General features: G+C 41.3%; 6 protein-coding genes and 1 non-coding gene across 16 annotated transcripts; 4 read left to right on the forward strand and 3 right to left on the reverse strand.

Moving 5' to 3' along the window:
* Positions 1-204: 204 nt before the first annotated feature.
* On the reverse strand, positions 205-4,979 carry LOC103432664 (serine/arginine-rich-splicing factor SR34). Of its 9 annotated transcripts, none has more exons than XR_011578915.1 (16): positions 4,755-4,896; positions 4,367-4,460; positions 3,949-4,014; positions 3,794-3,868; positions 3,608-3,716; positions 3,476-3,522; positions 3,325-3,382; positions 2,817-2,866; positions 2,600-2,656; positions 2,383-2,504; positions 2,196-2,297; positions 1,627-1,711; positions 1,391-1,536; positions 1,047-1,080; positions 603-709; positions 205-441 (listed from the first exon to the last, which is right to left on the reverse strand). XR_011578915.1 is itself a non-coding variant. In XM_070818524.1 (14 exons), the coding sequence occupies exons 2-14, from the start codon at positions 4,454-4,456 to the stop codon at positions 438-440; spliced, it is 921 nt and encodes a 306-aa protein (XP_070674625.1). In that variant the 5' UTR covers positions 4,457-4,460; positions 4,755-4,979; the 3' UTR covers positions 205-437. The 9 variants fall into 9 exon arrangements, 3 of the variants coding, with proteins under 3 accessions (XP_070674625.1, XP_070674627.1, XP_070674626.1); XR_011578918.1 differs by adding an exon at positions 1,868-1,973 and having other exon boundaries at positions 1,047-1,536; positions 1,657-1,711; XR_011578917.1 differs by adding an exon at positions 1,868-1,973 and having other exon boundaries at positions 1,047-1,536.
* Positions 4,980-6,119: 1,140 nt separating this feature from the next.
* On the reverse strand, positions 6,120-8,777 carry LOC139194146 (NADH dehydrogenase [ubiquinone] iron-sulfur protein 5-B-like). The gene is made up of 2 exons (XM_070818528.1): positions 8,486-8,777; positions 6,120-6,465 (listed from the first exon to the last, which is right to left on the reverse strand). The coding sequence occupies exons 1-2, from the start codon at positions 8,633-8,635 to the stop codon at positions 6,364-6,366; spliced, it is 252 nt and encodes an 83-aa protein (XP_070674629.1). The 5' UTR covers positions 8,636-8,777; the 3' UTR covers positions 6,120-6,363.
* Positions 8,778-12,944: 4,167 nt separating this feature from the next.
* Positions 12,945-19,473, forward strand: LOC103432591 (DExH-box ATP-dependent RNA helicase DExH8). The gene is made up of 14 exons (XM_008370790.4): positions 12,945-13,266; positions 13,555-13,732; positions 13,837-14,010; positions 14,206-14,353; positions 14,910-15,224; positions 15,470-15,616; positions 15,694-15,874; positions 16,304-16,584; positions 16,662-16,784; positions 16,887-17,028; positions 17,178-17,449; positions 17,520-17,690; positions 18,346-18,870; positions 19,032-19,473. Exons 1-14 carry the CDS (start codon positions 13,104-13,106, stop codon positions 19,254-19,256), a joined length of 3,045 nt encoding a protein of 1,014 aa, XP_008369012.3. The 5' UTR covers positions 12,945-13,103; the 3' UTR covers positions 19,257-19,473.
* Positions 19,474-28,575: 9,102 nt separating this feature from the next.
* LOC103419006 (uncharacterized) lies at positions 28,576-30,668 on the forward strand. 2 transcript variants are annotated; one of them, XM_029100411.2, is made up of 2 exons: positions 28,576-29,454; positions 30,297-30,668. In XM_029100411.2, exons 1-2 carry the CDS (start codon positions 28,731-28,733, stop codon positions 30,407-30,409), a joined length of 837 nt encoding a protein of 278 aa, XP_028956244.2. In that variant the 5' UTR covers positions 28,576-28,730; the 3' UTR covers positions 30,410-30,668. The 2 variants fall into 2 exon arrangements, with proteins under 2 accessions (XP_028956244.2, XP_070674628.1); XM_070818527.1 differs by lacking the exon at positions 30,297-30,668 and adding an exon at positions 30,096-30,126 and having other exon boundaries at positions 28,584-29,454.
* Positions 30,669-31,088: 420 nt separating this feature from the next.
* Positions 31,089-35,072, forward strand: LOC103419140 (mitochondrial zinc maintenance protein 1, mitochondrial-like). Its single transcript, XM_008357264.3, has 2 exons — positions 31,089-33,973; positions 34,726-35,072. Exons 1-2 carry the CDS (start codon positions 33,733-33,735, stop codon positions 34,800-34,802), a joined length of 318 nt encoding a protein of 105 aa, XP_008355486.3. The 5' UTR covers positions 31,089-33,732; the 3' UTR covers positions 34,803-35,072.
* Positions 35,073-35,236: 164 nt separating this feature from the next.
* LOC103419139 (peter Pan-like protein) lies at positions 35,237-37,394 on the reverse strand. The gene is made up of 8 exons (XM_008357263.4): positions 37,276-37,394; positions 37,081-37,160; positions 36,776-36,955; positions 36,407-36,637; positions 36,205-36,297; positions 35,929-36,116; positions 35,614-35,807; positions 35,237-35,499 (listed from the first exon to the last, which is right to left on the reverse strand). The coding sequence occupies exons 2-8, from the start codon at positions 37,096-37,098 to the stop codon at positions 35,372-35,374; spliced, it is 1,032 nt and encodes a 343-aa protein (XP_008355485.3). The 5' UTR covers positions 37,099-37,160; positions 37,276-37,394; the 3' UTR covers positions 35,237-35,371.
* Positions 37,395-38,584: 1,190 nt separating this feature from the next.
* LOC103419138 (uncharacterized) lies at positions 38,585-39,755 on the forward strand. The gene is made up of 2 exons (XR_011578919.1): positions 38,585-39,000; positions 39,235-39,755. It is a non-coding gene; the product is annotated as an uncharacterized protein (transcript).
* Positions 39,756-52,473: the final 12,718 nt, after the last annotated feature.

Raw genomic sequence — 52,473 nt, forward strand, 5'->3', positions numbered from 1 at the left:
TCTCCGCCAACACTTTCTTAATCACTTGACGCAACATAATGCATCTTAAAATAGATAACAATCAGGCAGACGTGAGCCAGACCAGTTGAACAACGCATTTTGTCATCCCCATTGCACCTAATTTTAGCACGCATCCCCTAGACTGCATTACTACGGGGAAAGATAAACGACGCAGAAGGGAGATAATGAAACTTCAAGCAAAAATGTAGCAGCAAAAAGTCTCAAATGCATTACAAAGTGCAAAGATGGTAAAACGCCAGTTTCGGTTAAACAACAGTTCTCCGCAATAAACAATGTAACAGACGCAACGATTTTAAAAACGAATCCATCCATAAACTTAAAAGTCCGCTAAATAAAAGTCGACAGAGTTCCAGTCCTTTAACAAAGATTGTAAAACTTGCCCCAAGTGATAAATTCAGGTCCGGGATAGCATCACATCACCTGTCGAAAACAATTGCAATCACAACCTAGAATGAATCGTTGCATATAACTTCAACGATCACAAAGCAAGAGCAATTCGTGGAAAACGTGTTGAGAGGAGAAAAAGATGGTGCGACAATGATGACACTAACAAACGAAAATATAATGATCGAGAATGATACCGTGACAAACTCTTGCTCCTGCTCCTGCTCCGGATTGGACTCCTGCTGGTACTACGCTTCTTTGGACTTTTACTAATGTGCTTCTTCGGGCTTTTACTTATGCGTTTCTGATTATGCCAAACAAACAAAATTATAAAGGGCCAAAGAGCCGTAATCCAATTGCAGTTTACGAAATCCAGAGAGGCCATCATTAGTAAAGGAGAAATCAAATCAACTGACAGACAAACTGTATAAACATTAGGCTTCATCACTATCAACAACAACAACAAAGCCTTTTCCCACTAAGTGGGGTCGGCTATCATGGTACAAAAATGTCAAACAAGCCTTGATAATATCTTAGTTTAACGCCAGAATACAAAAACCTATTGAAAATGGGGCAACTAACAAAATATTGATTCTTTTTCTTTTTTTTGAATGAAACAATATTACAAAAATAACACTTACCGAAGGCACTGGAGATCTGCTTCTTGATCGTGATCTGCAAAAGTTCCAGAAACAACCGAATTTAATAACCATGTTCCTTTTACCAATTTGATCCAAGGTCTTTTTGATGCCTCTTCCGTGTGAAGTTACCATATACAATAAGGATAGAAGAAAAAGATTTAAACATTTAGCACACCAATAAGGAAAAAATGGATGAAACAATTGATTATATCACCGCCAAAACAGATCAGAAAATCAGAGGGAAAAAAATAGGGATATAGTTATTTTTTAAGACACCAGTGGAAACAAGAGGAGCATTCTTCCCTACTGTAACACAAGAATCCAGGATATCCAGATAGTGCGACCTATTAGCTTGGCAAAATGTTGGAGCAGGAAAAGAAAATCAAATTGTCTCTACTGCTCATTGACGATGACTTCCAAATCCCAATGGCACTTAGTTCACAGATATCCAGCTTTACTAGTGCAATCCAAGACCTCCATTGTTCCCAATCTAGCACCCATGGACATTTAAATGCCAAAAGCATTAGAACAGAGGCACCGTGAAGGTTTTGCAAAGCTGCCTATCTAAATAACAGCATACCTCCATATAAAAGAGTTGTAAGCAATTGACCTTATCCAATCAAGATCCTAATATCCAATCCCCAGTTCGCCGCATATATCCATATCTAAAAGAAAAACAGAGGTAATTTTCATGCGAGCAAAAAGGGAAAGAAAATAAAAACTAGGTGGATGTCTCTTTCTTGGCAACCCCAACTGCTGAGCAAGAAATAATGGAATGCAGCAACAGGAAAATATTGCAGCCCAAAGAACATAATTCATACTTTACAACTGCAAGACGACATTCGATTCTATGCAAAATGGAGCACGCCTAATCTTTAGAAATACTCCACATTCAATGACCCACTTGATCTGAGTCAGTAGTTACAACTGTTGACACAGTGATTGGTTAAATTTCAATAACGTAGAGTCACAAATTTGATAGCACAACTACAAAATGTTAGTATGCAGAAGTATCAAATAGACTGGAAAGGTAAATTATTGCACTAATAATCTCCATCATTGTTCACCTAACGAACCCATGAAAACCCAGATGAAATGAACATCAACAAACCATAGGTAGATGACTAATTGAAAAAAAAAAACACATACCCTGATGGAGAGCGAGACCTTGATCGCGAACGCGGGAGAGAAGCAGATCTTGATCGAGATCTAGCGGGTGAGAGGCGTGAAGATTTGGTTTTTGGAGACTTGCTGTAATCAGATGTAAAAGTAAGAACATAAAATAGAAATGTTAGTCCCCACATCTACAGAATCGTGTAATTGAGAATGGTCAAACCTCCTGCTTCTGCCCCGGCCATAACTTGGACTACGACTGCGACTGTAGCTCCTGCCTCTTGAATGAGATCGACCACGACTAGGGCTCCTAGACGAGTCCCTCTTCGCATCATATTCCCTCACCTGTGTAATAAAATGAGACAATAAATAAATTTAACAAAAGATAAACAAAAATACAGGAGGAAAGAAAATAAATTTCCAACTTGTAAGATTCATACGCGAACAGATTGGCGGTCAAAAGCATTTCGGAACTCAGAGCCATCAAGCTTTTTGATCTGCAGGAAATTATGTATGAAGTTTGAGATTCTTATAGACACTTCAGACACATCGACATATTGAAAAAGCAAAATTCAACAACCTAGTACCCAAGCTCCATAGAAGGTTACAGAAAATATGAATGTCTGGACTCTGGAGTGAGAAAGTAAAAGGACTTACCGCATACTTCATATCTTCTAAGTTTGTGTAGTCTACAATCCCTGTTGTACCTACAAAAAAGGCATAGGACAAAAGCTAAATCAATCGAAATTCTGATGTCTCATGAGCTAGGTCTTAGGATTACACTTTTGAATTAACACTATATGAAATAGTAGTGTTCATCCCAAAAACATTCTGAAATCTGGTTGAGAAGCACTATGAACCACCGAACAACTTTTATTCATACCATGTATCATGAATTCTTTTAAGTCACCAACAAGACAAAATCAGCCAGATCACCAAAATTTAGCAGGAGACAGTACGAGAAAAACTGGAAATTCTATAAAGCTGTGTAGGAACTTGAAAATGCTCATTCTAAGTTTCTAACATATTATTTCTTGCAAGAGCAACCACCTTACGACAGTGGCAAAAAAAAAAATATCCACACAATTGTTTCTGATACTAACTTTGCCACAATATTACGTACATGATAGCAAAGGAATACCCTTGAATATGAAAAGCAACTTACCACTACCATCACGAAAAACTTGGGAGAAACAGACATCTCCTGCCCGTCGCATATGATCCTGAATAAATGCATCGCATGTGTCAGATATGCAGTGACAGTTGACACACCAAGGAACAATAAATAATGAAAAAACATTAATACAATAGCACACCTTAAGATCTTGCCATGAAGCGGAAGGGGGAAGTTCACTGACTAACACTGTGGACAGAGCAGGTTTAGAAATATATCAGGTGCATCCTACCACATATAAAACAGCACAAAATATATCAAATGAAATACACACCACGATAATCTGAGCGCCTGGACATCCCACGTCCACCTCGACCACCACTATAATTACTATGACGATCTGAAGAAGATGAATGCCCACGCCCTCCATGTGCAAGTTCAACCTACAGAGTTACACATCAGAATACAATGTTTAGGCAAAGTACAACAGGTACAGTGGAATGTAAAAATAATAACCTACTCTTAAACGATGCCCATCAAAATCATAGCCATCACGACCACGGAGTGCATCTTCAGCATCACGAGCATCTTCAAACTGTACCAAATAACTTGTTCAAACACAGAATAAATAAAACATAAATAAACAAATTAAAGAAAGTGGTTAAGGACTCTCACCTCAACAAATGCATAACCAGGAGGCCTTGGGGGGACCTTCAGGTCAATATGGGCTATGCGTCCATACTGCGGAAAAGATTAGAACTTCAGTCAGTCAACTGATGACTAATATTGTATATCTTATTGTTTAGAATCTTTAGAAGACGTTATAACCATCAGTAACACCAGCCCTACAATACCATTGTTCACACCAGAAAAATATAATACGAATATTAAACAGGTTTCGCGAAAAGTAAAAAAGCTCGATTCCTAATTTTAAATTTTTGTTTGTTTTAAACAACTTAACCAAACGGATCAATCCATAGTTCTACTTCTAACGAACAATTACAGTCAAGCATTCCAAATAATAATTTCATCCAAAAACCGCATAAATATTACGCATCGGCACATCAAATTAAGCTGCAACAGATCGAATTACCTTGAAAAACAAATCTTCCACCTCTCTCTCGCGTATATCACCGGGCAGATTCCCAACATAGAGAGTTCTGCTCATACTCCGACTGCTCATTGTCCTGATAAAGAAACAAACAAACACATTGGAAATTCGGATATATAAAATTATAAAATTTCATCCACTGTGAGCAAATCGAAATCTTCAAGGATCCTATTTGCTTAGATAAAAGCCATTCAATCGAAAAAAAAAAAAAAACAAATCACAGCGTTCTTAATAATAAAAATTTGACATCAGTCAACGAGAATCTGGAAAATATAATTAAAACAAAATATCGATTTCGATTTCTATTGTACTTCGATCCTTGTGAAGCGAAATCAAAAACGAAAAGGATTAGGGTTTTAATTTATATTACCTCCGATGAAAATTGGGGATCGCAGCGAAGCAGAAAGGGCTGGAGCTCGAGGATTAGGGTTTTGAAATTGGAGAGATCGTTTGTTGAGCTACCAAATAAAATTATGGTTCAGATATCCTGTTGCGTTGAGTACGGCAAATATATACGACTCTGTTTTTAATTATTAATTTAAACCGCCTGATCGCTATCGGGTTGCTCCTTTTTGTATCTGGACCGTTGAAACACACGTGAGACCAAATAGTGTACACCGAACGTGCGGATGTGGTTTAAGCAATCTCAAATACCAACAAGAACTTGTCGTTGTCCGTTGTAGTATGTACTTCAAAAGTTTTATGGTCCTATATTCCGGTGAATATACCGCTTAGATTTTTATTTTTTAAATTTTAACCAAAAATATCTATCGATTAAAAATCTCAAAGCATCATACTCTGAAGCACTATAAAAAATTTCTAGTTTATTTGGTTAAAAATTCTTCAAAACGAACGATGATGCTGCAGGTTTGTGCTTATGACAAGTTTGGGATTGTTGTAGTTTAAAAAAAAAATTCTTTTGTTGTGATTTAACAATAATCAGTTGTGAAATAAAACAGCTGAGTATTTGATAAATTGTATATTAAAAAGTTTGTGAGTATAAAAAGTAATGTAAAAATATTTGGTAACTTTAATATAAAAGTGATATAATTGAATAAATTACTTAGGAGCTGTGCTTAGAACTATGAGAGTTTGCTACAAAATTGGACATGGTAGTAAAGGTGGGGGCGATGGCGGCGGTTACGAGTGTGGCAGTGGTGATGGTGGCAGCAGCAAATGTGGGGTGTGGTGGTTGGGGGCGTATAGGTAATGGTGGTAGGAGCGGTGGCAGAAGGATAGTAGAGGTTGTGGTTATGGTGGGCATTGGTGGCGGTGGCAGCAACAATGGCAACAGTTGTGATGGCAACAATGGTAGTAATAATGACAGTGGTTGTGTAAGGTTAGTGTTTGTAGGGGTAGATGGGATGATCAATAGAAGCAAAAAGTTAATCAATGTCAATTTTGATAACTAAAGAGAGTATTACAAGAATTTGAAATATTTATTAAAGACTCAAATCCGCTTTTTTATTAAAGCAACTTTTAAAAACATAGCTGAAAGCGTTTTTAGAGAAAAATGTTTTTGGATTCCAAAAACACTTTTAAGTGCTTTCTGCAAGAAGCACCGGTTATGTGATTCTTCCAGAAAGCACTTTCAATGCTTTTCCAAGATTTACTTGCAGTTTTACTAAGGATTGGTTCTAAAAACATTTTCACTAAAAGCGCTTTCAATTATTTTAAAAGCACATCCAAACGAGCCCTAAAGAATTGAAGTGTAGCTAACAAAGCACCAGAGAACTCAAACGAAATCAAATCCATTTCAGCCCGTAAGAACAATTTCCCGGAATATATAGAAGAAAAAAACGAAGAGTTTAAAAAGGAATCGGGTTTATATTCCACATACTGCAAGCAAAACCTTATTTGCATAAACCAATGAGGCACACATTCAGAATCAAGTAACGGGACAAGTTTGGACAAAATTACGACCTCCGTTCTCCACCTATTTATTACTTCTTCAGTTTGAAGGATAAGATCGATTTCTGCTACGAATGGTGATGCTTATCAACCTCCCCACCCTCCTTGGCCCGTGCAGCAGCCCTGATTTTACGCTGCTCCTCCTTGTAAATACGATTCCTTCGTTGAAACTGCAGTAATAGACATGCAGAGAAACCATGACATGAATCGGTATTAACAATTGAAACCGAGACAAAAAGAATCTGTATTCATGTAGATACGAATCAAGTTATATTATTTGATTACATAAAACATCTGGGGAATTTGACCAAAACCTCCTCTCTATAAAGACCATGTGTGATATCGTGTTATGTCTTTCTAAGCTGAACTACATTCCTAAATTGCAAACTCGCATACTTGTTCAGCACCATCGACGAATGACACATGGATGCAATAAAACAAAACCATTGAATACGACTGTTACCTTGACTGGGGGAGCTAATCGTGTCAGAGATGATAATGCAAACTTGAATTAAAAGCTAAAAATGTCACTGAAATCAGGGAATACACAATGTAGCTTCTCGTCTCGCTATGCAACATACCCAGGTATAATGTTCTCCTCACCCTACCCATTAATTACCACGTATTGAAAAAAAAAGGAAGCTAAGATGATAATATGAATACACTCAGTTATTTTTTTGACATTTTCCCTTCTCCGATGAACCTCTGGTGATAGAGCATAACTTTGTACAAGATACTTTTGTTCGAATTATACTCTTTATGCTTACTGTGTTGTCATTTTGCTATTACGTTTAACCTCCTATTCTTAGGATGCAACTGAAAGGTGTAGAGAGTCATTGAACCCAACATATGACATAAAATTGAATTATTGTAGAGGCAGAAATCTAAAATATAATGTGATTTACAGTAACAAAAAAAAGCACGGCAGACTTGTCACTTGGAGTCAGCCATACACAACATAAAAAGTAAACACAAGCAACTCCTAGGTTTCTATCACCCAAAGAGTTGATACATGGACCTTTATCTTCTTACTTTTGCTCAACTTTGATAGGAGATACATAGCACTTTATCGTGCACTTAGACTCAATACTATCCCCAACCGATTCTACAGTTTAAATGCTTACTAAAAGTTGAAGAATATAAAAACAGAAAAAGAAGCTGAAAACACATGTAAGTTCCCATCCAAATAATTGGAAAATTAGACAAGAAAAGAGGACTGACTAGTGACCATTGCAATGTAAGACCACTGCTACTTGATTCATCCTCAAGTTAATTCATGGCTTACGACACGCCTCAACGCTGATTTCAATGTTGTGAGGCTCATATTTCCTTGATAACCCTTACTGATATAAGGTTTGATAACCATTTAGTTTTTTGTTTTTAGTTCTAAGTTTTACATTCCCTCCACCTTTCTTCGTTCATCCTCTCTCCCACATACTTTGCCTCTATCTATACCACAAAAAATGAAAAATAAAAAACTAAAAACGAAATGGTTATCAAACGGTAAGTTGTTTCTCTAGTCAATACAAAAGGATCCAAATGAAGATGAGCCATTCATTCTAGTAAATAAAACACCCATGAAAATAACTAGTCAACCTCCTAAATAAACGAAAAACTCATTGAACTTTTGCAATTAACTCCTTAAAGTTAAATGCCTAACGAAAACAATGTCGTATGAAATGTTTTCAAAAGCTATTACGCACAATGCATAAGCAACGCCGTTCTTCTGCATAGTTACTTCTCGTTTTCCAGGAACAATTCTACTTGTCTCCCTTCCCTTCGAACCAGAAAAGATATAGTTTCCCACTTTTCTTTAATCTTCACAACCGCAATCCCCCTCAGGACATTAACACTTAAATCCGCAAATGCAACTTGGAAAATGGATGAGATGTAATAAGCGAAACCCTAATCATAAAAATCAATTTTTCCAAAAACCCTAAATTAGCTTATCCAATGAAGACTTGGAATTCAGCTGGCAATTGATTCCTATGGTTTAAGCACCACATTATCTACAGCAAGCTCGAAACACGCACAGGATGAACAGTAAATCAATTGGGGAAAACCAGAGCTCAAATTAAACACACCTGAGCTAGATTAACATATAATTAATCAACAATAATACAAACGATCTGAGTGATACTAGAAATGAGATTAACAAAAGTTAATTAAATGGAAGAGAAATTGACCGACCTCTTTGGAGTGGTGGAGGCACTCGAGGTAGTCTTCGCGGAGGAGGACGCAGTCCTTGGGCTCACGGCAGCGAGACATGCACTCGCTGAAGTCGACCCAGAAATCGTAGCACCGCCCTTTGTTGCCGGTGATTCCCCACCCCGATGCCATTTCTTCTCTCGCGCGGCGGCGGATAGAAAATCGGAAATCGAAAATCGGTTGTATCGACGGTTGATGGAGGTCAAGAGGGATCAGCGATTGTGGAGGTTGGTTCGCTTTTCGCCTGTAAAAAATAGTACTTCAAAAATAAAGAAAAAAATTAGTTACTCGGTTGATCACGTCCGTCGATCTCGTATTGTTTGTGTAAATGGGCGGTCGAAAATGAATAAATTTTTTTATATTTTTGCTACTGAAATTGAATTGTTTTGTAATTTTTTTAGTAATTTGATTAATTTGTTTTACAATATGATAATAGCATGGAACTCGTGAATTAGCATATAATCAAGGGAACTTTAACGAAAAGCTCTCGGTACTGTTCACTTTAACGAAAAACCATATTTTTACACTAAAAAGTCAATCATGATACTATTCACTTTACCCTTTCTTTTGTCCTTATCATTAAAACTCAAAGTTTTCAAGCCCTTTTCATTAGTTTTCCTTATAATCAACTGATATATCCATATCTACTTAAACTATTTTAATTTATGCGTAAACATGCAATAAAATGTCGAACTTAGCGATGTGAAATTTATATAAATTTTTGTGCATTTATTTATTTATTTATGATTTATGAAAATTATCTCGACATTTATTTATTATTTTGTCTCATTTCATTACCAAATCAATGTGTCTTCCTCTTCGTATTTTAGATCTCGTCAAATCTCATTATATTACGAAATGAGTTAGCAATAATAAGTATTGAGCTCATGATTAATATTTTTTTTAAACAAAAAATATTATCTACATTATGGGGGAGCGGATATATTAAGTCTCATAATGAGTTAGTAATATTGTGGTTTAAATTTGCATTTGGCGATAATCAAACCTAAGACCTCTCACTTACAAGTGAATAAATACTACTAGACCGTTATACTAAGTGGCTCTTGATTAATCTGATTACAATGCTCAAATAGAGCATGTAATAGAAAATTTAGAGATTCGTTGAATCAATGTGTCTTCGTGTTAAGAGACATGCCTAACTAGGTCAATGGGGTAAAAAATTTATTAGCAAAGAAACAAGAATGAAAATGGTAACAAATTAATTGAATAAATTAAATCTGTAGGAGAATGAAAGTGGTATCTTTTATTTTAGGTAATGAATAAGAATGAAAATGGTAACAAGTTAATTGGAGAAATTAAATTGGTAAAAGAATGAAAATGGTATTATTATTTTAGTTGAGGAATAAGAATGAAAATGGTAACAAATTAACAGGAGAAATTATATAACTTTTATAAGTAATTACTCATAATATACGTGGGCAAATCCGAATCCTACAAAGTTAACAAACACATTAATGTCGAATTATTTGATAAAGCAATTAGATAGGTATAAGTTATAAAACACAATTAATTGAGACAACATGAAATACCGTCACGATAAACATAACTTATCACGTTAGGTACCATATAGCATCAACATTAACTCGAGAAGATAGAAAAAAGAAAATGGCATCAATGATTTTTTGTTAAAATTAACGATACTTGTAAAAGTGAAGTTCACAAAATTTACAAAATGAGTCAGCAATAATTAAATATCGAATTCATCATTAATAGAGAGTTACGGTCCTGAAAAATAATATTTAAGATCAAATTTAGATTTTTCTTGAAACAAAACCTCCTCGTGTTAAGAGACATAAGAAATATTTTACTATGTCGAAAAAACAACTTGGTCTACGGAATGTCATCATTCAATATATTATACTTAGTGAAATGAGTAGTTCCGTATACTGAAAAATCTCTCTTAATACTTAATAGAGTAAATTACATAGAAACCCCTCAAGTTTGAGGTCTATTACAACCTCATACAACATCTTTAAAACATTTCACTTTCATATCTCACGTACTATTTAAATAACACATCCATTAGATTTTTCATCCAATGGTCTGTTAAATGTTGACGTGGCCGCCACATTTGTACTGATGTGGCTGCCACGTGGTAACAAAATAATTTTTTATACATTAATAATATTATAATATTAACCCTATTATTAAAAACAAAAAACAAAAAAAACCACAAAAACCCGAACCTAGATCCCCTTCCCCTTCCCCACATCCCACCCCCTCATCTCTCTGCAACTCAACTCACATTTACAAAATCCCTTCCCCCCCCCCCCCACCCCTAAACACGACCTACTACCTTCCCTCCCCCCCCCACCTGCCTTTCCCTCCTCCCCGGCGCGCGACGACCCACCTGCCTTCTTCACCCAGGAGCACGATGGTGCAAGGCGATTGGGTCAGTTTCATCATGGGAGCCCTCCTCCCTCTCTCTCTCTCTCTCTCTCTCTCTCTCTCTCTCTCTTCCTCTCTATACTTTATCTCTCTCTATCAAATGTGCATCTGTTTGAATTGGGTTTATGAATTGTATGTGAAATTGATCGAATTTATGGTTTTTTTGGTAAATTAGGGGTTTGAAAATTGTCTCTGTAGGTGGTAAAAGTGCAATACTGACAGCTCTATGTGTAGGTGAGGAGGAGAAAGGGTTTGGGGAAGGTGAGGTAGGGTGGGGGGCTTGCGAGGGAGGTGGGGGTGGGGTGGGATGAGGGGTGTAGAGGGGATGGATGAAGGGGTGGAGGGGACAGATAGACGGGAAGGAAGAGATGGGTGAGAGGGTGGGGGTGGGATGTAGGGTTGCGGGGAAGGGGATATGGGTTCGATTTTTTATGGGGTTTTGTTTTGTTTTGTTTTTTTTTTAATAATAAGGTTAATATTATAATATTGTTAATGTATAAAAAATTATGTTTTTTCCATGTGGCAGCCATATCAACATAAATGTGGCATCCACGTCAGCATTTAATAGACCATTGGATGGAAAATCTAACGGATGTGTTATTTTGAAATAAAATAGTACATGAGGTATGAAAGTGAAATGTTTTAAAGATGTTATATGAGGTTGTAATAGACCTCAAACTTGAGGGGTTTCTATGTAATTTACCCTAGAAAACCCTACTTAATAGCATGACGAGCGCTACAGATTCCGCAAACGCAATGCCGGGACCCATACTCCTCGATGGATTTGTCAAGCAAGTATTCCAGCATTTTTCACCTACCTCACTCACAGCGTAAACACCCCAAACGCAGCAACCTTATTGGTCCAAAGTTGGAAAGAAGTCAATGCTAAATAGGAAATACATTGACTCGTTTGTCTTTATCAAGACCTCAGTAGTCAAGAGTCTCGAGCTCACGTAAAGCTTATCGCCCCCGATCCTCTCTCCGGAAAAGGACCAAAGGTCGCGCTGGAGACTTAATCGCCTGCTCGTTGACTCATTTGCTCAGTACCGAGTTAATTGGAGAAATTAAATTGGTAAAAGAATGAAAAGGGTATATTATTTTAGTTAAGAAATAAGAATTAAAATGGCAACAAATTTACCACAAAAAATTAAATTCATAAAAAGTAATTACTCATAATATATGTAGGCAAATCCAGATCCTACAGAGTGAACAAACGAATTAATGTCGAAGGATTTCACAAAGCAATTAGATAAGTATAGTTATAAAGCACAATTAATCAAGACAACATGAAATGCCGTCATAATTAACATAATTTATCACTACGTAACATCAACATTAACTCAAGAAATTACAAAAAAATGGTATCAACGATTTGTTTTTTTGTTGTTAAATTCAACGATATTTATAAAAGTGAAGTTTGCGCTAACTTTCAAATTGAGTCAGCAATAATTAAGTATCAAGTCTACCATTAATAAAGGGCTACGGTCATAAAAAATAACATTTAAGAGAAAATCTAGATTTTTCCCGAAACAAAACCTTCTTGTGTTAAAAGAAACCCCTAACTGAACTAAAATGATATACTATAAACTGGACCAAAATGATAAACTATGTTAGCTTGACTTCGAATATAGTGAAACTTTGTAAATAACGTGAATTGAGAAAACCATAATGTAGTATGAGAAGGATATTTAGTACGTCGCAAATACGTATCGATCTGCTAAGTGTTTTCAGTTAATTATATTATTACAATTGGACTGTTTTTCAACACGCAGAAAAAAATTATCTCCCGAGGCCTTCTCCCAATAGTATGACGATAGGGGTCCCTTCCAGGTGCGGCAACCCAATACCCGGTCCCACACTCCTCAATGGACTTGTCAAGCAAGTATTCCAGCATTTTCCACCTACATCACTCACAGCGTAAACACCCCAAACGCAGCAACCCTATTGGTCCAAAGTTGGAAAGAAGTCAATGCTAAATTGGAAACACATTGACTCGTTTGTCTTTATAAAGACCTCAGTCGTCAGGAGTCCCGAGCTCACGTAAAGCTAACCGCCTCCGATCCTCTCTCCGGAAAAAGGACCAAAGGTCGCGCGGGAGACTTAATCGCCTGCTCGTCGACTCATTTGCTCAGTCCTTTCCCTTTCTTTTCGCCAACCAGAGAGAAAACGACAGCGTTCTGAACTTCGTACAATGGCGTCACCTCCGTCCCCGACGTCGTCGGTCGGCAGCTCCTCGTCGTCGTCGTTTTCCAACTCCAAATTCTCGTCTCTTCCCGTAATGGCGCTCCGGGAGAAGATCGTCGAGAAAATCCTTGATAATCGCGTCACTCTCATCGTCGGCGAGACCGGTTGCGGTACGTACATTCTCTACTTGCTCTCTTTACTCTACGGCTCTACGCTTTTGGTGTTATCGCTAAACTGTTTGTATATCGTCGGGTAATTTTCTGTTTGGTCCCCGAGAAAACTGAGACAAGAAAAAAAATTAGTGAAAATGTTCGGAAATCGCATCATTTCTTTAATTTTTTGTTTTCTAGTATTATTATTGTTTATTTTTTGCACGCTATCACTGCCACATTTTGGTAATTTTGTTGTTAATTTGTGTTGTTTTGCTGCTGGTTTGGTTTGGTTTGGTTTAATCAAAGGGAAAAGCTCGCAAGTTCCTCAGTTTCTTCTGGAAGCGAATTTGAAGCCAATTATATGCACACAGCCGAGGAGATTTGCAGTTGTTGCTGTTGCGAAAATGGTTGCGAAAGCTCGGAATTGCGAGCTTGGTGGAGAGGTTGGATATCACATTGGCCATTCAAAGCACTTATCGCCAAGGTACCGTGTGATATGGTTATTGTTCTAATTTTCCTTTCAGAGTTTGCGTTGCAGCAGCATAACGTTTGGGCTCATGTATTTGTTTGGCTCGAATGTTTTTGCAGGTCTTCGATTGTTTTTAAAACTGCTGGAGTTTTATTGGATGAAATGCGAGATAAGGGGATGCATGCACTTGATTACAAGGTCATTGTTCTTGATGAAGTGCATGAAAGATCTGTTGAATCCGATCTTGTTCTTGTTTGTGTTAAGCAGTTTCTGATGAGGAACAACAACTTGAGGTTGACATCTACCTGCCCTTTTATTTTTGTCTTAATTTTTCGATATATGGATGTTTGGACTGTTCCTACTTATAGGCTATTATGCTTGGCTGTTTCTGACATTATCTATGAACTGCACAACTGCATATTGCACATATAAGCAGATTTTCTCGGGATTCTGTTACACGGGGATCTAATAGATTGATGAATTTTCAGGGTTGTGTTGATGTCTGCAACTGCTGATATTGCGAGATACAGGGATTACTTTAAGGATCTTGGCAGGGGTGAGCGAGTGGAAGTGCTTGCAATCCCTTCCACCGGCCAAAATACCATTTTTCAGAAAAGGGTTTCTTATCTTGAAGAGGCATGTACTTGTATCTTTATTGGAAATTTATTATGTTCAATTGAAGGCACCTTAGTTAATTGATGTGTGTGTTTGCTTGCCTTGATCATCTGAGGTAACTAACGGAGGTGCGTTTCAAGAAAATAACAAATGTGAATAGCCTTTATATAGTACATTGTTGTCTGCCAACTAATAAATGATGGTGTTGGTATATAAAAGTTCCTAGAAAAGATTCCGTATAATTTTTCATTTTTCTGAAGAGATTTAGTAGGTAAGTACATAAGATAAGAGTTTTGAATAGATTTAATAGGTAAGTATATTAGGGTTAATAAAACAGAGATATCAAAGATGGAAGCTAAAACTTTTCGGTGCCACCATCCTATCGATCTATTGCACTTTGGAATATACGGTAATTTTTATATCTAATTTATGTCAACTTCCAAAAATATCAAGTTTAACCCATGAAAATGTGGCCCTGGACCAATTGAAAGTCAGAGAGCCAGTTAGCGCATGACTTCAGATATGCAATCCCATTTCTTTTATATATGTGATGGATCTGTGATTCTTTCCTGAACAGGTCACCGATCTTCTCAACATCGACTCAGAGTTGATTCCTTCAAAATATTGTCCAGGTGCAAGTCCTTCAATGGCTCAAGCCGATATTAAGCCTGAAGTGCACCAACTTATCCATCGTTTGGTGTTGCATATTCACGACCACGAGCCAGACATTGAGAAGAGCATTTTGATTTTTCTTCCTACATACTATGCACTGGTGCAGCAATGGTTCCTTCTGAAGCCATTTAGTTCATCTTTTAAAGTTCATATTTTACATAGCAGCATTGACACTGAACAAGCTCTCATGAGTATGAAGATATGGAAATCCCATCGTAAAGTATGTTTGATATCATAACTGCGCCATTATATTTTGTTTATGTGGTTGTTTGTTCTATACTTCTGCTGTTGATTGTAATGATATATAAGGGTAGTTTAATCCGAATACTTTCCTTTGTGAGACACGATTGTACCTGTAGCTGCAACCCCCAACCGCGTAAAGATTTTCGGGATTTGATTTTTCCTCTGTTATGCTTTGGTTTTCATCACTCTTGTTGCTGTTTCTGAAAAGAATAATTTGTACAGGTGATACTGGCTACCAATATTGCAGAATCATCAGTAACAATACCCAAGGTGGCCTATGTTATTGATTCATGCCGATCTTTACAAGTCTTCTGGAACAGTTTTCAGAAGAAGGAAGCTGCGAAGCTTGTTTGGGTTTCTCATTCTCAGGTATTGAAGGAAACTAACTGGATGATATTCTTTCTGGTCTCTTGATTGTTGATTCCTTACTTTGATTTATGCTGCAGGCTGAGCAGCGTAGAGGAAGAACTGGTCGAACTTGTGATGGCCAGATTTATAGGTTGGTTACTAGACCATTTTTCAACCTGATTGACAAATACGAGGGTCCGTCTATACTGAGGTTATCATTGAGGCTGCAAGTGCTTCAGATATGCTGTGCTGAATCTAAAGCCATTAATGATCCCAAAGGTATACATTCTTACTTCTTTGTCAGTTTACTCATCCTTTCTTTTAGGTTTTTATAATTTGCTTTACAGTCATTGGATTGGTCTTTAACTGAGGTTGTGATACTTTTCTCTTGATGGTAATTGTGTTTAGCAAGTCACAATTTTGTTTTTGTTTTTATTTAAAAGAAACGATACAATCTGGTTCAGTATCAATCCAGGTCTAATTTTGTGATGCTTTTGTCTCTTGATGGTAATTGTGTTTGGCAAGTCACAATTTTGTTTTTGTTTTCATTTAAAAGAAACGATACAATCTGGTTCAGTATCACGCTAGGTCTGATTTAAACTTGAAATCGCGATTTAAGGTGATATTCTGCATGTAGTGCTACATTGAGTATTTTCTTTTATCATGAATATGTGGTGTGTTTCTAACGTGTGGGAGCTTTGGTGCCAGGCTTATTGCAGAAGGCTCTAGATCCACCATATCCTGAAGTTATTGAAGAGGCATTGGATTTGCTTGTTCAAATGAAAGCATTGGAGAAAACATTTCAAAGGGGCCGGTATGAGCCTACATTTTATGGGCGCTTGCTTGCCAGTTTCTCCTTGTCTTTTGATGCTTCTCTGCTTGTACTCAAGTTTGGAGATATTGGAATGCTGCGCGAAGGAATTCTTCTGGGAATATTAATGGATACGCAGCCTTTACCTATTGTTCGTCCTTTTGGAGATGAAATTTTGGTATGAAATCTGTAGTTTGTGGATGTGCTTGATTGCTTGAGAAGTGACCATTGATTTAGTTTATTCTACAATTTTAGTGTTCAGAATATGCTGACAGCTACTTTTGTGGAGCTGAGAACAATACTGCCCTAAAGGGTAGGAAGGAGACTATATTCATGGCAAATTTGTGTGCATTTCAATTTTGGCAACGTGTTTTCAAGGTAATGATGTGCATGCACTTTTGCAATGCCTGTTGATATACACACATTCAGCCCACTGCCAGTAGGTTTTTAGTATATGATTTAACCATTTTTTCCCTAAAGGATAAGCAACGTGTGGAGCGATTGAAGCAACTTATGTTTGATGAGACAACAGCAACTACGGTACTGCTTCCAAAGGTTGAAGAAGATTGGTGCTCTTTGCATAATCTTGTGCAGTCGTCACTAAAACATGTATCTGAAATATGTATGTTGTACATTGCTATCATGATTCCTATCAACATTCTTTAGTCTTAACGATAATCTTCTGCAGACAATACTCATTACTCCATCATTCTGGAATCTTTGTGGTATTAGTAATGTGGCATTAATTATTTCAAGTTTCCTTCTTTGCAGATGAAGATATACTAGATTCAGTGCACCGGTTTCGGCCCAAATTTTTGTCTACATCTAATGGACTTCCATCCTACTATGACCCTTATGAATTTGAGCATACATGCCTCCTTGCATATCAAGAACCAAAAGAAGCTACAGATGCCCTTTCTTCAGCTGATCAGCACCTTGAGCCATCTGGTGAAACAAAGAAATGTATTTCTGTACCTTTTGTTGCTCCAGATACCTTCCAAAATAATGACGTGGCTGAAAAGTTGGCAACAATAATCAAACAGGTACTTTCATCTGCATACCTTGTGCGCATTTTCCTTCACATGAACATTCCCTTACTTACCTGTTTTACAGATACGAGTTCAGTATACAGAAGATGTATCTGCTAATCAGGTTTTGGATGCTGATGAGCCTCCTATTTGTATATATTTTATCAATGGGGGCTGCAGAAATGGCAGTCAATGCCAGTTTTCTCATTCACTTGGAGCAAGGAGACCCCCATGCAAATTTTTCTCTTCGCCACAGGTATCGCGCTTGCACATTTTTTTCGTGAACTCTGCATGGCCTTTTAAGGTTTTGTGTAGCCCTGGCACTTTTATGGTACGGTGATGTAGTTTTGACATAAAAGTCTTGGTATGAATTTTCTACGCACTCTCTGTTCCAAGATAATGCATAAAAAACTAAAAGGGTCATATGGAAAAAATTTCAGAAAACAGAAGTTCCTGGAAGTCAAGTGCTGCTTCGATGCACTATACCTCATGGTTTGCACACAATCTTATAATTTTAATGGAATAAGTAATATCTTCCGTTTTATGACACTGGGAGTTTCTGTAGAAGTAAAAAAACTCATTAAACCGCATGAGTTTCTGTAGACAACAACTTTAAACCGCATGATGTTTGCTTTCTCGTATCAGTTTCTCACGGAACTTTTCTGTTAGAAACTTAGAATTTGAAAGAATAAAGTAGGCCATGTTCTCAGGCAGTGGACTTTTTATTTGATTGAATGTATTCTGTATCTATTTTATATTGAATGGATTTATTGATATTCTCGCTGTGATTTATATTAGCTTTTCTGGAAAGTATAGTATGCTAAACTGTACCAAATGGTTTTAGTTGAAGCCTATCTTTCTTCACGTGTTACTTTGCTTGTTGCATTATATCTACTTTCATATAATTACAGGGTTGTCGATATGGTGACAAATGCTTATTTTCTCATGATGAGGGTCCACCAATTCCATCACCTAGCTCAACTTTATGCATACCAGAAGGTGGTGAAGCCGAAGCTACATCACTTCTACAGTTGTTTCCGACTTCAGATGGATGCATTCTCGTATTGGATGACACCAATCTAGAATTTTCCTCAAATTTAGCTAAATTTTGTGATCCATCGACAGTAGTATCCACCACCAGTTTGTCGGACACAACCATATTTGACCCGTCACTGACCGGTGTCAAAATTTTGTGGGGGCTGCAGCACCCATATGAGACAATTGTGTCCAAAGAAGGAGAGAACCAGATTCCATGGAACGAAGTTAAGTGCGTGCTATGGTTTCCTGATTTTGATAGCTACAGTGAGAATCTGGACAGACAGAAGATTCTCTTGCGGAATTTCTTCGAGTATCTTGCCATCCGAATGTTAACTGATGCCTTGTACAAAGTTCGAGTTGTACTCACTATGAACAACATCAGGTTTTCTCAGCTACAGGTAACGATTATACTGCAAACTTTTCACATCCTGCACCTTTCTCTTCCCTCTAAATTTCGTAGAATTCAGAAGTTAAAGAGATAAACATGTTAATAAAGCGACCGTGGTTGTGACAATGAGATGATAGGTTGAAACATTTGGTTATGATCGTTTCGTTTCAGGTTGAAAAGTTCGGCAGGGAAAGCTTCTTCTTCCTGTCAGAGTCGTTTCCATTCGATCACCACAGCTTCGGGGAGTTGCCAGACAAAATCACGACAAAGAAGCCGATGGTGGTTTCGAGGCCAATTTCATATGTTTTCGATTTTCACAAGCCTTCGAACTTTCAGTTTGACAACAATGCAACCGGAGTTAGCGGTTATGCTCAATACATCCAGGAAGATTACTGAAAGTAGTTCACTAGCTGCTAAGGTTTTGAAATCGGACTGTGAATTTTACCCTTTCTAAACTCATCGAATGTTGTGTCTTTTTCTTCCTGTCAGAGTCGTTTCCATTGAAATATTGGCTGAAGTGAATTTGTTGTTTTTGTAGTATATACTGGTTTGAATCAATTTTTCATAGTTTTGATAAGATAAAGGAGATTATCATCCTTTTAGAGAACAAAAAGCTCTTTTTTTTTTCAATTTGACAAATTCCTAATCCAAACTAGAAAATGAGATTAAAGTTCACAAATGTAAGCTTTCATGTTTGGAGTGAGCAGCGACTCTTCGGCATGGCGTCTGATTAGGGCAGTTCTCATAAGTTGTGATGGTTTTGGACATGTACAATAGGTGCTCTTGTTCAGGGCCATCAATCCTAAAGGGCTCCTAAAAGATCGTATGTACAATCCTAAAGGGCTCCTAAAAGATCATATCTTCTACATATGTGCTAACTTGATTAGGGAATTTTTTTTAGGTTGTGCATGTGAATAAGAGAAATATGGCCTTCATATGCGTTAGAGAAATCGCTTTTATGTTTTTAGTTTTGTTCTGTCGGGTTTGCTCTAAATTATTTTTTTTTATTTTCATAATTTTGTTGATTTGCATATAAATTAGCTTTGTAGCATGAGTTTTTATACAATGATCCATAACTATTTTATCTCAGAATCGGTCCTGCTCATAAGTAAAAACAAATGAGGTTATAATAAAGGGAGTATTTTGTGTGGAGTGACATACAAATGACATGGTTGAACACCTGTGGGCGTCTTCGAATGAATTTTAATTTGAAACAAGAACAAGGAATTTGCAACCAAAAATATATCTCTCCAATGAAGAAAAAAAAAAAGAAAAAAAAAGAAAAAAGAAGAAAATACACAATAATATAACAAGGCTGGGCACGCGACACGTGACACGTGTCAACTTCATACATTCCCGCGCGTGGGAACTGCATCCTTCACAACAACAACAACAACAACAACAACAACAACAACAAAGCCTTTTCCCACTAAGTGGGGTCGGCTATATGAATCCTAGAACGCCATTGCGCTCGGTTTTGTGTCATGCCCTCCGTTAGATCCAAGTACTCTAAGTCTTTTCTTAGAGTCTCTTCCAAAGTTTTCCTAGGTCTTCCTCTACCCCTTCGGCCCTGAACCTCTGTCCCGTAGTCACATCTTCGAACCAGAGCGTCAGTCGGCCTTCTTTGCACATGTCCAAATCACCAGAGCCGATTTTCTCTCATCTTTCCTACAATTTCGGCTACTCCTACTTTACCTCGGATATCCTCATTCCCAATCTTATCCTTTCTCGTGTGCCCACACATCCCACGAAGCATCCTCATCTCCGCTACACCCATTTTGTGTACGTGTTGATGCTTCACCACCCAACATTCTCTGCCATACAACATCGCTGGCCTTATTGCCGTCCTATAAAATTTTCCCTTGAGCTTCAGTGGCCTACGACGGTCACACAACACGCCGGATGCACTCTTTCCATCCAGCTCGTATTCTATGGTTGAGATCTCCATCTAATTCTCCGTTCTCTTGCAAGATAGATCCTAGGTAACGAAAACGGTCGCTTTTTGTGATCTTCGCTAGATTGCTCCGGTCATTAGTGTGGATAAGTATATAAATGGATAGAGATAGGAAAGCAAACACAAGATGTACGTGGTTCACCCAGATTGGCTACGTCCACGGAATAGAAGAGTTCTCATTAATTGTGAAGGGTTTACACAAGTACATAGGTTCAAGCTCTCCTTTAGTGAGTACGAGTGAATGATTTAGTACAAATGACATTAGGAAATATTGTGGGAGAATGATCTCGTAATCACGAAACTTCTAAGTATCGGAGTGTGGTGTCGTCTTGACTTGCATTATCTGTCTCATAGGTAGATGTGGCATCTTCTCTGGAAGTACTCTTCCTCCATCCAGGGGTGGTATCTTTAACTGGTGGAGATGCACAAGGTAATGTATCAATTTCACTTGAAGCTTACTTGTAGTTTCAGGCTTGGTCAAGCGCGATACAAACCATGTAGTAGGAGTCCCCCAAGTCGCCGAGCTAGGGGGTCTGCTGAAAGAGGTGACAGACAAGGTAAGCAATCAGAGCTCCGACTGATTGTTCACCTTCTCCCCATCTTGCAGCAGCATGAAGGATAAAGAGAAGAAAAATGAGAAGAGATGATATGAGATACTTTTGCTTTTGAAGAAGTAACTTTCCACAGGCTTATTCTTGAACTGAGTTGGAGGGTTTTCTGGTTTCCTCCAGAGTATAAGGCCGACTGAAGAATTTGAGGGTCAAAACAAGTCCATCAAATCTAGAGTACGTTCCACCCTGCTGATATGGGATACTTTTGCTTTTGACAGAGTAATGGATGTATCGGCACGTGTGCTGTTACGCTTGTCTCCACATGCTTCCTTGTATCCTTTGCACTTGCCCTATCTGTTCCTCAAGCAGATGCGGAATCTTCCCTGGAAACATAAGATGATGAAGATGAGTACTCGAGAGCAATGCCAGGTAAGTAATCAGGTAAGGGGTTCCAGGCAGTCAGTTCCTGGCTGGAAGCTTGATTCCAAGTGCTGACTGATTGCTCTCTTTCTCCTTGTCTTGCAGGTAAAAACAAGGCCAAAAGAAAAAACAGGGAAAAAGCATGATATGGGATACTCTTGCTTTTAACCCTGATGATATGAGATATTCTTGCTCTAGTATAGCTTGTTTGCAGAGGTATTATCGGGGGGAAAGAAAGCTGAATATTTCGAAAGGCTTTGTTGGGAGTGCCCTCTCAGATATGATGAAGGGTTGAGCATTTTTGCAGGTCTGCCTGTCCGTTGGGGATGGAGGTCGACATATATAGGAGTCTCCCTAACAACAAGTAGTAATGCTATTCCTTTACCCTGCTTGGTCATAGCACGGTAGTGGGAGCTGCCAGTTTCACATGTTTTAACTCTGTCAGAGCACTTTGAAAAAGTGGTCTGTGGTATCTGGCTCTCGAGATTCGGAGAACGATGCCTCTTCGATTTTTGAGAAAGCAATCATGCTGGGGGTCTGACTCTTGAGATTCGGAGAGCAGTGTCTCTTCGATTTTTGAGGAAGTAATCATGTTGGGAGTCTGGCTCTCGAGATTCGGAAGGCGGTGCCTCTTCGATTTTGGAGCAAGCAATCTTGTTGGGAGTGTTGTCTCGAATGTGAGTAAAGGTTGGACATGTTTGCTAGTCTACCTTGCCACGAAGCACAAAGGTTGACACACAGGGACTTTCCAATTATCCAGCAATGGTACTGTTCCTTTACCTTCTCTTCGATTTTGAGAAAGTAGTCATGTTGGGAGTCTGGCTCTCGAGATTCGGAGGAAGGTGCCTCTTCGATTTTGGAGCAAGCAATCTTGTTGGGACTGTTTTCTCGAATGTGAGTAAAGGTTGGGCATGTTTGCTAGTCTACCTTGCCACGAAGCACAGAGGTTGACACACAGGGACTTTCCAATTATCCAGCAGTGGTACTGTTCCTTTACCCTTGTGGGTAATAATATGGTAGCTAGACCTTCAAAATTTATGTGTCTAAACTTTGTTAGTGCTGTTTCTTTGCTATTCTTTTACCTTTCTTGGTCAGAGCGATGTAGTGGGAGCTGCAAGCTTCACGTGCTCAACTTTGGCAGAGAACTTTGGCAAAGTGATCTGTGGTACCCATGAGTTATTGTTGCGTGTGGGAAGTGGGTGATTGAATAGTAAGATTCATGTGCTTTCTACTTCACCAGAAGTCTTCGACAGAATGCCCATAATTTCTGCAAAGCTGAGTGTGCGTGTGACAGGTGCTGACAAGGCTAGAAAAGTAGGTGCCTCTTCGATTTCTGAGATCGGCCCTCGTGGTCTCTGAGCAGCCCAACTTTTGAGAAAGCGAGCGCCTCTTCGATTGATTCGGAGAACGGTGCCTCACCGATTTTTGAGAAAGCAATCATGCTGGGGGTCTGGCTCTCGAGATTCGGGGAGCAGTGTCTCTTCGATTTTTGAGAAAGTAATCATGTTGGGAGAGTGGCTCTCGAGATTCGGAGGGCGGTGCCTCTTCGATTTTGGAGCAAGCAATCTTGTTGGGAGTGTTTTCTCGAATGTGAGTAAAGGTTGGGCATGTTTGCTAGTCTACCTTGCCACGAAGCACAGAGGTTGACACACAGGGACTTTCCAATTATCCAGCAATGGTACTGTTCCTTTACCCTCTCTTCGATTTTTAAGAAAGTAGTCATGTTGGGAGTCTGGCTCTTTAGATTCGGAGGACGGTGCCTCTTCGATTTTGGTGCAAGCAATCTTATTGGGAGTGTTTTCTCGAATGTGAGTAAAGGTTGGGCATGTTTGCTAGTCTACCTTGCCACGAAGCACAGAGGTTGACATACATGGACTTTCCAATTATCCAGCAGTGGTACTGTTCCTTTACCCTTGTGGGTAATAATATGGTAGTTAGACCTTCAAAATTTATGGGTCTAAACTTTGTTAGTGCTGTTTCTTTGCTATTCTTTTACCCTTCTTGGTCAGAGCGATGTAGTGGGAGCTGCAAGCTTCACGTGCTCAACTTTGGCAGAGAACTTTGGCAAAGTTATCTGTGGTACCCATGAGCTATTGTTGCGTGTGGGAAGTGGGTGATTGAACAGTAAGATTCATGTGTTTTCTACTTCCCCAGAAGTCTTTGACAGAATGCCCATAATTTCCGCAAAGCTGAGTGTGCGTGTGACAGGTGCTGACAAGGCTGGAAAAGTAGGTGCCTCTTCGATTTCTGAGATCGGCCCTCGTGGTCTCTAGGGAGCCCAGCTTTTGAGAAAGCGAGCGCCTCTTCGATTTCTGAGATCGGCCTTCGTGGTCTTTGAGCAGCCCAACTTTTGAGAAAGCAAACGGCTCTTCGATTTCTGAGATCAACCCTCGTGATCTCTAAGCAGCCCAACTTTTGAGAAAGCAAACGCCTCTTCGATTTCTGAGCAGGCGCCTCTTTGATTTCTGAAGCTCCGTCGAGTGCAGATTTTTATAGAGGCTGGCATTAAGTTCCAAAGAACACTTGAATCTCCACCAGTAGAAGCTTCATTCTTGCACTTCTAAGATCTTGATTTGTCCGACCTCTTCTCTCTTCAACACCTTTGAAAATGTCTGGCCCCTCCGACCGTCGTTTTGACTTGAACCTTGTTGAAGAGGCAGCCCCGCCTTCTCCAGACAACATATGGCGCCCATCCTTCGTCTCCCCAACTGGTCCTCTTACCGTTGGGGATTCCGTGATGAAGAATGATATGACCGCTGCGGTGGTGGCCAGGAACCTTCTCACTCCCAAAGATAACAGACTACTTTCCAAACGGTCTGATGAGTTAGCTGTTAAGGATTCGCTGGCTCTCAGTGTTCAGTGTGCAGGTTCTGTGTCTAATATGGCCCAACGCCTATTTGCTCGAACCCGCCAAGTTGAATCATTGGCGGCTGAAGTGATGAGTCTCAAACAGGAGATTAGAGGGCTCAAGCATGAGAATAAACAGTTGCACCGGCTCGCACATGACTATGCTACAAACATGAAGAGGAAGCTTGACCAGATGAAGGAAACTGATGGTCAGGTTTTACTTGATCATCAGAGATTTGTGGGTTTGTTCCAAAGGCATTTATTGCCTTCGTCTTCTGGGGCTGTACCGCGTAATGAAGCTCCAAATGATCAACCTCTGATGCCTCCTCCTTCTAGGGTTCTGTCCAGTACTGAGGCTCCAAATGATCCCCCTCCGGTGCCTTCTCTTTCTGGGGCTCTACCGACTGCTGAGACTTCTCCTAAGCAACCTTTGTGAAGGCTCCCTCTTGTGTGTTTATTTTGACTCATGTATATGTACATATTTGTAGCTTATCGGGGATATCAATAAATAAGCTTTCCTTCATTTCAACGTATTGTGTTAAATACACCAAAGCCTTCTTCGCTAAGTTCTTTGAATTTTCTTTTGTTGAAGCTTGTATGTTGAAGCTTTCTGAGTGGAGCATGTAGGTTGGGGTAGTGTTCCCTTAATTTCCCGAGTGAGGAAAACTTCTTGGTTGGAGACTTGGAAAATCCAAGTCACTGAGTGGGATCGGCTATATGAATCTTAGAACGCCATTGTGCTCGATCCTGTGTCATGTCCTTCGTTAGATCCAAGTACTCTAAGTCTTTTCTTAGAGTCTCTTCCAAAGTTTTCCTAGGTCTTCCTCTACCCCTTCGGCCCTGAACCTCTGTCCCATAGTCGCATCTTCTAATCGGAGCGTCAGTAGGCCTTCTTTGCACATGTCCAAACCACCGTAACCGATTTTCTCTCATCTTTCCTTCAATTTCGGCTACTCCTACTTTACCCCGGATATCCTCATTCCTAATCTTATCCTTTCTCGTGTGCCCACACATCCAACGAAGCATCCTCATCTCCGCTACACCCATTTTGTGTACGTGTTGATGTTTCACCGCCCAACATTCTGTGCCATACAGCATCGCCGGCCTTATTGCCGTCCTATAAAATTTTCCCTTGAGCTTCAGTGGCATACGGCGGTCACACAACACGCCGGATGCACTCTTCCACTTCATCCATCCAGCTTGTATTCTATGGTTGAGATCTCCATCTAATTCTCCGTTCTTTTGCAAGATAGATCCTAGGTAACGAAAACGGTCGCTCTTTGGTATTTCTTGATCTCCGATCCTCACCCCTAACTCGTTTTGGCCTCCATTTGCACTGAACTTGCACTCCATATATTCTGTCTTTGATCGGCTTAGGCGAAGACCTTTAGATTCCAACACTTCTCTCCAAAGGTTAAGTTTTGCATTTACCCCTTCCTGAGTTTCATCTATCAACACTATATCGTCTGCGAAAAGCATACACCAAGGAATATCATCTTGAATATGTCCTGTTAACTCATCCATTACCAACGCAAAAAGGTAAGGACTTAAGGATGAGCCTTGATGTAATCCTACAGTTATGGGAAAGCTTTCGGTTTGTCCTTCATGAGTTCTTACGGCAGTCTTTGCTCCTTCATACATATCCTTTATAGCTTGGATATATGCTACTCGTACTCCTTTCTTCTCTAAAATCCTCCAAAGAATGTCTCTTGGGACCCTATCATACGCTTTTTCCAAATCTATAAAGACCATGTGTAAATCCTTTTTCCCATCTCTATATCTTTCCATCAATCTTCGTAAGAGATAGATTGCCTCCATGGTTGAGCGCCCTGGCATGAACCCGAATTGGTTGTCCGAAACCCGTGTCTCTTGCCTCAATCTATGCTCAATGACTCTCTCCCAGAGCTTCATTGTATGACTCATTAGCTTAATACCCCTATAGTTCATGCAATTTTGTACGTCGCCCTTATTCTTGTAGATAGGCACCAAAGTGCTCGTTCGCCACTCATTTGGCATCTTCTTCGTTTTCAAAATCCTATTGAAAAGGTCAGTGAGCCATGTTATACCTGTCTCTCCCAAAACTTTCCACACTTCGATTGGTATATCGTCTGGGCCTATTGCTTTTCTATGCTTCATCTTCTTCAAAGCTACAACCACTTCTTCCTTCCGGATTCGACGATAAAAGGAGTAGTTTCTACACTCTTCTGAGTTACTCAACTCCCCTAAAGAAGCACTCCTTTCATGTCCTTCATTGAAAAGATTATGAAAATAACCTCTCCATCTGTCTTTAACCGCGTTCTCTGTAGCAAGAACCTTTCCATCCTCATCCTTGATGCACCTCACTTGGTTTAGGTCCCTTGTCTTCTTTTCCCTTGCTCTAGCTAGTTTATAGATATCCAACTCTCCTTCTTTGGTATCTAGTCGTTTATACATATCGTCGTAAGCCGCTAACTTAGCTTCTCTGACAGCTTTCTTCGCCTCTTGCTTCGCTTTTCTATACCTTTCACCATTTTCATCGGTCCTCTCCTTGTATAAGGCTTTACAACATTCCTTCTTAGCCTTCACCTTTGTTTGTACCTCCTCATTCCACCACCAAGATTCCTTTTGGTGTGGGGCAAAGCCCTTGGACTCTCCTAATACCTCTTTTGCTACTTTTCGGATACAACTAGCCATGGAATCCCACATTTGGCTAGCTTCCCCCTCTCTATCCCACACACATTGGGTGATTACCTTCTCTTTGAAAATGGCTTGTTTTTCTTCTTTTAGATTCCACCATCTAGTTCTTGGGCACTTCCAAGTCTTGTTCTTTTGTCTTACTCTTTTGATATGTACATCCATCACCAACAAGCGATGTTGATTAGCCACGCTCTCTCCTGGTATAACTTTGCAATCCTTACAAGTTATACGATCCCCTTTCCTCATTAGAAGAAAATCTATTTGTGTTTTTGACGACCCACTCTTGTAGGTGATCACATGTTCTTCTCTCTTCTTAAAGAAGGTGTTGGCTAAGAAGAGATCATATGCCATTGCAAAATCCAAGATAGCTTCCCCATCCTCGTTTCTCTCCCCAAAACCATGGCCACCATGAAAACCTCCATAGTTGCCTGTCTCCCTGCCCACGTGTCCATTTAAATCTCCTCCTATAAATAACTTCTCCGTCTGAGCAATTCCTTGCACCAAGTCTCCAAGATCTTCCCAAAATTTCTCCTTCGAACTCGTATCCAACCCTACTTGAGGTGCGTACGCACTAATCACATTGATAAGTTCTTGTCCTATTACAATCTTGATTGCCATGATTCTATCTCCTACCCTCTTGACATCTACAACATCTTGTACCAAGGTCTTGTCCACGATGATGCCAACACCGTTTCTCGTTCTATTTGTGCCCGAATACCAAAGTTTAAACCCTGAGTTTTCTAGATCCTTTGCCTTACTACCAACCCACTTAGTTTCTTGTAGGCACATAATATTTATCCTTCTCCTCACCATAACTTCCACTACTTCCATAGATTTTCCCGTTAAGGTTCCTATATTCCACGTTCCTAAACGCATTTTGCTCTCTTGAACTCTACCCTTCTGTCCTAGCTTCTTCACCCTCCCCCGTCTAATAGGATCAAAGTACTTCTTTTGTGTGTCCCGGGTAAAGTTGATAGGAGCATATGCTCCCAAACAACTTTGAGTGGAGTCGTTCGAAAAGAAGTTTCTATGGCCCCCTTGCTCATTTAACACTGCATCCGGGTGCCGATGGAGATACAGCGACCCTTGCTCACTTATCACTGTGCTCGGGCCACACAGCGCGCCACTTACGGGTGACGCCCTAGCTTTAGCACGATTTTGTTCTGGATTCATTTTCATAAGGATTCGACGTGATCATGGAGTGCCGGCTGTCGACTACCTGACGCCCTCCCCCTCCTCCTTTATCCGGGCTTGGGACCGGCCATGTAAGAAATTCATATTTTCCAGAAAAAAAAACAGTCAGTCTTCTCCAAAACTCCAAATCCTCTGATAAATCCTGAAAGTCCTCCAAGTAAGCTGAAGAACCCGATCCTCCATCTCCTACATAAACCCTAAACCCTAAATACTGAAATCCTCATCCCAATGTCACACAAATCCCTGGATTCACGGCACTCCGTCGATTCCTGCGCGTTCCAGCTCCATGGCTGGAGACCTTTCCAGCTGCAGCAGCAGCAGCATCAGACCTCCACGCCCACCTCCAAAACCCTAGACTCCTCCGATCCCAAATCCAATGGCCTCGTCGTCCACACCAAGCGCCCCTGCCTCTCCAACCGGATGACTTCTTTTTCTATCGATGCCGTCGACATGTCCCGGCTGACCTTGGTCGACGACGACAGGACGATCTCCGGCGGACACCATACTAGGAACGGGAGCTTCCGGTTAATCGCGAAGAAGCGGCGGCGTCGTGGGTCGAGGTCGGTTTCCGGCAGGAGTAGTGAGCGGAGTGGGACCCGGAGGTGCTGTTCCGTTGGGGCTTCGGCGGCGTATGGGACGTGTTCGGATTTTCCGGTGGCGGTGGGGACGGACTCGAGTGGGGAGCTGTTTGGGAATGGGGATGCGAATTGGGCGTCGGATGTGAGTGAGGCGAGGAAGGAGAGGAAGGAGAGAGATGGAGGTGGGGGGAGTGGAGAGAAGGAGAATGTGGGTGTTGGGTTTGGTCCCATTGGGGGTTTTGATGCTCAGGGGAATGAGTCCGGCTATGGCAGTGAACCGGGTTATCGCGGAGACGCGGAGTTCGGCTATGGCGATGAGTTTGATGAGGAGGAGGAGGATACTCGGGTATTGTTTTGGAGCGATCAATTTGGAGGTACATTTTGTCCAAACACTTTAATTTGAAGCACAATGAAGCATTTCGGATTTGCATATATGTATTTGTGTACATCTGTTTTACATGTGCAATGGTATGGTTTCATTCTAGTGTTTCAGGAACGAGATTGGCGAATGTTGTTTAGCTATAGTTCTCTGCATTCGAGTTTGTTTGGTAGATAGAATCTGAACATAGATTTTGGCAGAAATGAAAGGTTAGGATGAGGGATGAGGGGGTAAGCCACGAAATTGAAGGCTGTGGCGCTTGCTCTTACGCTCGGTTAGTAAACTAGCAGGATCTTGGTTTGAACCTTGAACATATATATAGTGGCATCACTAGTGATGCATTTCAGTATTTGAATATGGTAGGCAGTAATCAGAACGGGCACACGATGAAGTTGTTTCTGCATTACTAGTTTATAGATTGAGATAATCTGGACAAGCAAAGACGTATCTTTATGGTCAGGATTGAGTTATAAGACCGACTTTTGTTTTTGGAGTAAGATGATCTATCAGGGTGTTTGCTTTCACTGTTTTAGTCTCTTTATGCCGGTGTTATAAAGAACAATATTATGATCTAAAATGAAAACCCTCGGGTAGATGCTCGTGTTCCGGTCTTGATTTATCAGCTTATCAACGTAGGCAAATATATGGATATGAGAAAATAGTAAAATGATCAGCAGAAGAAGAAGAAGAATGTCAAGTAGTTTGGGAAATCACAGAATCTGGTAATTTGTTTAGGTCTTTTGCTTGTGTTTGTATTCATGAGAATCGTAACCTTAGGTTTTCCAAATTGTTTGATTCAACTGGATATATATATTGATGTGTCCCATGTTGCTTCAGATGCTGATTCTATGATGGAGACAGTGGGGGAGAATACATTCGTGGATCAAAAGTCCCATCACAGATGTCGGCGTAAGAAACACGATTGCAGAATGGTTGAAGCACTGAGGTAGCCGAATTGATTGGAGCATACAAACGGCTTCTATATATCCTTTTTCTCGGTAAGTAAAAGTTCCTTTGTATCATTTAGGCATCGGCTTTCTATTCAGAAGGAAGGATGTTGGCAACCTGATGGAATCTGTGTATGCTCTAATCACATTTTGAGAGTGAGAGGTTTTGGTGTATACTTTTGCATTCTAAAATCGTGTGCAAAGGATTATGAATGTGCCATTAGACTCGCTAACGTCTGAATGCAGGATGAATTCATATGGACGTTTCTGGTGAGTTTGTAGGGTTTTCAAACATAGCGTGCGGATTGGTTCGCCGGTTCCGAAAGTAGACCGGGCTGAACTTACATTACCATTATATTAATAATGCCACAATTGTTCTTTAAACATATCATACTAGTTAGGCCATCTCTAACCGAAAGATCCAGAGGGTCAGAGGGCCGAAAATAACCCGAAAACCGTCTCCAACCTAGAGCTAGGCTAGAGGGCTCATGGGCCCCACGGAATTTGAAAGTGCCAAAGGGCCAATGAGCTGGTCGCATGCAGGCTGGTTGGAATTTTTTTTAATGTTGTTGATTATAACCAAGAGAAATAAAAGAAATAGTATCGGATATAACAGACACAAATCGCATGGAAAATTTTGAATATAACGGCTAGCTTATGTCAGCTAGCTGTTATTTTTGAATTTTTTTTACAAATTTTTTTTAAATTGTTTTTCTTTAATTCTATTTTTTTCCTATAACTTCCTAAACCATTATATAACATTAAATTAAATTAAGTAACATGAAACAACATTAAACAATATGAAACAACATTAAATAACATTCAATTTAAGTTGGATTTGAATTTAAGTTGTAGTTTTTAAATACTAAATTATTTTTTGCCCTATAGCCCTTTGGCCCTCGGTTGGAGAAGGTTTTTTGTGACATGGCTAAAACGAGCCATATGGCCCTTTGACCCTTAGTTGGAGATGGAAGCAAATATGGTCATGTACTGTTCATTAAAGTATTAATTTCTTAGAAGGTCAAATGGCTAAAACGAGCTCTCTGGCCAGCCCTCAGTTGGAGATGACCTTAGATTCCTGTAGCCATCTCCAACCAAGGAGGGCCAAAGGTAGGCCTGGCATTTTGGACCCGACCCGACCCAACCCGTTAATATTTGTATTTGGGTGGATGCTTAACGGGTCGGGTTGTTAACGGGTGAACCCGTTAACAACCCGTTAAATAACGGGTCACTTTGGGTCAACCCGTTAGATCCGTTAACACCCGTTACCACACGTTAGTTGAAGATATTTTAGCAATTTTAGTAAAGTCTTAATAAGAAAAAAATAAACTTTATGAAAAAAAAAATAATAATAATTGTTAACGGGTGATCCGTTAGCTTAACGGGTTGGGTTTGGATGACCCGTTAACTTAACGGGTCGGGTTGAACCCGACCCAAACCCAATAAACCCGACCCGTTTACAGGTCTAGCCAAAGGGCTTCCTTTAGCCTTACAGTCCTGCAATAAATTATATTATAATGAACAATGTCAGATCGTATTTTATACAATCTCCAACTGAGGAAGCTAAAAGGGGCATAGGCCAAACCTAACCCTTTGACAAAAAGCCATCTCCAACCGAGGAGGCCAAATAGTCATAGGCCAAACATAATTTATTATTTTAATTGAATTAATATGGTTAATTAAATTAAACTAACATATTAAAATAAGATTTTCAGACATATTTTGAGTGTCACTTGTCGTCAAATGAATAAGCTTTCAAATTTCTTATCTTTATATAATCTCAATAATTTTTTGGATAGAATTTCAAGAGACACATGTCGCTAACATAAGTAACTTTCCAGATTTCTTATATTTATGTAATCTCAATAATTTTTTGATAGGATTTTGAGTGACACATATTGCTAAAGTGAGTAACGCTAAAGTGAAAAGTATGTGAGAAATGGTGTAGGAATGACCTAGGTATTTGTAGGAAAAAAAATTAGAATTTTTTTTTCAAATTCGTCCAAAAAATATTCAAATTTCAATGGTAGCATGACATCAGGTAGTCGTTGGCATTCAAATGGATTAAGTTAGAGGGCTGGCAAAATGTAAAGCTTGACATTCTGGTGCTGGAGGGCTGGAAATGGCCAGCTTGCTGGCCTGATTTGGGGGTTTTGACCCAGTGGGGCTCACAAGCCCTCGGTTAAAGATAATTTTCGTGTCATTCCAAGTTATTTTTAGCCCTATGACCTTTTGTTAGGGTCGGTTGGAGATGGCCTAACCCCTCTCAAAAATAAAGAAATGACTCTGCAAGCAATGGCGGAGCCACATGGAGACTAGGGTAGTCCAGGGCCTATCCTGAAAATAAATTTATATCGATTATGTAGTAAATTTTGCAGTAATGTGCAAGTGGTATGTTGGTATGTTAGGTTTTAAAGGTTTCATTAGGTCTTGGGGTCGATGCTTGCTGACGAAAAGCTATTTTTTGGTATTTTTTACCAATTATCATATATAACTAACCTAACATTCTGATTTCTTTTAAACCAATTATTTTTGTGTTAGTTCATATAAAACAAGGTATATATATTCGGGAGGAAGATTAAATGATATTAAAAAAAAAGTATCGTAATAATAGCTTATTTTTTTGTTAGTTCATATAAAATAAGGTATATATATTCAAGAGAATGATTCAATAATATTAAAAGAAAAATATCGTAATAATAGATTGAGCTAGTTATAACATTATTATTAATGTTGCGTTAGATGTCAACACATGTTCTATTTACTATGACATCTCTCAATACTAATTTTTTCATACAAATTTTAAAGCTCCATCACTCGTTTGATTCAAATTTTCCATGATATTACTATTTTTTTTTCTAATTTCTTTCATTAGTTTAAAGGCCCCTTGTGGCATGAATTTCTGGCTCCGCCACTGTCTGCAAGAGGTGGGTTTAGTGCAAGCGACTAAGGGTTCAAACACCCAATGTGAGTAGAACCTCTCACGAATGCATTTATTGAAGTCACTGACTCTGTTTTTGTGTAACCGTTTGATCCAGAAGGTACATGTATGATGCGTCTGCCAACAATAGGTGGTGGTGGTGGTGAGATCCCTCTAATATTAATAAAAAAATAAATTTTGAAAAAAAAAGGACCTTACATACTACTAACACTTGCCCGCCGGCCCAAAAGGAAAACAGCTTTACTGAAATAGCCCATCGTATTAACTAAATTTGAAGGAAAAGAAAAATAAAAATTGACAAAAACGACATCGTGCTTGGAGAAAGTACCAGCAGAGCAAAAGACGGCCCGAGAGGACTTGAGAGGGGCGGAGCTGCGAGTCTGAGATGACGAGAGCACAAGTACTGAACGCGTACAAAGCTTTGCTACGAGCGACGCGGAAGTCCTTCGCCGGAGACGTGACGATGCTGAACGGCGCGGCGGCGGAGGTCCGCAAGAAGTTCGAAGAGAGCAGGTACGTGACGTCAGAGGCGGAGATCCAGAGTCTCCTGGAACAGGCAGGCGAGGCCTCCCGTTTCATCAGCGAAATGATCATCCAGGCCAAGCTCAATTCCCGCGGCGGTTACGGTAAATTTTCACTTCCAATTCATCTCTCTCGTAAATCCGTTCCGTTGTTGAAGTCGTAGGAAGTACGTGTTGGAGAAGAATCGATGGCGTTTGAGTGCCTTGAATGTGTTTGTTAAAATGCTTGTGTGGGCTGCTTTTGTGTGCATTTTCTGTTAAATTTCAGTGATTGGTTTTTGTTTTGGTGCCGAAATCTGATATGCTTTTTGCTTCAGTGAAGCTCCAATAAAATGGCATTAGTAAGTTAGTATAAGGAATGATTGAGGAGAGAAATGTTGCTACACCCAATGTCATTACAGCGGTATCTCAAGTTATTCACGCTAACTTTCTCGCATACTAGTTTTTCTTTTCATATGCCAGATTTAACCTTTAATTTCATAAATGTCAGTTTTTATAAAAACTATCAATCATAGCATAAAACATGCTTTAAATAGACCAAACTACCCTACAAATTAAAATCAAATTACACAACACCTAAAATCGTTGGAATTCATTTTCATTCAAACTCACAACATGATTGCTGTCACCGAACAACTTGAGGGTATTAAAGTCTATTACAATGAAATTTTGGATATATTTGATAGTTTTTATAAAAACTGATATTTACGAAAGTAAAGTGTAAATATTGGCTATATATGATAAATTCTCCTTGGGATACCGCGACAGAGACCGGGATGTTGAGATTGGTGAGTTGTATCATCAACAGCAGTCCAAAGAGATTTGTTTAACGTTCAAACTCTGATTGAATTTTGCAGAAGTGAAGCCGGATAAAGATCATGCGGGAGCAACACTTGAGGTTCCTTCCGAAGAGCTTCTTCGCACCAAGTCTTGACTCGAGCAATGGCTTCTGCAAATGTATGGCGGCGTGCTCACTGCTTTTTTGAGGGTTCAGGTGCTTTGGGGGGTTTTGTTCCATTTGATTGCCTACCAAGTTTTCAAGAATTAAGTTAAGTTGAACAATTTTGTTCGTTTTCGATTAGTAAATGTAACAGGATTTTGGATACATAATTTCTGAACGGTCTGTCATTCACAATATCTACAGCGGAAGAATGCACAAATAGAACCGTTACAAACTTTTAATAAAAATTCTATTGTTGATTTAGTGTCCACTCAGTTCTACTATTTATTAAATTTGCAACCGGTATTATTTGTGCGCAGTTTCGGATTTTCATCCTTGCCAATTCATCAAATGAGTAGAACCAATAAAAAGACTAAGTTGCAGAAAGCAAACATTGCAATTGCAAATGAAAGAAGTAATATGAGTGATTGGATCCTCAAAACATATGTATTGATGGGTGCATTGAAATTTCAGGCTTTCAATAGACTGCAAACACTCAAATAGTTGACGATTACAAACGGAGGAATATCAACGTACAACAGGAAAGACAGCTTCTGGAGTTGTTAGTCTTCGTCGATATCTTCACCATCTTCTTCATCATTTTCCTCATCTTCATCATCAATTTCTTCATCTTCGTCATCGTTTTCCTCGTCTTCATGGTTGCCTTCCTTTTTCTTCCCATCGCCATTTCCTAACCAAAGAAAAGCATAAGCATATAATTGTCACTCGTCTTCTCTTGATCATGATGTCATAGAGCAGACTGTCAAAATCACAAGAAATGTACGACAGGATAAGATTAACGTACCATATTCACTGAAGATGACTCCACCGGTGCACAATCCTTCCTCAATCTTCATGAGTTGAAGGGTCATTCTGGGTCCTATCTCTTGAAGCTTGACAGCACTTTTTGAGGAAGCCCGATTAACCCTACCTAGATCATTAGCCAAAGTCACGGTCGCTGCCTCATCATCCGCTTCACTTTCTGATCCGTAACCAGCCCTTCGGAATAAGATAAAAGATCAAGTTTAATCCACTTTCAAAATGCAAACCCAATAATAGAAAACTAAATAACTAAACAATTAGAGACAGCGGGGGAAAGGAAACTGGGGGGGAGGCTTACTTTGTGACGAAGTCACTCACGTCTTGAAGATTTCTTAGATCAGGGACTTGATGGTTCTGAACAAATCTTCTTAATCTCTGGGAGACACCCACAGGCTGTAATCTTATGGAGTAATGCCGGAAATCAATCAGTTTTGTGTCCTTGTTGTAATTAAGCAACACTATTCTTTGGCATGAAGAAAGTTTCACCTGAAACGTTCACAGCAAGACCACACTCAGCGGGGATCATAAATCCTTTTCAATCCAACAACTGGTTGGTATCATTTCGTGAACTTACAGTGTTAACATCAATGGCTGGAAAGATGTTCTGAAACAGTATCGTTGTGAGCTTCAAATGTTGCTCTCCAGTCCCAAAACCAGAAAGAACAATCTACAAAATAAAAAACAGTGTTCGTTAGAACCCATTTTTACGATATCCTTTTCGTGAAACTTTAAACTACATGAATTTGCCTAAGCAGATTGCAACTGATTAAGATTACCAAAGGGGCATTCTTAAAAAGATCTGCCGGGCATCTAGGACGCTTTTGAGACCGCGCAATATCAACCGCCAAAGAGTACTCCTGTATCTTAAATGTAAGCGTGGGGCCTTGAGGTGTCCTCGCAACCCTAAGGTACGGCGCAGTTGGAGTTTTCGACAACATGAGGAAATGTGTAACCCCCATAGGCCCGGCCACATTCAAAAAGTCTCTAAGATTGTTCCGCCTCTTCTCCTGCAAAAACATTGCGGAAAAAGCTCAGCTCTTTACTTCAGATTCTTACCTCATCTCTTCTAATCAATTAAAATTTAAACAAATCAAATATCATAAAGCATTGCGAAATATATAAAGACGGAACGAATATTTGCATACCTTAAGCTTAAGGGCAGTGTAGGGAAGCATGAGCTTCCTCAAATCAGCTTGAAGCTGCCTCAGAGGACCAGGCAACTTGCATCTGGAAAACACAAAGCTCCTTGGGATTTTATCCCCTGTGATATGGTCCACATTAGCCTGCTTCTTCGTCGAAACCGGCTTCACAAACACCTTCTTCTTCTGTTTTCAAATTTTCAGAAACACAACAATCAACTACGTTTCCGAGAAAATTAACAACAACAAAAAAACCTCTTTGATTCAAATTTTCTCGACATCCAAACAGAACCGAAAATTTTCAAGCTTACATTTTTGAAGCGAGCCATGGATTTCAAGAATATTGAGTTTCAGCGTTTGCAATTTCAGCTTCGTAGCTTTGTGATTAATACTGCAAAAAAAATTAAAACAAAAAAAAGTATACGCATTTAGATTACAGAGAGAGTGAATTTATGCTAGGGATTCGTCAGATAATTCAAACTAATTGAAAAGTTAAACGAAATTACCTTTGGGCGTTTAGGGTTTTTGGGGAGCTCTGTCTCTGCGTGAGGTTTTAGACGAAGGAAGGTGGTGACTGAACGCGCGAGGCAAATTAGGTTGTTTATTAGGCGCATCCGAACCGTTGAATCTTACCAAGGAAATCAAGATGCAACGACGTCGTTGGGTACCTTAGTAGCGTTGGGTTTGGTTGGGCTGGTTCGGCCTATAATGTAAGCAACCCAAAGTTTGGTCCCATAAAAAGTGATGTGGCTTGCCTTTTAATTCAATCCTAAGTCTTAAATCCCTTGGTTTGACAAAAAATACGTTTAAAAAAGTGGTTACGTGGTTGTTCACTTGACAATCTAACAAGAATATAGATTTTTATTATCAGAGATCAAAATAAATAGTTATATCAATCTCATGGACCATTTTACATGAACACATTAATAACACGACAATCCAACCAAAAAATTGCTCATCTGCATGTGATATGAAAAGATACTTGATACCAATTGCCAAAGGAAATTAAATAAACGAGAGAAGTTGATGGGAGAAAAGGGTTTGGCTCAAGATTTAGCTATCATGAGAAAAATGTAGGGAGTTTTAACGAAAAGCCCGCAATACTGTTTACTTTAATGAAAAATCATATTTTTACACTAAAAAGTCAAACCTGATACTATTCACTTTAGCCTTTATTTTGTCCTTATCGTTAAAACTCAAAGTTTTCAAGTCATTTTCATTAGTTTTCCTAAAAATTGTAATGATAGGGAGTGCAATAATGATACATAGTGCAAAACATTTTTCATGAAAGATCTAAATTAATTTATTCACGTGAAATAAGACTAATTGTTCGGATTCATTTGAACTAGACCAATCATATATTTAGAGAGACAAATCAATAGTCTACTCCTAACCACGCAAATATTGTCCGAACTTAACCACGTATTGTTAAGACTTTATATTCAACATAATCTCCCTAACCTCACTTTATGTGGCTGCTAAAATTTAAATCCCTTTGAATATTTGCCTTTATTTGTTTTCATATTAATCAATCTAACTTGTTGTAGTCTAATTAATATACGAAAATTTTATAATGCTTCGAAGTACTATTCTAATTCTCTGTTCGAAAGTTTTTCGTTCTTTAATTTTAATCATAGATACGATTTGTTTAATAGTTAAAATACTAGAAAAGCACCGAAATATCAGATCCTATTAATCTTTAATCATAATAATCAATTCCCTGCAGCCCATTCACATGATTTTCACCATTTCAACCTAAGATTTCTGCTCATCAGTATATCCCTCTCTTTCCAGTTGGCCTCTTTACTGCACTCACCAGCCTCTCGCCTACGAAAAAAATCCCCACACTCTAGGACCCTGTATAATAAGCTAGCTTAACCCTCTCAGATTTCATCATCTTCTCCGATTTAACTATCTTCAGTTCTTCGATATACAGAGAAAAACAGGTTAAAATTATTTTTCCTTCCGCAATGAAAATGGCATCTTGTACCAATTACGTCTTCGTGTCACTCATTTTTCCTGTTATGTGGCTGAGTTTCTCAACTCAATTGGTATCTGGAAAAGGGAACAAAAACTATGTTCAAGAGGCCTGCAGTGTGACCAGGTATCGAGACCTTTGCATCCACTCACTGGCATCGTTTTCGACATTGGCCAAGGACAGCCCTAGCAGGTGGGCACGAGCCGGGGTTTCAGTTTCATTGAGCGAGACCAAGAGTGCTGCTCATTACTTGGTAATGTCAAAATTTCAAAGAGAAACGAGTGGCGTGGGTCTACTACTAATTAACACCAATGGTTGTTCTCAACTGACGTTTAACCACTTGCTAATACATGCATAAGTGTGGGGTTTTATCGAAAAAAAAAATAATTGGTTCTATATGTTATTAGTAGTAGAACAGTTCACTTATATATATTTGTATTTTGTTTTGTAAGTTTCCGACATGTAGATTTGTTACATTCTTCAACAGGTAACTCTGAAAAAGCACAGGCGTGGTATGCAAGGGATAAACAAAGTTGCTTTGTCCGACTGCATTGAGTGCTTTCTGAACGCGATCGATGAGCTTCACCAATCACTCGGTGTTCTCAGGACGCTTACTAAAACGACATTCGGCTCGGAAATGGCGGACCTGAAAACCTGGCTCAGTGCTGCCCTAACTGATGGAGACACCTGCTTGGATGGCTTTGAGGGTCACAAAGGAAAACAAGTCAAATTGCTACAAAATAGGGTTTCGAAAGTTACGCATATCACCAATAATGCACTGGCTCTTGTTAACAAACTTGCGACTACTGGCTTGGGAAGCCTTCCTAATTCGTAGGAAGAGAAGATTATGACTACATATGTTGTGTTTAATTAAAAGTTTTGAAATATGCTAAGCGCTAGTTTGTCAGCGGGTGTGACTTAAAGTCCAGGAGTCTAGACGAATTAGGTGAATTTAAGTAAATTTATTATTATATCATATAAATAAATGCCTATTTACACTTAAAAAAACTATACTTAAAATAAAATTAAAATGCTATACAAACCAATAAACTCAGCAAGTAAATATACAATTCAAAAGCCAAAAGCCAATAAGCTCGTAAGCAAATTAACAAGTTACAAACTGCATTACTTTAACAAATTCTTTTGGATAGGTTACCTGTTAGCAGTTTAACTTAATAAGAATATTGCTAATGAGAAAATAGTGACAAATATATATATATATATATATTAATATATATTAATGCATTAGTCACCATTGTGGTGTACTATTACTTATTTTTAGCTTTTGGCACAATTTTCTTATTTGCAACATCATTGTTACTCCAGCAATTACTACTAAATTAAACAGTTACATTAGAGTAATTGTTGATCACTTTTCTTGTAGTGATAGGTGATTAGCAAATCGATCAACATATTACATTCAACTTAACCACTGAATTTTTTATATGAATCTATCATATATCTAACTAACAACCCACCACTTTCAATATCATGGCAGTATAGTCCTGACCTAAGAATGTTTGAGAACAATCACAAGTTCTAACTAACAACCCACCACTTTCAATATCATGGCAGTGTAGTCCTGACCTAAGTGGTCATATTGAATGTTTGAGAACAATCACAAGTTCAACCGATTTAAACGAGGATGTCACGCTGTCAAACATAAAAGACTCAACAACCTTATCAATCATGATAAACTACAGTTTGACCATAGTTAGTTCCAGGAGTTGGAGCTGGGTTCAAACACAATGTCGGTGTGTGCTGCAGGGCGTGTAAATCACGTCAACACACCTGTGCTTGCAAAAGAAGATTTGGGAATTGGGATCCTCTACGGATTTCTATATATGGACCGGCAGATTTAGAGATTCAGACTACTCATTTTAAATTTATAATCTTCATTAGCACATCATACTCAAACAAGAGTCCGACTCTATTTTCCGCTTAAACAGCCCTCATCTTTGAGTCCGCTGACTACGAGATCCGAAGAAATCTCGGTTCGCAAAAGTGGCCCATAAATTCAGCCAACGTTTGCTGTTGCAGATGTTTATTTTCTTCTTCATGTTTGCAGTGGTTGGTACGATTCAACGTCGTCGTGTGGAAAATTAATATTACCAAACAAACAAAGTGAAACTACAAAGATACAAAATATATGTGTACGTTTTAATACTGTTTATTTTAGTTAACGAGCAATTATTGAAGTTGTTGGCAAGGGTTTATTAAAACGTAACATGAAGGCGACAAATGAAAGACTGTATGTGGTAAGAACACACAGATTTCTCAGCTTTAATCGGTTCTCAAATTTGGTCTTTCCATTATTACGCATGTAATTGTGCTAAAAGTCCAAGGAATGGAAAATCCGACAAGTGCAAGAAAGAAAAGGAAAAGTGTAGCTTTCCTTGCCGACAAAGAGAATTCCTAATCCAAGCCCTAATTGGATTGGTTAACTCCTTACTCCTAAAAGTTTGTAATCATAGAAATATATACATTCGCGGCAATAACTTGACGTGACAAAGTTACAAACTAATCCTCTTAAAATTTTAATAAAAAAAACACACACAAACACATTGAGAACAGACCGTCCCTGAGAGATAGAGCTATTCAAACTTCCACCGGAATTACGACGAGGATTGTGCAGCCTTGGAGCCAATTTGGAGTTTCGAATATTCTTCCATGTCATCAAATTCAACCATGTCTTTCCTTAGATCAATCATGAACCAAGTCTTTATTTTATATTATCCTCAATTAATTTTTAATGTTGAGTAATTGTTATTATGTTTTATTGTTATCAAATAACTAGCCATTATTTGCGTAAATAACTAAATTGTGATTGACAGGTTGGGATTAGGAAAAAGTTTCTCATCAAAATTACCAAAATTACATAGTTGAGTAGAGATGTTGATTATGATATGTACAATTTTTTACAATTACCCTTTATGCGTAAATGGTTTTTTTTATCTAAATATGTTGCTGTTTGGGCCCAAAATAATAATTTGGGCCGAGGGTAGGATCACTCTCGGCCCAGGAGGCCGGGCGGCAAAAGGACCATGGATCGGTCAACACGTAGGCGTCCAAACCTAGGGCGGTTAGGACGAATCCTAGTGCAATGGGGAGTCTCGACGGGATCGGATATCCAGGAAACTAATCCAGCTTAGCTAAGGACTAGGTTCATAGTCCTAGTAGATGTAGGACTGGTCGAGGTGATCCGGAGAGGGAAACCTAGTCCGAGTAGGATTTAAACTCGGACTCAAGGTTCAGTACTATAAATAGGGGACGCTGTGCATCAGGAAAGCCCCCGACAAATCAATACAAAATTGCCCTGCGCAAACTCTCACAACTTGTGATTTTTCTTTTTCCTTTTTCGCTGACACATCTTCCGTTGGCATCAACAGCACTGTGGAAGCAACCGGTGATATCTTAAGTCGGCATAGATAGCTCTGTCACCGTAGAGTCAGTCGGTCTCGCAGTATCTTCCGTTGGCATCAACAGCACTGCGGCGAGAACGATTGATTACCTATCCAAGTCTCGGTCGAGAAGGGTTTCTAAATCCTTATTGGTCGAGGTCATCTCATCAGCCTTATCGGCGAAGTGAGGTGTTACAGTTATTACATTCGGCACATTGAAAGCCGAATTTGATTCTGAACTTCGTAAGAATAGTAACCTTGTCTTCAGGTTCGAGAACCCAAGAGGCCGAGACGTGTTCCTTTCTCGGCCGCAATCGCAAGACGCAGAAGTCAGTAGCGCGACCCAACGCAACATCAACAAATTTACTCCTCGGCTGAGCTTGGCCGACGAGTTGGCACGCCCCGCATTCACCGAAGGACGTAGTTAGCTCATTAATTACTCGGCCTGCGCGCCACGTAGGCTTTGTAGTTTCTAGGGTCAACATTTTGGCACGCCCAGTGGGACTCAGTGCTAAACTACGAAGTTCATGCCAATTGAAACACGATCGGTAAAAAAGAAAACCACTATGGGAAAGTCGATAGCTGATTTGCCGAATCAAAGCACGGGACAAAGTGTGCCACAAGCGCAGAATCCCCTTAGCGCCGTGACACCTGAGTCCACGAGTGCGACCCGCCGAGAGAGAGAAGCTAATCTCGGCAGTCAACTCCGCGGTCCAGAAATCCCTAACAGGAACACCTGCATTCTCACTGAAGGGATAGTAGAAGAGTGTGACGAGGATGGTGGTGAAGGATCTGATCCACCAACAAGGTCGTTTCTTCGAAAGCGACTGAACGAGCAGTCTCGGTCAGTCGAGCAGACGTTTAGTCGAGGCATTGACAAGCTGCATGACGCGATACTCAGTTCCAATGATCGACAAACCAGGCTGCTTGAAATGCTGGTTAGTCAAGTTTGTGGCAGCAGGCCTTTCGATCTTCGCCAACATTGTTTACCAGGAAACAACCCGGTACCGATTGTACCGGCCGAGCCTATTCCTGCCCCGCTCAAACCAATTAATTTGGAGAAAGGAGGAGGGTCGAATAGTAGGTCAGACGGGACCGACCAGAGGGTCGAAGCAACACCTGTTGATATGACCGAAGTTCAGCGGATGATCGACTCGGCCATGAAGAAAGGGCCGAAGTTTCCCAAGTTTATTCATCCATACCCAGCGTATGTGGAAACATTTGGATACCCGAAGGGTTTCAAGATCCCAGATTTTAGTCTTTTTGCCGGTGAATCGTCCCTGTCTTCGTTGGAGCACGTGGCTCGTTTCACCGCGCAATGTGGAGATGTTAATAGTGATTTCCACAAGTTACGGCTGTTCAATTTTTCATTGACCGGCTCGACATTTGCCTGGTACATCAATCTCCCGCCTAATTCCGTCCAAAACTGGGAGGAGTTAGTCGAGAAGTTCCACGAGCAGTTTTATCGGCCGGGGATGGAGATGTCAGTCTCTTCATTAGCACGGATGGCTCAGGCATCTGATGAGTCACCAATGGATTATCTTACCAGGTTCAAATCGGCTAGGAATTGGTGCCGAGTGCCTTTACCTGAAGTCGAATTTGTCAGGCTTGCTTTGAACGGCCTTGACGTCGAATACAAAAAGAAATTCTTGGGGGCAAATTTTCGGGATATGTACGAATTGGCCCAACATGTCGAGCAGTATGATTATTTGCTCCGCGAGGAAAAGACTTCGAAGACTCCAGTTCGGGGAACGATATACAAAAACCCTACTGTCAATTATGCATCGACCGAGGATGAATGTGTTAGTGTGGATGCGGCTGAGATAGTAATAGATAAGCCATACATTTGCAAGGCATTGACTCAGGTTGATTCTAGAGAAGCCAAAAGTCGCTTGGCCACTGAAGGAACATCGAAACCGTCAAAGGTTTATACTTTTGATATTACCAAGGCTGACGTAATTTTTGACCAACTGTTATCAGCAAGAATCATTAAACTTCGGCCTGGTCATAACATTCCTAAGGCCGAAGAGCTTAAAGGAAAGGTGTATTGCAAATACCACAATTCGAGCAAACACACGACAAACAATTGCGTCGTATTTCGCGACAACGTCCAAAGCTGGATTGATAATGGCAAACTGAAGTTTCCCGAGAAGAGGATGAGTGTTGATACTGATCCGTTCCCCACGGCAACAGTAAACATGGTCGACGCGTACCTACCCAAGGACAAAGGGAAAGGCAAGGCTGAAGTGGTTAAGACACAACGCCCGCGGAATTAGAATGTTCAGCCACAGTTCATGGCCGATTTGCGTTCAAATAAACCATCTGCGGCCTTAACGGGGCCCGCTATTGTCAAACCTATGATGGAGTGTAGCGCCGATGAAGATAGTGGGACGGCGGTTTTGTGCAGGAAATGTAAAGCGAAGGTCGACAGTGAACCAGAGGAGAAGCCTTCTTCGCAACCCATGGCCGTAACTCGGCAAAAGATAGCCAATGAAGACCAACATCATGGGGTTTTTGGGAGGCTCGGTCCTAAAGTACGGATGGAAGAGACACCCCCGGTCAGGCGGCGCCTCGATTTTGATGCTTCATTTTATGACGATGATTACTATAAGCGTAATTCTAGCAGTTCAGGATCATCGCGGAGTCAAAAGACCTTCAAGCCTCCCGAGCCTAGAGATCAACGTTGGTATACATACCATTCTTCGAGGGGCGTTTACACCGCGTTGTCCAAATCTCAGAAACGCCGGCATCAACGGATAGATTGCATGGCTCGCCGACAAGTAGCCCAAGAAGCTTCGGCCCCTAAGTGGCGGCCGAAGGATATAGTTGCCACTGATGATGAGCGACCACCTCCAGCAATTATGACAGAGTTGGCTCAAGGGAAACGGCTGGTCGATCAAGATGTCGAGACCATGTTTGAAGAAGCTGATAAACGGATCAAACTTCTCATTCGACCAGGGGAAATGAAGGCACGTCTTGAACATTTCAGGTAAGAGGCCGAAAGCAAATTATCCCCGCTAGCTATGCAAGAGCCTTTGGTCAAAATTCGACGGAATTTGCATCCCCCGTTCCTTGGGGAGTCTTTAGAGTATATGCGAGAATTTCATAAGAATCATTCGGCCAACGATCTGTATGGTTTGCCGAAGGCATGCCAGGATACCATTGATCTGATCCTGACTTGTCCGGATGCCGAGCGAATCATCCAGAAGACCTCAGATCCAGGATTGAAAGCAAGGTTCCAGCACATACGAGAAGCTCGTGTTTTTGGGTTTGAAGTCGACCCGTACATCGATATCAATGCAGCCGACCTTCCTTTCTCGCTGGAGGACCTTCAGTATTTACGATATCACTTTGAAGTATTTTCGGCGGTTTCTCTCTTCGGCCTTACGACCGATGAAATCGCACGTATTGCCCGTCTGGATGCTTATCTCGACACTAGGGATGCTCGGCTACACTACCAGAAGCAGGTTCAGATCCTGACCCCAAGTTCATTGTCAGTCTCAACTTTACCTGAGGCGGTCATGCAGAACCAACAAGTCTTCGAAGCAGCTCCGCCGAGTGACGTCATTGAAGAAGGGACAGAAGAGTCTCGTTGTCCGACTCTGACGACAACTGAGTCCGTAGTCGCCGACCAACCGAACGAGGAGGGTCTTGGCCAAATGGGCCCTTCAGTCCTGGATAATATGGAAATCAGTATGGTCCATGTGTTACCTGCCGATTTTCAATCAAGCACGGCTCAACCAAATTTCCTTGATGGAGATGTGGTTGCCGAGGAACCCGGCCATGTCGATTTTGTATCGATTGCTGAAGGCGAGTCAACAGCAAAAGATGATAGTCTAAAGGCCGCTTTGGCCGAATTGTTCCCTCGTTCATCGTCGGCTAAACTTCACCATTTAAAGCCACTGTATGTGACGGCCCACATCGAGGGATATCCAGTTTCTAAAGTTTTTGTCGACTGTGGAGCTACCGTTAATATTATGCCTTTGAACATCATGAAGGCCTTGCGCCGTTCAAATGACGAGCTTATTCCGTCAGGAATCACAATGAGTAGTTTTGTCGGTGACAAATCCCACACCAAGGGTGTACTACCGTTGACTGTAAATATTACCGGTCGCACCCATATGACCGCTTTTTTCGTGGTTGATTCCAAAACCGAGTATAATGCATTGCTCGGTCGAGATTGGATTCATCAAACCAGTTGTATTCCTTCATCATTGTACCAAGTGCTTATCTTTTGGGACGGCAAATCGGTCACTGTTCATCCGGCCGATAGCCAGCCCTTCGAAGCTAACATGATACAAGCACGGTATTATGACGATCACGTCGGCTACATTACTTTGCAGGGCTTCAATGAAGAGGGACGGCCGACTCGAATTTCCGTTCAGAAAGCTATCGAGGTTGGCGCCGAGACTGTTCAGCAGGATTCGGCGAGACTCGGGTTAGCTAACTTTCTCCCCGAAACCGATGTTTGACACCGATCGGGAAACACGCAGGGCCGCGGTTTCATCTACTATGGAACGACTGCTGGCCCATTGGTATACGATATCTAAACAACCAAATTCGGGCGTCAACCTCGTCGAGTTCCTTGCTGAGGGAGAAAATGGGCCTGTATTATCTTTTGATAAAATTCGAGCCGCCCTGGCCGAACTCGAAGATCATCGGCCCCTTGTTAAGGACCGTTTGGAAGAGATTAATGTTGGGACGGCCGATGACCCACGACTTTTGTTTATTAGTGCGTTACTACCTCAACAAATGAAGGACGAGTTGCGGGCCTTGCTTACGAAATTCAAAGATTGTTTTGCTTGGAGTTATCATGAAATGCCCGGCTTAGATCGTGCTTTAGTCGAGCATGAATTACGTATTAAGCCCGGATTCAAGCCTTTCCGTCAGCCACCTCGTCGATTCTCGACCGAAGTACAACTCAGTGTCAAGGACGAACTAGTTCGGCTTTTGAAAGCCGGGTTCATTCGGACAGCTCGATATGTCGAATGGTTGGCGAATATTGTTCCTGTATTAAAGAAAAGTGGTGCACTGCGCATCTGCACCGATTTTCGAAATCTGAATCTGGCAATGCCCAAAGATGAGTATACAATGCCGATTTCAGATCTGTTAATCGATGCCGCGGCGAATCATGCGATCTTATCCTTTATGGATGGACATGCCGGATACAACCAAATATTTATTGTCGAAGCCGATGTGCACAAAACTGCTTTCCGTTGCCCGGGGGCACTCGGCACTTACGAATGGGTTGTCATGCCATTCGGCCTCAAGAATGCCGGCGCCACGTACCAACGGGCGATGAACACCATCTTCCATGATTTAATTGGCACCATCGTTGAAGTTTATATCGACGATGTTGTCGTCAAATCTAAACGCCGACAGACACATCTGGACGATCTCCGACAGGCTTTCCTCCGTATGCGTCAGCACAACCTCAAGATGAATCCTGCCAAGTGTGCCTTCGGTGTATCGGCCGGGAATTTTCTTGGTTTCCTCGTACATCATCGTGGGATTGAAGTCGATGAGAATAAGGCACGCGCAATCATCACCGCCCCACCCCCAACAACGAAGAAACAATTACAGTCCTTACTCGGCCAGATCAATTTTTTACGCCGATTTATTGCTAATTCGGCAGGTAAAACGAAAGCATTTTCCACACTTTTGAAGCTCAAGGACTCAGATAAGTTCATGTGGAATGAGGAGCACCAGGCGGCGTTCACGCAGATCAAGGTTTCCCTTACAAACCCACATGTCCTGGTCCCTCCTCAGCGCGGTAAGCCTCTCAAGCTATACATTTCGGCGGCCGACGAGTCCATCGGTTGCCTCCTCGCGCAAGACAACGATGCAGGACGGGAACAAGCTATCTTCTACCTCAGCCGTAATCTGAGTCCTCCGGAGATCAATTATTCCGCCGTTGAGAAGCTCTGTCTCGCCGTGTTCTTCGCTGCATCCAAGCTTCGGCATTACATGCTCCCGTCGGTCACCCAAGTCATTGCCCAGACCAACGTTATCCGGTACATGCTTACCCGGCCAATTGTGAAGGGCCGAATTGGGAAATGGACGATGGCGTTGTCCGAGTTTAGTTTGCAATACGTGCTGCAAAAAGCTGTGAAAGGACAGGCGTTGGCCGATTTCCTTGCCCAGCACCCTTCGCCTTACGATTTCGGGGGTGCTGACGTCGAGATTGGCATGGTGGTGACCCGCGACAACTATTGGACGATGTATTTCGATGGTTCCAGTACTTCATCCTCGGCCGGCGCAGGCATCGTCATTCAATCTCCTCACAACGATCGTTGGTATTTTTCGCTCAAATTGGATTTCGACTGCACCAATAATCAGGCCGAATACGAGGCTCTGGTCATTGGTCTGGGCCTCCTTCTTGACCTACATGCCACTCGTGTCCTCGTCCTCGGGGATTCTGAACTAGTGATTAACCAAATTAATGGGTCTTTTCGCTGCATGAGTTGTACTCTGGCGCCTTACCACATGGTCGCCAGCTATTTGGCCGAGTCCTTTGACGGTATTACATTCGAGCATGTTTCTCGGGTTCATAATACCGACGCAGACGAGTTGGCTCAAATCGCCTCCGGTGCACAACTCCTGGGGGGCAAGCTAGGCCGGGAGATACCAATATTACGACAATTATACCCGGCCTTGGTTGATCAGCAAATCCTCCGTCGAGACAATGTGATACGCACCAAGGTCATGTCCCTGCCTTCGTTGTTAGATCGGCAGGACTCTATAGAAATTTGCGCGGCCGAGGCAGTACCAGATGATTGGAGAAAGCCCATTATGCAGTACCTTGACAATCCTAACGGAAAACATAGTCGCAGGACACGGGCTCACGCCACGAACTATGTCACGTACCAGAACGAGTTGTACCGAAAGGGCGAAGATGGTTTGTTATTGCTATGCCTCGGCCCCCAAGAGAGTGCTCGAGCGATCGCAGAGGTTCATGAGGGGGTATACGGAGCTCACCAGTCTGGACGGAAAATGCGATGGCTACTCCGACGACACGGTTATTTTTGGCCGAGAATACTGAAAGATTGTATCGAGTTTGCACGAGGATGCGTGCAGTGCCAAATCCATGGGCCTATACAAAGGGTCCCGGCCGAATTGCTACATTCGGTCATTAAGCCGTGGCCGTTTAGAGGATGGGCCATGGACGTAATCGGCAAAATCACGCCGACTTCTGGAGCTGCTAAGCATGCATGGATAATAGTCACAACTGATTACTTTACTAAGTGGGTCGAAGCAAAATCATATGCCGAGTTAACATCTAAAGAAGTTTGCGATTTCGTGGAGGAACACATTGTGACCCGGTTCGGTGTGCCAGAAACGATCATAACCGACAATGGAACAATCTTCACAGCCGAAAGGTTTAAGGAATACACGGCCAATTTGAAAATTCGGCTGGAACAGTCCACACCGTATTATCCACAGGCGAATGGGCAGGCCGAGGCAAGTAATAAAGTGTTGATCGGCATCCTCGAAAAAATAATAAAAGAAAGGCCTGGCATGTGGCATTTGAAGTTGAACGAGGCATTATGGGCATACCGAACGTCGCCCCGATCGGCGACTGCAACGACCCCATACGCATTAACCTACGGACACGATGCGGTGCTACCAGTCGAGTTGAGCATAAATTCGTTGCGATTAACTGAACAAAGTAGTTTGTTTAGCGTCGAATATAATCAGTCCATGAGACAGGGACTGGAAGATTTGGAAGAGGCACGACTTGACGCTTATAACTTACTGGTGGCACAAAAACAGATTGCCGAGCGAGCCTATAATCAGAAGGTGCGACAGAAAATGTTCGGCGAGGGTGAATTGGTGTGGCAAACGGTGTTGCCCATAGGATTAAAAGATCCTAGGTTCGGCAAGTGGTCGCCGAATTGGGAAGGGCCGTTCATTGTGCATAAGGTATACGGCAAAAGGGCGTATCATCTTAAAGACCGGACTGGAGTAGTTCACAAATTACCATTAATGGGAAGTTCTTGAAGAAATACTATCAGGTCACATGGGAAATGCGTGAATAAAAAATTTGTTGTACCAGTAGAAAAAAAAATTATTCCATTAAGATTGATAGGTATTACAAAAATAAGTAGGTCGAATACATTCAAGGAGACGAGGGAAGAAGAGTGCTGAGCAGAGCATTCAACTCCAACCACCGCACGTCGGCCATGATGACTTCGGCTTGCCGATTCTTTTTGTCCAGCCTCAGGCGCTCGACCCGTTTTTTGGCCGCCGCATACTCAGTTAGGCGATCCTTCCCGCCTGACTCGAAGTCCCTCGCAAGCTCAGAAGCAATGGCCGACCGGCGTTTTGCTAGTTCGGCCATCTGACGGTCGAGCTCGGCTAACGCTTCTCCTTTTGCCCGTAGATCGTCAATCTTCGGACGGAGGGTGTCTTGAACGGCCGTGGCGGCTTGCAGGTCCTGTTCGGCCTTCAGAGCAGTCTGGAAGATACTAAATGTCTCCCGAACGCGCTCCAAGGCAGACGATGCCCGAACAATGGCATCTCCGCTCAGGCGACCGTCGTCTCCAAGGTCGTTCAGACACACGCCGAGCAGGTCAAGACCGTTGCGCTCAAGTACTTGCGATGATGAGAGCGACAGGACTTCTCGCAACTGGGTTAGGGCGCTTGGATCGGCAGCCTCAGTCGGAGCGGCCGAAGGGCCGGACTCTGCAGTCGTGCTAGAGAGGAGGGCTTTGAATTCAACCTCCCATGAAGCCTGCACGAATAGACAAGGTTAAGCTTAAAGGAAGTCATGACAAGAATAGCAAGAAGGTGTCGTTTTTTTTAACCTGCCAAGAGGAGACCTCGGCCATGTCCCCAGGATCATTGCTCGAACCTAAAGAACTCAATGGCCGAGCCCAGTGTCTCAGATTGCTTCTCACTTCACGCGGCCGATGGAGGTTATCTACGTTTGATGGCCACTGAGGCGGCCAGGAAATATAGATAACGCCCTTCGGCGCATAGAATTGACGGTGAAAAGAATGTACAGGCACCTGACATTTAGTATTTTCCTTGTTTAGAATTCTAAAGCAGAAAAGCAACCAGGAGGAGACAATTGAATGTACTTACAAAAGCCGAGGTAACCTCCTGTGGAGGAATGTGGAAGCCTTGGTCTTGAGGATGGATCGGCGATTCCGCCGTGGCCTCGGGTTTCTCGAGCAGCCGTTTGCCACGGTCGGCTGCCGATGGGCCGACTGGCGTAGCTGCTTCAGAGGAGGCAGGGACGTCCTGGTCCTGAGAAGGAACGAGAGGTTCGGCCACCGGGGTCGGTTCCTCGACCGTGCACTTGCCACGATTAGCCGAAGAGGGGCCGGTTTGGACCGCCATCTCGGATACTAGAGGAGGTTGTCGACGAGTATGAGGACGATGTGCCAGCGGGACCTCGTCGCTCCCCTCACTCTCTTCCAACACGAAGACCGAGGGCTTTGGATTCTTGGGAGAGGTTCCCTCGGTCGTAGAAACCGCCTGTTGTGAGACAGGTGCCTTCTCGACAGAGGGAGGTACAACTGATGCGCCGGCCACAGAGGTAGGCCGCGCTGGGGCCGTCTCTGCGGCCGAAGCCGGCTGTTTCTCGACCCCAGAATGGCCGGCGGCGGGAGAAGGGGAAGCACTGGGAGTCGTCGTGTGACTGGAGATAACGTGGATCTCCTGTGCACCTTTCTTCGCCATTTGTTTGACCCGTTTGGCAGGCGGGGAAGGCTCGACAGCCGGCTCGGCCTCTTGGCGAGGCCGTTTGATCAGCACGGCCCTACCAGCGGGTTTGTCCTTTAGGGCCACGACCGATTTTTTCCCGGCCGTGGCAGCGGCAATTGCCTCCGCCTTTCTCAAAGGCCGACTACCTAAAAAGATAAAGACAATTCAGCAAGGCAAATCAATATGCAAGGTTGATGGAAATGAGGAAAATGGAACAGGTACCTTGAGGATGGGGGGCCGAGGCCTTCTTAGGCCGGTCACCGAAGAGTCTGCTAAACACATCTTCGACCGGCGCACCAAGGAATTCCTGGGTGTATTTCTCCCACCACTCACCAAAGGTGTCGGTGCAATGGGTTTCCGGGGTGGCTGGTCGAAGGCGGAATTTTTGGCAGCGCTCTTGGAACTCCCTCACGGCGGTTCTACACTCCTTCTCAGAGGAACGAGGTTCGCGTCCACGGCTTAGGACCGTTCGGGAGGAGAGAAGGGGGATAGGGCAGCCCTGAAGGTAGCCGAGCTGTCGGGCAAGGAAGTTCGGATGATATACTTCCCAACCTGACCGTTTCCCATCACAGCCGAGAGGGAGGTCGCGAGCAAGCACAAACGACCCCCAGGTC

The sequence above is a fragment of the Malus domestica genome, chromosome 03, assembly GCF_042453785.1.
Source record: "Malus domestica chromosome 03, GDT2T_hap1".
Classification (NCBI taxonomy): Eukaryota; Viridiplantae; Streptophyta; class Magnoliopsida; order Rosales; family Rosaceae; genus Malus; species Malus domestica.

Coding starts and splice junctions, on each gene's coding strand:
- LOC103419140 (XM_008357264.3), top strand. CDS start 33,733: ATGACGAGAGCACAAGTACTGAACGCGTACAAAGCTTTGCTACGAGCG. Junction 33,974..34,725: donor CAATTCCCGCGGCGGTTACG/GTAAATTTTCAC, acceptor TGAATTTTGCAG/AAGTGAAGCCGGATAAAGAT.
- LOC103432664 (XM_070818524.1), bottom strand. CDS start 4,456: ATGAGCAGTCGGAGTATGAGCAGAACTCTCTATGTTGGGAATCTGCCC. Junction 3,869..3,948: donor CTGGTTATGCATTTGTTGAG/GTGAGAGTCCTT, acceptor TATTTGGTACAG/TTTGAAGATGCTCGTGATGC. Junction 2,867..3,324: donor AGTTTTTCGTGATGGTAGTG/GTAAGTTGCTTT, acceptor CCTTTTTTGTAG/GTACAACAGGGATTGTAGAC.
- LOC103419006 (XM_029100411.2), top strand. CDS start 28,731: ATGTCACACAAATCCCTGGATTCACGGCACTCCGTCGATTCCTGCGCG. Junction 29,455..30,296: donor TTGGAGCGATCAATTTGGAG/GTACATTTTGTC, acceptor ATGTTGCTTCAG/ATGCTGATTCTATGATGGAG.
- LOC103419139 (XM_008357263.4), bottom strand. Junction 36,638..36,775: donor ACACTGCCCTTAAGCTTAAG/GTATGCAAATAT, acceptor ATGTTTTTGCAG/GAGAAGAGGCGGAACAATCT. Junction 36,298..36,406: donor TTTTTAAGAATGCCCCTTTG/GTAATCTTAATC, acceptor TTTATTTTGTAG/ATTGTTCTTTCTGGTTTTGG.
- LOC139194146 (XM_070818528.1), bottom strand. CDS start 8,635: ATGGCATCGGGGTGGGGAATCACCGGCAACAAAGGGCGGTGCTACGAT. Junction 6,466..8,485: donor GCCTCCACCACTCCAAAGAG/GTCGGTCAATTT, acceptor CTATTACTGCAG/TTTCAACGAAGGAATCGTAT.
- LOC103432591 (XM_008370790.4), top strand. CDS start 13,104: ATGGCGTCACCTCCGTCCCCGACGTCGTCGGTCGGCAGCTCCTCGTCG. Junction 13,267..13,554: donor CGTCGGCGAGACCGGTTGCG/GTACGTACATTC, acceptor GTTTAATCAAAG/GGAAAAGCTCGCAAGTTCCT. Junction 16,585..16,661: donor CTTTTGGAGATGAAATTTTG/GTATGAAATCTG, acceptor CTACAATTTTAG/TGTTCAGAATATGCTGACAG.